Source organism: Siniperca chuatsi, linkage group LG16 (genome assembly GCF_020085105.1).
Source record: "Siniperca chuatsi isolate FFG_IHB_CAS linkage group LG16, ASM2008510v1, whole genome shotgun sequence".
NCBI lineage: Eukaryota > Metazoa > Chordata > Actinopteri > Centrarchiformes > Sinipercidae > Siniperca > Siniperca chuatsi.
Window position 1 is genome coordinate 4,451,277 of NC_058057.1, and position 72,089 is coordinate 4,523,365.

A 72,089-nucleotide genomic window follows, 5' to 3' on the forward strand; every position below is an offset into this window, starting at 1 on the left:
CTGTTATACATAAATAACCACAGGCAACTGCTCTTTAAAAACGGTACAATCTAACTTTAGCACAGATCAATAATCAACAACCTTTTGAACTTTGTTTCTCGAACATTAAAATATGCAGCATCGAAACAACAAGGCAGTTTAACAACATCTAAAGTTAAGGTTGATTTATTATCTTTTGCTAACAATGTTAACGTTATTCCTTCAATTGTTTCTATTTTGTCATATTGTAGGGCAATGATATTGGATATTGTTATCGCTGGGCTGACTGACATGCACTGGTGCTTTCTACAGTACGGTATTGTTCGATTGACATGGTGTCGCAGCTGTGGATGTGACCAGTGATCCAAGGGACGGTATCTTCTATGCTCTACTCAGTTCTCTTATTATCCCTGTAATAAATATACCTGCGAAATCACCTTACCTGTGTCTCCGGGTTGGTCTGTTCCGTAACAGAAGACCGGACCTTAGAAAGAACAGGATTGCAACATGAGTGCCACGGACCCCCTTCCAGGAGCTGGTGGAGATCCTACGCCGTGGCCTCAACGCTCCACCATCTTCCACGCCCCTCCTCCAATGCTTCCGCTTCCGCTTCCGCTCCCGGCCACTCCAGCAGTTCCGCATTGTTTCCAGCCCCATGGCTAAACCAGCGCCCTTCTCTGGCTTGGCGGAGGACTGCAATGGATTCATTTTGCAGTGTACCCTGGTCCTGGAAATGCAACGCTTCTATATCCCACTGAACGCTCCAAGATTGCATTCGTTATATCTCAGCTGCAAGGGAGAGCGCTTGCAGTGGGCAGAATCCATCTGGTCACAAGATGGACCCGTCCACCCAGTCGCTGGACGAAGTTTTCTAGATCACTTCCGCGAGGTATTCGGTCGACCCGCTGGTGACTCCTCTGCTGGTGAGAAGTTATATCAGCTGAAGCAAGGTCAGCGGGTCTATCCAGGACTACGATTGAATTCGAACCCTCGCGGCAGCCAGCGGTTGGAACGAGCAATCCCTCATCACAACCTTCCGTCAGGGGACTGGAGCCTCGCGTACGACTGCATCTGGTAGCATACGAAGACACCATCGGCCTCGAAAGATTTATCCAGTTAGCCATTAGGTGGCTACCGCGTATGTGGACATGTTTGGTGGAACACCAGGATCATCCACCACACACTCACCATCCCCGTCAGCTAGAGAAACATCGCTCTCCCGAACCTGAACCTGAACCCATGCAGTTGGACTCCAACCATTTAACCCAGGCGGAGCGGCAGAGAAGGTTGACCCCACAGGCTGTGTCTGTACTGTGGAGCCTCGGGACATAACAGGGTCAACTGTCCCGTGAGACCACCTAAACCTATGGTGAGTGCAATTATTCAGAGTCTCCCATGCAGTAAGCCTTTGTCTACAAGAATCATCCTGGTTACACCCTACTCTATCCTTCCAGTACAAGCCCTCATCGACTCCCGGGTCAGCCGGGCAATTTCATCTCTGGCGCCTCTGCCGCAACTAAGAGATCAAGACCTCCTTCACATCTACCAGTTACAGAATCACTGCCATAACCGGGAAATCAATCACCCGTCAGGGGGTTCAGAAGGCCACGGTTCCAATCACCCCTTCAGGTAGGGGTACTACATGAAGAACAACTGCATTTAATGGTTCTGGAGGGATCGACTGCTGAGGTTATCTTGGGGCGGCCCTGGTTGGAGCAACATGACCCCATCATTTCCTGGACTACAGGAGAAGTGCTGAAATGGGGCAAGTCCTGTTATCCTGGCTGTTTTCCGCGGCTACCACGACCATCCTCGTGACGCTCCCAGAGTCTTCCCATGTGTGCTACATCTATCGAAAGTCCTAAGGAGAAACAGTCAGTGGACATTCCGCCTGCTATGGCGCATATCAAGATGTTTTCTGTCCAAAGAGAGCCTCCCAGTTACCCCGTGATCAGCCATGGGACTGTGCAATTGATCTCCCACCGGGTGAACCAGTGCCCAAGGGTAGAATCTATCCATTGTCCATACCTGAACAACAAGCCATGGGTGAGTATATTGAGGGAGGCTCTGGCCCAGGGGTATATCAGACCATCCACTTCTCCAGCAGCCTCAAGTTTCTTCTTTGTGGCCAAGAAGGACGGAGGTTTGCGGCCCTGCATAGATTATAGAACCCTCAATCGGATTACAGTCAAGTTCCGCTACCCACTTCCGCTCGTCCCGCTGCACTGGAACAACTTCAGTGGAGCCACCATCTACACTGGGTTAGACCTCGTCCGCAGCGCTATAACCTGATAATGGATACGGGAGGGAGACGAATGGAAGACAGCCTTCGTAAACACCCACTGGGCCATTATGAGTATCTCGTCATGCCCTCACGGTCTGGCTAACGCCCCTTCCGTCTTCCAGGACTTCATCCATGAGGTGCTCAGGGATTTCTTCACAAATTTGTCATCGATATACATCGACTCACATCCTGATCTACTCCTGTGACGAGGAGGACCATCGCCATCACGTTACGGAAGTCCTCGAGCGCCTACTGAAGCCATCATCTCTTCCAAGGCTGAGAAGTGCGAAGTTCCATCGATCCTCGATACAGTTCCTTGGTTACGCTATCAGGAGCAATGGCATCCAGATGGACGAAGGGAAAGTGGAGGCCATCAGGAATTGACCCACTCCAACAACTATAAAGGAACTACAACGATTCCTGGGGTTCGCTAACTTCTACCGTGCTTCATTTGGACTACAGCAAGATAGTCCACCCTTTGGACCAGTCTCCTTCACAACAAGCCCAAGTCTCTGTCCCCAGGCCACAAGCAGCACAAGAAGCTTTAGACCTCCTCAAGAGAGCATTCACTGTGCATCCGCTCCTCACCCATCCAGACCCAGAAGCCCTTCACAGTCGAGGTGGACGCTCGACTTCACAGGGGTAGGAAGCGTACTCTACGCAACTACAGGGAAATCCAGCCAAACTCCACCCATGTGCATTCTTCTCGGAAACTCAACCCGCAGAAGAAAGAAACTACGACATCGGTGACCGTGGAACTACTAGCCGTGGAAGTTGGCACTCAGAGGAGTGGAGACATTGGTTGGAGGGTGCTCAACATCCATTCACCGTGTTAACAGATCACATGAACCTAGAGTATCTCAAGAGAGCCAAAGCGCCTCAACTCCGCGCCAGGCACGCTGGGCCTTGTTCTTCACTAGATTCCATTTCCACATCACATATCGCCCCTGGATCCAAGAACCTGCGGCGGATGCACTTTCCCGCCTACACGCTCCAGAAAACAACACGGAAGATCCTGTACCCATCATACCCTGGTAGCAAGTATTCCTTAATCCCATACAATGGTCAGAAGATTCTGTTCCTTCAACCAATGTCTCCACTAACACTCCGCCCGGGTTGTCCTCCCAATCTTCAGTATGTTCCGAAACCCAGAGAATTCAACTCATTCATACTTCTCACACCTCACTTGGCACTGGTCACCCAGGGGCAAATGAGAACCCTCTACGCTGCTACGAGAGCGCTTCTGGTGGCCAAACATGGCAAGGGGACGTGAGAAGGTCGTGCAGGGGTGTACTGACTGTGCTATGTCTAAATCTCCAAGCGTCATCTTCCTGCAGGAAAACTATGCCCTCTACCAACGCCTCAATAGACCCTGGTCACACCTGGGAGTAGACTTCATCACCCCACCTCCTCCATCAAACAACAAGACCTGTGTCCTGGTAATCGTGGACCGGTTTTCAAAAGTCTTGCCGCCTCATCCTCTTCGAGGTCTACCCACGGCCATGGAGACGGCAGAATGTCTCTTCAACCAGGCTCTTCAGATACTTTGGGATACCGGAAGACATCGTTTCAGATAGAGGTCCACAATTCATCTCCCGGATTTGGAAGGCCTTCTTCTCGCTCCTGGGTGTGACCATCAACCTCTCCTCTGGTTATCATCCCCAAAGCAATGGCCAGGGACGGAGAGGAAGATTCAGGATATTGGGCGTTTTCTGCACGCACCTTCTGCCATGGCCATCAGAACTCTGGAACCAGTTCCTGGGCTGGGCCGAAATACGCACAAAACTCACTACGCCAACCTTCCACTGGACTCACTCCCTTCCAGTGCATGCTCGGCTACCAGCCTCCTCTCTTCCCATGGTCTGGGGAACCGTGGAGGAGGTTCCTTCCGTGGACTACTGGTTCCGAGAGAGGCGAGAGGGTCTGGGACGCAGCTCATCGGCAACTCAGAAGAGCACTCTGCAGGCGCAGGCTGACGACCCGACCGTAGGAGGTCCACCTCGCCCAACGTGCACCAACCTGGCCAGAAGGTCTGGCTATCCACCCGCGATATCAGGATGCATCTGTTCTTGCAAGAAGCTCAGTCCCAGATTTGCCATTGGTCCCTTTACCATAACAGAACAAATCAATCCGGTGACATTTAAGCTTTCAGTTACCACCTCACAATACAAAGATTCACCCAGCCTTCCATGTATCTCTGCTTAAACCTTTCTATCCCTCTGTCTCCGTCTCTACAGAGCCCCCCCCCCCCCCCCCCCCCCCCCCCCCCCCCCCCCCCCCCCCCCCCCCCCCCCCCCCCCCCCCCCCCCCCCCCCCCCCCCCCCCCCCCCCCCCCCCCCCCCCCCCCCCCCCCCCCCCCCCCCCCCCCCCCCCCCCCCCCCCCCCCCCCCCCCCCCCCCCCCCCCCCCCCCCCCCCCCCCCCCCCCCCCCCCCCCCCCCCCCCCCCCCCCCCCCCCCCCCCCCCCCCCCCCCCCCCCCCCCCCCCCCCCCCCCCCCCCCCCCCCCCCCCCCCCCCCCCCCCCCCCCCCCCCCCCCGGGGGGGGGGGGGGGGGGGGGGGGGGGGGGGGGGTCTCAACCCGCGCCAGGCACGCTGGGCCTTGTTCTTCACTAGATTCCATTTCCACATCACATATCGCCCTGGATCCAAGAACCTGCGAGCGGATGCACTTTCCCGCCTACACGCTCCAGAAAACAACACGGAAGATCCTGTACCCATCATACCCCAGCAAGTATTCCTTAATCCCATACAATGGTCAGAAGATTCTGTTCCTTCAACCAATGTCTCCACTAACACTCCGCCGGGTTGTCCTCCCAATCTTCAGTATGTTCCGAAAACCCAGAGAATTCAACTCATTCATACTTCTCACACCTCACTTGGCACTGGTCACCCAGGGGCAAATGAAACCCTCTCGCTGCTACGAGAACGCTTCTGGTGGCCAAACATGGCAAGGGACGTGAGAAGGTACGTGCAGGGGTGTACTGACTGTGCTATGTCTAAATCTCCGCGTCCATCTTCCTGCAGGAAAACTATGCCTCTACCAACGCCCAATAGACCCTGGTCACACCTGGGAGTAGACTTCATCACCGACCTCCCTCCATCAAACAACAAGACCTGTGTCCTGGTAATCGTGGACCGGTTTTCAAAGTCTTGCCGCCTCATCCCTCTTCGAGGTCTACCTACGGCCATGGAGACGGCAGAATGTCTCTTCAACCAGGTCTTCAGATACTTTGGGATACCGGAAGACATCGTTTCAGATAGAGGTCCACAATTCATCTCCCGGATTTGGAAGGCCTTCTTCTCGCTCCTGGGTGTGACCATCAACCTCTCCTCTGGTTATCATCCCCAAAGCAATGGCCAGACGGAGAGGAAGATTCAGGATATTGGGCGTTTTCTACGTACCTTCTGCCATGGCCATCAGAACTCTTGGAACCAGTTCCTGGGCTGGGCCGAGTACGCACAAAACTCACTACGTCAACCTTCCACTGGACTCACTCCCTTCCAGTGCATGCTCGGTTACCAGCCTCCTCTCTTCCCATGGTCTGGGGAACCGTCGGAGGTTCCTTCCGTGGACTACTGGTTCCGAGAGAGCGAGAGGGTCTGGGACGCAGCTCATCGGCAACTCAGAAGAGCACTCTGCAGGCGCAGGCTGACGGCCGACCGTAGGAGGTCCACCGCTCCAACGTACCAACCTGGCCAGAAGGTCTGGCTATCCACCCGCGATATCAGGATGCATCTGCCCTGCAAGAAGCTCAGTCCCAGATTCATTGGTCCCTTTACCATAACAGAACAAATCAATCCGGTGACATTTAAGCTTCAGTTACCACCACAATACAAGATTCACCCAGCCTTCCATGTATCTCTGCTTAAACCTTTCTATCCCTCTGTCTCCGTCTCTACAGAGCCTGGCGATTCGGCAGATCCCCCCTTACCACTAATCGTAGAGGATGGTGCCGCTTACCAGGTCAGTGAGATCTTGGACTCCCGACGCCGTGGTGGTCTTCTGGAGTATCTTGTGGACTGGGAAGGCTATGGTCCGGAGGAAAGATCATGGATTCCCCGACATGACATCCTCGATCCCTCCTTGTTAACTGAATTCCACGCTGACCATCCAGACCGACCAGCCCCCCGAGGAAGGGGAAGACCACCGCGACGTCGGGGTCCTCGGTCCTCAGGAGCGGACCGTGAAGGGGGGGGTACTGTCACAGACACGCCAGGCTCCACCTCATCTCAGCCACACCGTTCCTCCTCACCAGAATACTAATCACCAGCACCTGTCATCCATCACACACCTACACATAATCAACCACTCTACTCCCTACATAACCCAGCTCCTCACCTCAGTCAGTGTCCGGTCTCGTTCACTAAAAGAACAGAGCTACGCCTGCTACCTTCAGTGTACTACGGACTCTACTACGACGCTAGTCTACGCTTTCCAGTCTCCTAAGATTCGCAAAACCTTCACTCGACTCCAGGCTCCTGTGGACAACAGTGTTCACCCGGCCCGGAGTGTCTCCCGTCACCAGTGTGGTGAATCCAGTTCCCGTCGCCTCGTAGGCAGCTATCCAGCACCTGCACTTCACTCCAACCAGTGATCCAAGGGACGGTATCTTCTATGCTCTCATCAGTTCTCTTATTATCCCTGTAATAAATATACCTGCGAAATCACCTTACCTGTGTCTCCGGGTTGGTCTGTTCCGTAACAGGATGTGATGGATGTTACTTGTGCAGTCAACGTTGTGCGTTTTATGTATGAGTATTATGAGTATTTTCATATTGTCGACTCTGTAGTAGCCTAGGCTATGCCCTTTTGATGTGCCATTATGCAATTTTTTTGTCGACCCACCGTAATTATGTACTCTGACCACTGACCTCCCATTACATTTTCTAAAATCGCATATGAAGACCGTTTCCTTATGTCCCCACCACTTTTCAACACAAAGTGGACATCATGGCCGCCTCACAGGAGTTTCCTGTGCTCCTGTGGTACTTGTCCAGTAAGAACCCAAGATTTGGATTCAAACTCAAGGTGTGATTTAACAGACCTGAGGGGTTGGGTGCTTATTCTTTGTTTCAGGCTTTCATTTCTACATGTAGGTCTTTGTTAAGGTTTTGTTTTCTACATGTAGGCCTCTCCTTTGTTCCCCATGTGGTGAGGTCCCAACACTGCATTTCCTCACACTACCAAGTTAAAGGTTGTCATCCGTTCTTCTCTTTTCTTTGTTTTGGTAGCCAGTCTGGCTGCGCATGCATCTTAGTGCATGTGAGTCCCTTCATGTGAAACTGTTGGCTTTGAGGAAAGGAGCAATATATTCTTTTCTTATCTAACATGGTGAATAAAGGCTTTGTTTCGACCACACCAGAGTTGGTGATTGTTGGAACATTGGATAGAATAACAAATACAGTTTTGGTGAGTTTGAATGAAATGTGTTTTAAGATGATCAGCAAGGTAAAATTATTGTTTTTAATCAATGGAGTCTGGTGGCGAGTGAAAGCAATATAAAGGCTGTTTCTGGTTAAACAAAAAGGATCTTACTATTTAACAAAAATGTTTATCTATGTAGGGATCATTTCAATAATGTTGTCAGACCCTTAGAATAACAATCTGAGCCTTTTAGTGGCAAAAACAAGCACTTTTAGTGGAAATACTGTCCAGCTAAAGGAAATATGGCAGAGCTTCACCCCATTGAATTCCTCACAGAACTTTGATACACAATTAAGGACAATAATGGAAAATGGACACAAAAGAATGAGAATTAGGTAAAGAACTCTGTTTCCACCTCAGACAGTTTGTGCTCTGCCTCAGACAGTTTGCACTCTGTTTCCACGAACTCTGACAGTTTGCACCTTCGACGACAGCAGCAGTTGCTACAGCAGCTGCAGCCCATACTTGACCACAGCATCCTGTCCAACCTATTGCAGCACCTGTGTGACCTATGCTAATGGTTACACTATGCATCTCTTGCTGTGTGAAACATCCTGTGTTATTTTCCACTGCGTAAAGTCCCTGGGTTGTGACCGACCGAATACCAGTACTCTTTTTTTTTTTTTTTTTTTTTGCTCTTTTTGTGGTTTGAGTCTTTGTGGTTTGACTCTTTTTTTTCTTTGTTCTTGGATGAATACTGTGAGAGGTAGAGAGGATACAGCATTATTAGAAGCATTTTGCTTTTTTGCATAGAAGATTTTGATAATCCATAAAAGATTTGTTAAACTAAATAAAAACAGATTGTACACTCTACAATTGAATTAAATTTCCTGGTGTAGGACTTCACTGAACACCGATTATGACAGCCACACATTTAAAGGTAGGATGCTCCTTTGGGATAAGCTGAACATTTTGATGCTAAATTGTCAAATTGATGTTGAACAGCTAAATACCAAAACTACCTGATGCATGATTGAACAGTTGTAATTCAATTATATGATTTGTTGCTAAGGCTATCTGAGGTACCACCAGATTCTCCTACAAACTGCAGCACATACACTCGGTTGCCATTCGTCCTGTCTCTGAACATTTACTAGGACATGGACATTTTGGGCCTGAAAGAAGTGATACAACCAAGCTGTTTATTCCCAGTCAACTCAGGTTTCTTAAGCAGTCTCTAACATAATGTTTAACTGTGTAGGTAGAATATAGAAACCTGTCTGATACCTAGGTCATAGGGCATCAGTCAGCAGTCTCTAGGTAAAATATCCTTGCCTGGGAGGCGGAATCGGCTAGGAACCGAGTACTTTGACTTGCATATTTGTCCCCAAGGATTACGTTGCAGCCATTGCAGCCCATTTCATGGCTGCCTTTTCACATCTAACTTTGTGAATTAAGGGTTTATTTCGACCAAACCAGAGTTGGTGATTGTTGAAACAGTGGAAAGACTAACAAAAACATTTTTGGTTAGTTTTATTTTGTTTCTGTCCAGTTTGAATGAATTGTGTTTTACAATGATCTGCAAGGTAAAATTACTGTTTTTCTCAATGAAGTCGGGTGGGCCGTAGCGCCCATTTGTTTTGGTCTGAGATGCTGGTGCTCTAGTGTGAAATTTAGTGGCAGTGAATGTCGCATACAGCTCCTTTAAGAATTTTAAGCTTGGTGATTTGATGGGGGTTTTTTTACCGCAAAGAACCTTGGGAGTGGTAGTTGACTTCTCACGTTGCATTTTTATGTACACAGTCTTGTACCTTGGACTTAATATCAAAGAACCAGAGACAGTTGTTCACATTTTGTCCTAAGAGATGGCCGTGATCCCCCTAAATCCCTGAAAGGTTGTACACCTGACCCAATGGCCCTGAAAAGAAATGAGTTCCCAGCACTGTAACATTTTCTTATGGGTCTTCTGAGTTGAGAAGGAGCTGCTCTAAAACTCTAAAATTTTTTCTTGCTGTGTCTTATCACCTCCAAAAGCAGTCCTGCAGATACTAGGAGGAATAATCACAAAAAACAAGAACGCCCTTGATCCCTGTCTGACCCCCCTCTGGAGACTGCCGTACTCGCTCCTCTGTGTTCTTGCCTTGATACTGTCCGCCTGCTCAAGGATACGGACATTACCTTATCCCACTCTTCCAGGCGTTTGATGCACAACACTGATGTACTGCTGCACTGGTCACTTCCTTGGCAAAGGCCTCTTTATCACAGCTGCAGACTCTTGACTGGGTAAGCATTCAGAGTACCAATAGAGAAGATGCCAGGAATAACTGATTGTATTAACTTGTCTCTGATGTGGAAAGCAGCTGTATGTGTTAAGTCTGCAAACCACAAAACAACAACAACAAAAAAATCTTATCTTCCCAAACACCCTTTTGGATGCACTGTCGAGGACACAGCCAGGTAAAATAGCTTTGATAAATGAGTCTTTATCAGAAACTCTGTGGGAGAAGTTGTAACTTAATTTCAAGACTTGGCTACCAGACATTCTTTGAGATGATGTCACAGGCTATATAAGCCCTATGATAACCTCTTATGTATCCAATAATAACACCAAGCTTTTAAATGAGTGTAACACCACTTCAGCTTTGAACCACTGTGTACCAGTGATTTGTTTCCATGATCATATACTCCAAAGCCAAAACAAATCCACAGACAGGCCTGTCAAGCTGGTGGCTCTGGATAAAATGTAATGTTTACTAAGATGGATCCCATGGGAGCTCTTTGGAGAACTAATCTACAACACTTGATACTATCCAACATTTTTGCAATTTGTTTAAATATGATTGATTCCCTTGGATAACACATACTGGTGCACTGAGCTAAATGCAAAATAAATCTAAGAAAGAAAAACAAAGCCTTTCAAGGAAGAATTGGCTGATGCTGGTTATGCTCAATGTGGTCATATTTTTTCAGCTTCAATCTCATAAAGCTGAATGCTGGACATTCAAACTAACTTTGAGCAGTATTGTCTTAGATATTCAAAACCCTCTGTTAGTTATCTAGGATGTTTGTTAGGTAGTAATGTGGGTGGAGAGAGCATTGCATAAAAGAATCTGGGGAAAGTGAATGACAGAACAATAGAAAGGCTAAATTGATAAGGGAAAGGGAAAGATTTCTAGCCAACTGCTTTTGGTTTTTCAGCTAAAGAAATGTACATAGTTTGAAAGTCTGGGGAAAATGTTTAAAGATAATTGACAGATCTCCCAGAGTTAGTCAGGGTTGCCAAACAAAAGCATTGATATAGAATGATTCTGCAAAACCCCGGAATAAGTTCACTGACAACATTTTTTATGGCCATTGCCAGCATTTAAAAAAAATCTTGCTCTCTAGAATAGGTGCTTACAGCAACTACGGTATGCTTTAGATTAAGGAAAGTTTGTGGTTTTGGTAAATAAACCAGGGTTTAAGTTCTCTGGCACTGTGCTGTAATTCCGGTGCAGGGCCATTTTAGATTAGTCCTAAGGAACCCTACATTTTGTATTAATAAAGTAGATCATACAATTCTACTCAACAGACTCAGGAACTGGGTTGGCCTAGGTGAAACTGCTCTTATCTGGTTTTCATCTTACTTATCAAACAGAGTATTCAAAGTCACTGTTGACAACTTTAGCTCTTCAACTGCTCCCATGTCATGTGGGGTCCCACAGGGCTCAGTCCTTGGCCCTATTTTGTTCAGTTTATATCTGTAGCCCCTTGGCCATGATATTTGCCATTTCACCCCTGTGCCCTACCATTGGTAGGGCGATGACTCCCAGCTGTATGTCTCGTTTAGCGTAACAATCTGGATTCTTTGCACTGCTGCCTTGCTGCCATTAAGAACTAGATGGCTTCCAACTACTTGCAACTGAACACAGATAAGACTTGAAATCCTGGTTATCGGTCCTGATCATATTTCTAACATGTCACCCCCCACCTTGGGCCACTAACAATTATTACGAAACACTCAGCTGGAGTTTTTGATCAGTACCTCAACTTCAATCAGCATATTAGAGTCTTGTCCAATCCTGCTATTTATAAATCAGAAATATTTCCAAAGTCAAACCAATGCTTCCAAAGAGCATAGCTGAACAACTTATCCACACCCTCATTTCCTCCCACCTAGACTACTGTAATTCCTTAGTTACTTGCCTAAACGATGGAGCAGTTGCCCTTCTACAGTTGGTGTAGAATCAGAATCAGAAATACTTTATTGATCCCCGAGGGGAAACTCTTTGTTACAGCAGCTCACTATCACGTCAGTCCACACAGGAATAGAAGTACTAAGCAAAAAATATAATACACTATAATACAGGTCAGAAAATAAATTAAGTACCAAGTGGGTATAAGTATAAAATAAGTGTGAAGTACAGAGTGGGTTTACCAGTTGATAATAATAATACGGTATAAAGTAATGCATGCATGAACTGTCAAGTTAAGTGTAGCTATTAAGATTATAATGAGACGGAGGATATTGCACAGCAGTAATAGAGGTATGAATAAATATCAAAATCAATAAATAGGGAATTTTAAACTGAAAAGAATATATTGCACAGGAGTATTAACACAGAATATTGCACAATTATTAATTAAGTATTGCAGAGATGTAATGATCAATGTCCAGTATAATGACTTAGGATCATATAGACTAACACTTAGAGGGAGGAGTTAAAGAGTTTGATGGCCACAGGCAGGAATGACTTCCTGTGGCGCTCTGTGGTGCTTTCTGGGGGGATGAGTCTTCCGCTGAAAGTACTCCTTTGTTTGACCAGCACGTCATGGAGTGGGTGGGAGACATTGTCCAAAATGACATGTAGTTTGGCCAGCATCCTCCTCTCTGACACCACCACCAGAGGGTCCAGCTCCACCTCCACAATGTCACTGGCCTTACGGATCAGTTTGTTGAGTCTGTTAGCGTCCACTACCCTCAACCTGCTGCCCCAGCATGCAACAGCATACAGGATAGCACTGGCTACCACAGCAGCAAGCAAGACTCGACATAGGGAACACATCACTCTAGTCCTGGCCAAACTACATTGGCTCAACATCCGTTACAGAATTTGATTTAAGATTCTATTGATTACTTTTAAAGCCCTACCTGGTCTTTACATGCTTTACATTTCAGAACTCTTAACCCCTTACTCTGCTCTGAGACCCCTCAGATCAGAGAATCAAATGTTGTTAAAAGTTCCACAGTCCAGGCTTAAAACAAAGGGGGATCATGCTTTTGCTGTTTAAGCTCCAAGGCTGTGAAACAAACTCCCCCTCAACATCAGATCAGCTGAGTCAGTGCCTCAGTATAAAAAGCCACCTCTTCAGACTGACATTTATATAATATTTTTTGTCTATTCAAATCTTCTGTTCTTTTATATTTTATCTCTCTGTTTGACCACTCATATTGTATGGTATTGTATTTTGTGAAACACCTTGTAACTCTGGTTTTGTAAAGGTGCTATACAATAATTATTATAATATTATATATTAAGAATTATTATTATTATTTATTCCATTGAATCTGGCAAATGAAAAACAGATCAGAATTTCGTTTTTTGCTTATTTTGTAGGCTTTAATAAAAGGAAAATAACCGTGTTTTTCTTGAAATGGGTCTTATTTCTATTGTTCTTTTGTTTTGTACTGTTTTTCCTCATGCGCAGTATGATCTGCAGTGTGCACTTACCTCACAGAGCACGCAGAAAAATCGATTTAAGGTAAATTTTAAGGAATTTTTTGACAGACGGACTGTAGCCTGTTATGAACATAAGAGTGACCACGTGCACATAAATAGCCTTGCCTGCAGTTTGCAGTCCTGCATTAAACCCCACCGGTATGTATGAGGGGGCGTTTAAATGAGCTATTTGGGTAATTCTTGAATATAGCTTGTTATAGCATAGGTTCTAGATGATCTGACTGTACTGACATTAAAATATTTTTCTTCATTAATTCACTTTCTATAAAGGATCAAAGTGTTGATGTAGCCTGGCAAAAGTGTTGTGACATTTGGAAAGTTTTTATCTGTTTGACTTCCTCGGCCCACACGCGGAAGCAATTCCATAACTTTTACACACAAATGTGACAAACAAAACCTAACGATTGCAAGTAACATGTCATGTTTTTGTTATTAGTAGTAGTCTATAATTCTGTACAGATTAATCTCAGCACTGTAGCATTGCGTCTGCCAATAACCATCATGCACGCAATCTATCAGGCACCCCACCAGGGCAGATCACTTGGGTGAGATGTTGAATGTTGCTGCGCAGCACGTCAGGCAAGGAGGGAAAGCATCACTGAAGGCACAGGGGTGACAGAATCAGCTGCACAGGTCTGTGTATCATCTGATCATATAATTATCCCATTCAATCTGGCAAACGAAAACGGAAAAATAATTTAGTTTTTTCATTTTTTGTGGACATTAAAAATAACTGTTTTCCTGTTTTCATATTGAAATGAATTGAAAATAGAAAACCAAAAAAAAAAAATCTAATTTCTGTTTTTGAGATTTTTTTCAGATATGTGGATTTCTGACTTTTTCTGACTTTTCTTCTCTTACAGGTATCTTACAGGTATTAAATTACTAATGAAGCTGCTTTGACAATGTGGCCACTAGATGCTGCTGTACGACATGAGCATGTCAACTCAAAGAGTCGATTAAGGGAACAAGCATTACTGTCTCTTCTTATACTATTCATAGTGCATCACAGGATAACTGTCAAAACTCCCATACTTAATACTTACTACTTATCAATTTCAAAAATGCTTTACAAACTTTTTCAAAGCAGTAGGCTCTAAAACAAAATGACAGAAAAACAGAAATAAGACTTATTTTTTGGTTTTCTTGTTTATTAGATTACCCAATTCAAGAGGAAAACAGATTTTCTGCTGCTGTAACCTCAGGCGAACCCTGCCCCACTTTCATGCTCCAATGTGCTTAGAATTTCCATCAGGTCTATAAATTAAGTTCTCTGGCAGGTGATGAACCAGCAAGTCTATGGGAGGAATATAATGCCATATCTCGAAACTGAAAAAACTTGAAATTTAATAAAAAAGGATTGAAACTAAGTTTTGAAGGCTTGCATAAATGTTTTGATATTGGCTGAAAAAAATTCAAATCTCTGCAAACATTATTTTGTAATTGATTTTTCCTTCTTCTGCAGCACTCTTTTTACAGTGTTTCTCCAACACATATTTAATTTCACCAAAATCAGTTAATAAAGTTATAAAGTTGTGTTTTTGTACAGTAATCAGTGAGGCCCGGTACCCAGAAACACTATGCTCCAGTAATTCAGCCCCGGACCTCAAAACCTAATGAAATCTGCAGTAAGTTAACTGGCTATCTACTGTAGCTTTTATTCAACGTCCATGCCAGACAGCACAGAAAACCGTGCATCCTGTTCGTGTATCATGTGTGCATCAGTCATGTCTGTCAATCCCACCTCTGCCTCTTTCTTTTTTTTCCAGACCGCCTGTTTTGGACTTTTTCAGACCAGAGCTGAAACAACGCTGCCAGAAATCACGTGACTCACAAGCTTGCAACTGTGTGGGCAGATGTCTGAAAAGTGGGTGTTGTAAACTCAGCTCTGAAAGAACAGCCTGCAATACAAGTGGAAATGTACATCCACAAAAGTTTCAAAATAAAGATTAGCCCTTTTGAAACTCATTTCAAAAAACTTTTTTCCCCAACAACACCATTTGACAGTTATCGTAGCTAGCAGATAAGCCAGATACACCGCTAAATTGCAGCGGCAAGAGCAGCTACATCACCACGACCACATGGCCCATTCAAACACAAACAAGTCAAGAGAGACTGATAAGACAGAACTGATGAATGTCATTAAGGCTTACATAAAATCATATTGTGAACATTACTGTCAATGCTGGAAATTATTTGTCAATTAGGAAAGCTACCATGGCCATGACATTGTTGTTTGTTTTTGTCAGCTGACAATTACGTGGTTGCTGCCGCTGGATTTTAAGCGGTGCATCAGCGCACGTGTTGTACACAAGAAGCATGACACAGCTGGAATATACAAACCATGGTGGAAGCAGGACTCCACAAGTGATCGCTATGTATTCACAAGTTGTAATAATGATCTAAGATGGTCAAATGCACGATCAAACTCTCTGCCCTTCACTGTTTGTCTAGCGCCTTTTAAGGTGTGCTGTTCTAACCGTATTCCTTAATGACATTTCACCTTGATATTAATTATGTTATTATCGATTACACCCAATTTAACTGCTATAATCGTAACATGATGTTTACACATGCAAACAGCTGCAAATGTGAAATTATTATAACAACAAGAACATTCTCTTCTCAGAACTAATTTGCTGTATTTCATGTTCTATGGTCTATTGCCCATTATGTAATCTGCAAATGTCATTCCAAAAGTATAGTCCTGTGACAACAGTTGCAATTGGGGCTGTGGGCTGCATTTGAGATCTATTTTACTTTGTCAGTGTGTTTGTGTGTAGGCCTATATAATATACTGTAACCTATATAACTCAATCACATATATAATTTACTGTATGTCACTTTATTTGTGTAGTGCTTTTCATACAAACATTTGTAGTGCTTCACACAATAAAATATATAATGGCTATATACTGTATGTATGTGTGTGTGTGTGTGTGTGTGTGTTTTAAATAAAAGAAAAAGTATGGCATCCATTACATTATACATTCTTGTCACATTATGCCACGTTGTGAATTGAGTTAAAAGTAAATAGGCTATATAAGTTGTCATGAACACTGTTATGATAACTCATCTGACAGAGATCATAAAATACAGTGGGAGGCTTTAACAAAATAATGGACAGATGATGCAGCTGTGCCACACGTCGTATTTAATTTCCGTCGCTTTAAAATTACGGCTCCGGAGCAAGGATATCTCATTTCGTTAAACGCCTGTTGCCTCACTCCTCTCTCATCGAGTCTCTTCCTTGCCTGCTCCGCTTGCATCTCTGGTGGGAGGGACTACGACGCGAGGCGAGGAGCGAGGATAGGAATCGAGGAGGTACAAACTGAGAAATGAGAAAGGTTTTAGACCAGAGCTGAGACAACGCTGCCAGAAATCACGCGAGTCGCAAGCTCGCAACTGTGTTGGCAGATCTCTGAAAAGTGGGTGTTGTAAACTCAGCTCTGCAATTCGAGTGCAAATGTACATCCGCAAAAGTTTCAGAATAAAGATTTGCCCTTTCGAAACTCAAGTTTCAACGTTTCAAAACTTTTGTAGCACACCAGTTTTCAATCACCATTTACATTTTCAAACCTGAAACTCTGACAAATTTGTGAAAATGTGTTGGAGAAAGACTGTAGAAAGAGTGCTGCAGTTGTGAAGAAGGAAAACTCAATTACAAAATAATGTTTGCAGAGATCTGAATTTTTTTCAGCCTATCAAAACATTATGCAAGCCTTCAAAACTTAGTTTCAATCTTGCAAAACCTTTTTTATTAGATTTCCCCCCAGTGTCGAGATATGGCATTATATTCATCCATAAGAGTCCACATCATTCCAGGTGGATTTAATTGTAGTAGAAATTCCGGGGAATATTCTGATGGAATTATAGAAGTGCGAATTAAGGGAGTCAGACCTACCTACCTACAGACCTACTTGGGTGGTGGCTGATCACACAAGTACCTAAAACAGCTCCATTTGCTGTCCTCACAAATGTTGATGAATTCCACACAGAACGGGTCAATCAAAAGACAGACTTAAGGCACAACATGACCAAACACTATCAGGACAGGAGAAAAAATAACTCATACCAGAGCCCATGCCCTCACATGGCTATGCTACAAGGCAGCATTTCATATTTATAACAAAGCAGCCCCAGTTAAGCAGTTAAGTTGCCTTTGCATATTAAAAACAATCGGTAACCAAACCATTTTAAAAAGAAAGGTAAAGTATTGCTTTCAAGAAATTTGTGTAAGCTAATAATTTCTTATTGATGATAAATTTGAATTAATTGAATTGGTTTGTTGATAGTATGATGTTGCTGATGATGATGATGTATGATGTTTGGAGTCATACATCTTTTAATTAAATTAATTTTTATTTATATTGCGCCAATTTATAACAGAAGTTACTATCTTTAAGTCATTGTTAATAGGTTTTGGACATTATTGGGTCATCATTGTGTGATATTATGTCTCCCTTCTTATAATGTCAAAAAAGTAATCTAAACTTTAATGCTACAAATAATTTACCCATATTAAAAACAAAATTCAAAAAACATCTCCATAATCTCTTATGAGGATACATTCAGCCTCAACCTGTTTTAAAAAGCTTGAATGCAGTGCACCTTTTATATAAAAAAACATGAAATATTACTCAAACTCCTGTGACATCAAAAATTAGCATAATTTGCCTCAAGACTTAACTTTTTTTAATAAAAATAAATTCCGTAGTAGAAAGTAATGAACGAAGAGGGCAGCTGAGAGCAATATTTTTACCTCATTAAATATGAGCTAAAAATATTAAACACCCAGCTTGTCAGAGGATAATCAACCAGGCAGGTGTCTTATCCTGCACACCAACTCATGCTCTAAAAATAACCTAAAAGGTAGCATTAGTGTTCAAAATCGAAAGGTCAGCCACTCCCTTCAGACAAGCCTGAATGGATAAATTATCCCATATGAGAAACAAGGGAGGGTTCATCACACAGGTGTTTGAGTGTGTGGGTGTGTGGGGGGCAGCGTGGGCCTCCATGCTCTCCCTCTCAGCCACTTATCAAGTCTGATGTATCCAAGTCTTGGTGGAACAATGCAGAAAGGTCACTCTCAGTTGGTTGCCGAGCAGTCAGCCTGTTCTGTGATACAGTCACCACCTACTGTGCTGGGCTGGAGCTGCTTTGTCACCTGCTGAACAGGAGGGATAGGGGGTTGGGGTGGCAATATGATTCAAATCAGCTCTCAGGCAAATAATGCATTAATTTCTACCTGGGCTTTGAACATGGCTTGGCTGTAATAGTCCCATTGCTACAGTCTTTAAGCCAGTCTTTCAGGTGTAGCTCTTTGATTCACATTGTGACTCTCTTTTTCAGACTAATACTAATTAGCCTGTGGGATTATTTTTCTAGTGATGTATTTCATCTGTCAAATAAATTCAGTGTAAGTGAAGGGAGCATTTAGATAAAAGTTAAAGTGATTTTGCAAAATGACTTTGCAGTGGTCCCCAGTGTCTACAGTGTTTACTTGTCGGGGGGGGGGCAGCGGTAGCAGTTGCTCCACATATAAAAAATGATTCGGGAAAATTTGCAAACAGTGGTCTTTTTTCCCCACTCTAATTAAACAATGTACGTCTTATCGGGGACAGAGATATCCATAACACCAACCTGGAGCACTTGTGCCACTTAAAAGCCATAAACACAAGACAAATGTTCATCAGCTGCACAAGTGAACCATAATCAATCATACAACTTAGCGGCAGAAACATTTTATTTCCTGTGCAGGAGAGTGCTGATCCTGACATAAGAATACAAATGAATGCATTCTAATTGTAAGAAATTCCTGTGTGTAGTGGTATGAAATAGTCTGGCCTTATAATAGCGGAGAAAAAGAGGGAACTGTGATTGATCACTATCAGGCTCAAGGTGAAGGAGAGGCCAGCTGTTGGAAGTACAACAGCAACACCCTGTGGCCATGAGAACACATAACACACTTATTCCTACTGTGCGTGAGACAGTACAAGGATTTACAGTAAGTAGTAAGTTTCTAGAGCACCTTGGAAAGTCTTTAAACGTATCCACAGATCAAGAGTTCCAATATTTAGAAGCCAGTCTCCTTAAAGTCTGGAGTGTGAAATAACCAACAAATCCTGATCAGAAGACCTCAGAAATCTGCTGGTGATTTAGTAGTTCTCTAATGAAGGCAGGTGACTGACCATGCAGAGCTCTATAAGTGGTCACAAGAATCTTAAATTGCATTCTGAATTTGGTGTGAACTCAGGATAATAAAGATTACAAAACTGAGTTTAGGCAGTTATGTAAAACTGACTAATATTGCAACATTTTCACATGACAGAGTTTCAGATGAGAAGGCATAGTTATCAACAGTGACTGAAAAGTTCCTGTCAGAGAGGAAGGAGGAGAACCACTGTAGGGCTGACCCTAAATTGCCAGTACACTCAAACCAAATCAGACATTAGTCAAAGATGTTTGAAGGAGCTACCAGCAGCTGCATCTACATGCGCAGCCGTTGCCATAGTACTGGAGAGACTGTCCGAAAGTCCAATGTTTGCCTTTAGTTTGTACGACGTGTCATGGGAAGACATGTCTTACAAATTACGGCTAGACTGACAAATTGGCCAGGCCAATGTGAGCTGATTTCAGATATATTTGCTTTGGTGTATGCATGTATGTTGGCCATTAAGTAACAAGAAATCACTGTACAGAAATGCCAAACTAGGTTTAAGGTCGTTTAGAAACAGTGTCACCAGTTTGTCCACCAGAGAGCACGGACAAGTTGATTTTTCAATTGTAAAATGTTCTGCTCAGTATGTATCTTTTCAATAAAAAATTTAAAAAAATCTAAAGGATCTGTATCAAGATTGATTGTGTGTTATGTGTTGATGTAAAAAAATAAAAATCACTATTAGCCGATTTTTTTTAACTTCCAAATATTGATATGGGTATCGCCCTCAAATATCCAGTATTGGTCGGGCTATAGTACAAACTACTTCATTTCAAGCAGACCTGTGCCTTTAGTCTCTCAGTCAGGTCACAGTGGTCCACAGTGTCAAAAGCAGCACTAAGATCCAACAGTACCAGAACATTCTGCTGCATCCTCATGCATCATAATGTCAGAGAACCTGAGAAGAGCTGTTTCCGGGGATTGCAACCAGCAGAAGCCAAACTGAAACTTATCAAGAATATTGTGCTTATCTAAGGCAACTGTAGGCTGCTTGGCAACCACTTTTTAGCCATAAAAGGACGTCTCCTTTGGAAGCAGTGAAAGTCAGCTGTCCAGAAGGAGAGCAGTTCATCAGGCCTGACTCAAAGATTTTAGGCAGCTGAGAAAGTAAACAAGCAGGCAACTTCCTGTTGACCGCAGGTCCCAAACCATATGCCGATGCAGGTAGTCCCAGAAAAACTGCTAGGTGAGAGCATTTTAATCACCTTTGAAATGAGCGATTAGAATAATTATTTCAGGGGAGAGGGATGGCTCCTGCTATTATCAACCCTCTGTTCAATATCGCAACAAATGAGTTCATGCTCATTAGTATGAGTTGTGCTTGCCTAGTGGTTTGGAATGCCTCCATTGGGAAATTGCTTTATTATTCCCTGTGAGTGGAGCATGTAATTAGCATTCATCAAGTGCTGTGTTTATATAACATCCCTCCTCACAAATGTAATTTTGACATTACATAAGTGTTACTTGCCTGATCAAGAAGGTCTTGCTTGCGAGGCTAAATTGTTACATCAAAAGGTCAGCAGAACTTCCTCTGAACTCAAAGTCCATAGAGAAAGACTTGCAAAGATGCTCGGAACCAACAACTTGTATTTCACACAAAGTCAAGTGTCAAGTCAAATGTCAAGTGAAGTTTATTAGCCTTTATCACATGTTTACACGCCAACTGAGACATGCAACAATTCTAGATGAGCCAGCCTAAGCTCTCTAAGGAAATCTACCAAAAAAAAAAAAAAAAGTGTGGGAGAAAATCCTTTGTAGGGGAAATTCAAAGAGAGATCACTCCCAGGAGGGTTAGGAGCAGTAAAATGGCAATTACCAAAAATGAACAGAAAGTTGTACCAATTAGTAGAAACACAAAGTATAACAAATTGAATATAATCAAACAGTGGCAAAGAAGTATTCAGATAATTTAGTGAAAGGCCTGAATTCAAAATTTTGCTTAAAAGTACAGTATTATGAACAAAACTTCTTTAAAATGTCAAAAGTTAAAGCACTCATTGGGTAGCAGAAAGGCCCCTGTCAGTGTTATACTGTTATGTATTATAATAGTGATAATGATGCATTAACATGTAAGCAGCATTTAAAGGGAAATATTTATTTTCCTTACATTGTTGATGTAACTATAGCATTGTATTAATGTCAAAGCTAGTTTAACTTTCTGCAAGTAGTTTGGATGCTAAAAGATACACTCACTCAAGCACAATAACATTGGACTTGCTGACAAAAATTACTTTTTCTGGAGGTTTCAACCACATTTCACAGGTTTCCTCAGTGGATGGAGTTTGCTCAGAGAGGCTGGGGCTAACCAAACTTTTGTCTGAGCAAACTCCATCCACTGAGGAAGCCTGTGAGATGCAGTTGAAATATGCAGAAAAACCTAGTAGGTGACGCTTGAGTTAAGAATGTTTTGTCAAATAATTGTACTTATTGTTGTTGGATTACAGTGGTGGAATATAACTAAATCCATTTACTTAAATACTGTAGGCTACTTAAGCACAGTTTTGAGGTAGCCTACTTGTACTTTACTTTAGTATTTCCATTTTATGTTACTTTACACTTCAACTATACTACATCTCAAAGGGAAATAGAATGTACTTATAAACTTAATTACGTTTTACTGACAGCTATATTAGGCAAATAAATATATTTCAGATTAAGGTTTTCATACAAAACAAATGACATATAAAGTATGATGCTTTGTCAGTTTAAACTATCCAACAGTATATAAGATAGTTAAAATGCATATAGCCTGTTCAGTGTTCAGGGGACACAATTGCAATGCGCACACACTTCCTGATGGAGCTGCTCCTGCGAAGAATAAAAATACACTCCTAGCAAGCCAGCTAGACGAGTTGTGAAAAAGTTATGTCTGGCTGTCAAGTGGATAGAGAAAGACTATTTTTAAAAATGGACGTTATTCCTCGGTTTTCCGTACATGAATAGTAGAAAATACCCCCATGTCCAGAGAGCCGGCACTGGTGACAAGTCAACTGCGAAGGGTTGGATTGTTGAAGCTAATAAGCCCCGGTAGCTAGCGTTAGCAACCAGGCCAGCCAGCTAACGCAAGCTGGCTAGCTAATACACTGTAGGCCATGAGTAGCTTGTTTTTACTTGCGATTGTGGTATGGGGATGTTAAATTGTCTACATGATGTTATAGACATTTAATTTAAGTTTGCTTTACGTATGCGAAAAGCTAACATTGAGCACTCTAAAATTTTAGTGACAGTTTTTCTAGGGCAGCTACAGTTAGCTCTGCTAGTTAGTAAACTACGCTGTTAGCCAGTTGGTTGACTGCATACTAGCTGACAGAAGGCTAACGTTAAGCCGTTGTATCTTGTTTGACAACTCGTAACAGACTGTGCAACTAACCGCGCTGCAATTTTGAAGTAGCTAACGTATTTATTATGTTACTTAGCCATGTCCCTGGGTAACGACACGTTAGTTATACAATTATGCCATTATGATAGATGTCTTGAAGCAAATTTGCGCATCCTTGTGCTCAATTTAACTGTGATTAGATGTTAATATTTCTGTTGTTTTTGTCTGCAATTTGCTTTTTTCAGTAAGTTACTAGCTGACGTTAGCTAGTAATGTCTCTAACGTTACCATCCGCCGATATACTTGAAACACCTCCTGGATATCCGTTTGAAGAAATCAACTATGAGGATATTGAAGTTGAGGAGGTAGGTTGTGTTTATTTTTGTGGTCTGTCCATGTCCGTGGCACTGGCAAGACTCAGTTAATGCTCTACATGAACGTACAGAAGACCATGTGCAGAAGTTTATACCTAGTAGTAACTTTCTTGTTAACTGTCCATTTGCAGGTGGTGGGGAGAGGAGCTTTTGGGGTTGTTTGCAAAGCCAAATGGAAAGGCAAAGATGTTGCTATCAAGACCATTGAGAGTGAATCAGAGAGGAAAGCCTTTATTGTTGAGGTATTGTTGCAATTGTCTTTACTCGCTACTACATGTTTATTTGACACACTCTAATCTAATGTCACAGTTTAATTTGTTTCACTCCATATCAGTGCCATAAGTAGTAGCAGGGCAGAATACTTGTAATGACAGACTGGGTGATTCATATTTGTGTATTTAAGGTGTTTAACAGCATGTTTAGATGGCGTTGTGCATAATGTTTCCTTTGTCTCCAGCTCCGGCAGCTTTCACGTGTGAATCACCCCAACATTGTGAAGTTGTATGGCTCTTGCCATAGTCCAGTAAGTTAACTGGAATGTTATTATACGTTATGCTGTCTTAACTACACACTGATGATCCAACTCACCAGTAATGGTGTCTCTCAATATAGTCTTCTGTGCTTGTATTGTCTGTCTTGTTGAATCTGTGTTGATGATTTATTTCCCTCTCAGGTTTGCCTTGTGATGGAATATGCTGAAGGCGGGTCATTGTACAATGGTGAGTCGACATGTTGTACTAGAAAACAACATTGTATTTACCAATGACAGCATTTGACTTAATGGATATGGACAACTAAAACTGACCACACTTACCACAAAACAATAAAAAGTATTACTCACAGTTCTTAAAATATAGTTGGCACTACCATTTCCAGGGAAGGATTATTCTGTTTATTGGAATGTGGGTTAATGCGGCAACATCGCTAAAAAGGAATCCCACACGGTCAAGAAAGACGAGCTGTCAGACCATCGGCAGGTTTTAAACAACCCCCAGGTTAGTTAAGCCTTTTCTTAAAAGAAGATAAAGGCGATTGGTAAAATTAATATCCAAACTGTTCGTAGTAAACATCCACCACAGCTGACAGACACACTTCCTGCTTTAACTTTGACCTACCATACATACCGTAGATGCATGCACAGTTTTCCTGTACAGTGAGAGATTATTAAAATCTATTCAACCCAACCTGCTGGATGAGTTGAATTGATTTTACTGCAGGTTTGATACCAGCTTGGTCCCACACTGCCTCACTCTCCTTCCTCATCAGACCCTGCTATGCCTATGCTATTTTTAATTACTGAACATGAGGTTAAGAACCTCCTGCTTAGGCAAAACAGCAGAAAGGCTGCAGCCCTGACTTAATCTCAGCTGCCACCCTGAAACGGTGTGCGGATGGGCTTGCCCTATTCTAACTCAGATTTTTAACAACTATCTTTTAGAGCAAAGGGTCCCGGCCTGTTTTAAGTCTGCTGTTATTGTTCCTGTGCGTAAAAAGGTGGTCAGAGTTAATAACGAGTTCTTCATGTCTCTGGTTATTAACACTGATGCCTCACAGGGATGTGTTCTGTCTTCACTGTTACAGTCATTTGTGTAGCATGAGTATATTTCCCACTCCCAGTCTGTGAAGTTGTTTAAGTTTGCAGATGATACTACATTGGTATAACTTATTTCTAACAACAATGAAACAGCTTACAGAAATAAAGTTTCATTCCTGGTGGACTGGTGTACAGCCAACAACTTAGAGTTGAATGTTTCCAAAACAAAAGTAGTGGTGGACATCTGTAAAAGTCATAGTGGACATCTACCCGTAGTCATGAATGTCCAGGAAATTCAACAACAATCTCCGCTTCCTTAAAGTGGGAAGTCAACACTACAACAGTAATGAAGTAAGCTCAGCAAAGCCTTTTTAAGACAGCTGATAAAGTTTTCCATATCACGGGAGGGTATGATGCAATTTTATCATGCTGGGATCGAGAGCATCCTCACCTTTGGAATAACTGTGTGGTATGGAAACACCTCAGCATAAGACAGGAAATGGCTGGACAAAATGGTACGCACTTGCTGAAATCTACACTATTCGACTACGGAAAAGGGACACAATATTCTTCTTGACTTCTCTCCCTGCTAACCATCTTTTTAACTTCATCTCTTTTTTTAAAAGACTGAAAAGTATCAGAACAAGGACATCCAGGTTCTGCAACAGCACCTACCCAGAGGCCATCCGTGCCTATACCTTTTTAAATCATTAATGAGCTGCTATTCTTATTCCTGTCTGTAAGATACTGTAAGGGCATGTATACAGTGATATACATCATAGCTAGTTGTGGTACTGATAGCATCCCTATGGGAATGCTTGTTTTATTTTATTATTTATTATTATTATTATTTACTTATTTATTCTTATGTCCTAAGGTGGTTGCTGTATGTGAGGTATTGTGTATAGTTTTGTGTGGGCTCACCAAACCAAATCCCAATGGCAATAAAGTATTGAATCTGAATCTTTATCAACATTTAGGGTCATTTACCTCCAAATAGTGATTTTAGATAATCTGGATAAACAGCTCTCATTCCCAGTAGGTTCAGCTTGGCAAGTTTTAGTTTTTCCAGGATGTGAATCCCACAATGTGGGAATGTGCTGTGCTTTACATTTCACAAGTACCTCTCCTCCCTATTTATAGAATCAATATAAAAGTTACTCCTGGGAGCTACACTATGGTACCATAACTTTGATGTCATTCAGTTAAGTTGTGAATACTGTTTTTGAACAATGTATTCTCAGTTTTCCCTCCTGGAAATAACTAAAGAAGCTATAAGAAAAAAGGTAGTCAGCCCTGTGTGGTAGGCTTGTGTATGACCGTGTCATGAAGCACTGCTTTTTGTGCTTGGTTCCTCTGAAGATTTATTGTCTGTGGTGGTGGTGGTTGTGACTGTGCTCTCTTGTCCACAGTGCTGCATGGTGCTGAACCCCTCCCCTATTACACTGCTTCCCATGCCGTGAGCTGGTGTTTACAGTGTTCCCAGGGCGTGGCCTATCTCCATGGCATGAAACCAAAGGCTCTCATTCACAGGGACCTCAAACCACCCAAGTATGCTTCTCCTCACCTTACACTCTCGTGTGTCCTGTTTCCATGTGCCAAAAAAGTGCCTTTTTGTTTCCCTTAAATTTGTTTGATTTAGTTCATGTTGTTCAATAAATATTTTACATTTTAATTGGTTAGGCTGTCTGATATTATGAGCCAGAAGTGTATGTTTTTCTTGAGTCACAGTATTGCAAGCTAAAATGTGTCGTTTCTCATGTGTTTTTATGCAAGATCTTTACATCTTTACATGCAGAGTTATTGTGTCTTAACAGGTGTGGTCAGGTGTATGGAGGTGTTAAAGTGGGCAGTTTAACTTCTCTCTCAAGCTCTCTCCCTGCTCTGAAGGACAGTAGAAAAAGGGGTCAAATTGATCAGACACAGCAAAAGGCAATGTGTTAAAATGCTTTTAATGCCTTAAGGTGGCAGACTTTATCCTATTTAGATCTAAAAACATTGTGTGTAGAAAATGTTGCATGAAAACATGCATGAGAAACTACACATTTTTGGCTAAGTGGCTTTTGATAACACTTTGGAGCTAGGCTAATGTGACTTTTTCAGACACACAGGGCTCCCGCAAAAAAAGCAGGTGTATCTGGCAAAAAGTTGAAGCTAAAAACTGCTGCATTGGCAAATAAAATCTTTGTAGATGACTTGAAATTTTTCACTGCTACGACAGAGGAAAAATAATTGTCGTTGTGATAATTCCTTAAATAGTTCTGTCACTCAAACTGTGCTTGGTTTATCGTATTATTATCTCAAAAGCAACACACGCCCACCAACGTAGCCCTTTTTTAATTTTCTGCTGTGTTTTCAGTCTGAACACCCAGTAACGTAGCATTACTGAAGGATGTTTAGATCTCAGAGTTTTTTTTAAACTCTACTTTTTTGTGGAAAGAAGGGTCCTGACAGGACACTCTGGAAATGGTTAGTTTCTCTGTTTCCTGGAGAACTGTTGTGGAGTTTCTAGGAATAACAGGTCATGCATAGTGACAAATTGTCAACTCTGGATTATTGTACAAGTTTCTATACTGTATATAATGATTCTTCCCAGATTTACTCTCGCCTGTACTTGCACTTCCATTTCCTGTGATAACACTGTACGTTGTACCTTTTTACGGCGCTGTTTTTTACTTTTTTATTGATTATTTCAAGTTCAAAGCTTCTTGTCAGCTTCTAATGGGGTTTATTTCTTGCTTTCTTTGTTTCAGTTTGCTTCTAGTGGCAGGCGGCACTGTGCTGAAGATATGTGACTTTGGAACAGCATGCGACATTCAGACCCACATGACCAACAACAAGGGAAGTGCAGCATGGATGGCCCCAGAGGTATTTGAAGGCAAGTATTACACGTAGAAGCTTTGGATACCTGCCATGTCAGTTGATTTTTAAGTAAATTGTTCATATGTATCTAGTTACTATTTGTATGTGTTCTTTCTGGTACCCAACTATGTTTTGTCCCTTTTCACCTTAATGGCAGCTTAGCGCTCCCATGGAGGCATTCATTCTTGATTCATCAGCAGCAGCCTTACTGTATTCTCCTGCTTTATTGATGCTAGTCTCCCAAGCATAGTGAGAAGATGAATGGAATTATGCTGGTGGCTTTATTTCCCTGGGGAGATGATGGTGTAGAATTTGTGTTGTCTTTCAGCCAGGAGCCTAATGTATTTCTACATGATGAGACATGTTCTTGGCAAGGGGGTCAGGAGGAAAGATGAATTAAGACTTAGTCATTATCTTGTTTTTGGAGGCAAGTTACAAGACTCCAGTGCAATTAAACAACTCACTTTTGCCCTCTCTGTGAACTCTTTACAACTAATTTGCATCAGTGTGAAATGCTATCAGAACACCTCAGTGCAGCAACATTAGAATAGGTGTGTGATGTGCACTTTAATTTTGCAATAATAGGTCCAGTAATTAAGCAACACAGGAGCTGTTCCTTGGTAAAAATTGCTCCCTTATTTTCATCCTCCTCCCCCCTGAAAGCAGAGATGAGATGAAAGCTGCTGTGCTTTCCCAGGAACATCCTCGCTCTCATCTCTAATGTGCCACAGAGAATTACCTTTATCAGTCAAACTGAGCCTTTTTTCCCCTGTTTAAAAAAAACCTAAGTGTTGTTTTGCGTTCTTCTGTACTTGCAGGCAGCAATTACAGCGAGAAGTGTGATGTGTTCAGCTGGGGGATCATTCTCTGGGAGGTGATCACTCGCAGGAAGCCCTTTGATGAAATTGGAGGACCAGCTTTTCGCATTATGTGGGCTGTGCACAATGGTGAGTCACTGACTCTGTGTGTGTATGGCGGTGGGGTCGGGTTTGGAGGAGCCTGGCAGAAGAGAGCAGCTAAAAGGCATTTTCACTCTTGCAGTGCTCCCTGCACTAATAATACCTGGGGACAAGTTGAATATTTCTTACCACTGAATCTGGAGACAGGGGATTTAGCATAACTTTGTAATATTTCTTTGCTTGTCTGGTGTGATGCCAAAAGTTATTTGTTCCTTTGACTGTGTGAGCAATTTATTTCTTTTTTGTTTACATTCAGGTACAAGACCTCCTTTAATCAAAAATTTGCCCAAGCCCATTGAGAGTCTGATGACTCGCTGCTGGTCAAAAGACCCCTCCCAGCGGCCTTCCATGGAGGAGATAGTGAAGATCATGACTCATCTAATGAAGGTATAATCATACACTGATTACCCTCTCTATAAGGCTTTAACTGGAGTGAATTAATCAATAAACCTGACCAAATACTTTAATCACAGAGACCAGAATGTAACATGATGAAAATAGAGCCAGGAAAAATAATTCCATAGGTAAAGTTTAAAAAGGGATAGTTCAGGTTTTTTGAAGTGGGGTTGTATGAGGTACTTATTGATAGTCGATGTATTACCTACAGTAGATGGGGGTCGGCGCGCAGCCAGTTTGGAGAAAGACAGCTGTTCTGCCATAGACGCTCAGCTCTGAATTGTTGTGAATGGGGATCAACAGTAATACGTATTTTAACTGCCAAAAAAAGACCTAAGACCATAGAAAAACTAATATATATATATACATCAGTCTATTCAAGTGTTCTCATAACAGTTCAACAGAATATAAACATATATATATATATATATATATATATATATAACAAAAGTCCTGTTCCTCTCTGTACACCTATATATATATATATATATATATATATATATATATATATATATATATATATATCTGATTCTGAGCAATTTAATTATAATGAACTGATGAAGAAAACTGTGGTCAAAATACAAGACATTATGTGGTTCATTTGAATTTCAAGGACTTTTTAAGCACTTTGTTTAAAAAGTGGCTATTTTCAAGGTATTTAAGTACTTGATTTGTTAATACTACTATAACAAAAACAAAAAAACGATCAGTATCAGCCGTGAATACCTACATGTGACTGAATGGAAATGACGATAAATAATGTAAAAAGTGTTTCTTGCTGACAGACAGACTCCTACTCTCTCTGACTTTAATTGTATCCATAATAAAAAGGGGGAAATAATAGATCATGAAAAGAAAAATCTTTCTAATAAATGAAGAAAGTTGTTTGTGGTCCTTTTGTGGTGAATCAGAAAACAAATATAAATATAAAACTTGGGAGTGATATACTTGAGTTTTATCTGTTTTCTGTCTCCAGTGAGGCTGATGTATCAGATTAGTCCAATCAGCTGCATACCTGATATACAATAAGGGGGAGTGTCGTCCAGTAAAAGACTTCCGTGATGGCTGCTCTTGTGTATCCTCGCTCACAGTTCTTCAGTGGTCCCACCTCAATCCTCGCTCCTTGGAGCAGAAATAAGAGCTTTCAGACGGTCTGCAAGATGGCGGATCAGAACGACTTCTGCTTCAAGCGAGGATCGAGGAAATATCAAATAAGAGACTTGGGATGTACCCATTGTCTCCTCTCCACATACACTCCTTCTCTTCACTTTTCCCTCCCTCACTAGGGCAATCAGCTTATATGGTTCAGCTGGGCAGCAACCATTGTCCTGACTGCCCTGCTGACTATGGGTTTTGTAGTCTTTTAATGGATGCCATGATGGGTTGTAGTCCTTGCTGCAGCCACCGGGAGGGAATGTGTCTCCCTTCTATGACACTACCTCTCATGACATCACATTTCCCTCTCCCCTGGCTTGAGGCTTTCAGGACGGGTGAAAGATAGTCTCTTAGTTGTCAGGTCTGTTAGGAGGGCGATAAGATCAGAAAAGTTAGGAACAAAGCACCTATAATTTGCAAGGCCTACAAAAGATTTCATCTGTCTCTTTGATACAGGACATGGCCATTCTTAGATGGCCCTCAGTTTAGCATGTTGAGATTTGACGAGGGCCACGACATATTGTGTATCTGAGGTACTCGGTTTCACTACAGGCTAGCGTGCACTTGCAGGGATTGGCTGCGAGACCGGCTACACAAAGAGCATCCAGTACCTTCTGTACACTGGGCAAATGACTTTCCCAGTCTGTGCTATGTATCACTATTTCATCTAAATAGGCCACAGCATACTCTTTGTGGGGCTGCAGGCCACGGTCCATCCGCTGAAAGGTGGAAGGGCTCCATGCAGACCAAATGGTAATTTGGTGTACTGGAAAAGCCCCTCACCTGCTATTTTATCTCTGGAAGCTGGGGAGAGTGGAACTTGCCAGTATCCCTTTGTGAGATTCAGGGTTGTGATGAAGTGAACCATTCCAAGATGGCCTATTAGTTCATCTACCAGGGGCATTGGGTAAGCATCTGACACTTCATTTTGTTTTCTAAAGTCATTGCAGAATCGAGTCGACGTATCAGGTTTGGGGACCAGCACAATAGGGCTTGCCCCGGTTCTATGGGACTCTTCAATAACTCCAAGCTCAAACATCTTAATTTCTTCTTGAATTGTTTTTTTATGGGCCTCTGGTACTCTGTAGGGCCACCGATTGACCTTACCAGGCTTGCTGCAAATTTCATGTACAGCAAGATGTGTAGTGCCTGGCTTGGTCAAGAACACTTCTTGGTTTAAAAAAGGATATGGAAGTGATTAGCATTTGAATTTTTGAGTTCAGCACATTACCTACATTACTCATTATACAGTCGCTTGAGCAACTCAGGAGGAATGTTTGCTGAACATGAGTTGTATCACCATGGAAATACAGCCTGGCTTCACTTAGCTTTTTGTTACAAGATCGAGGCATGACAGTGCATGCAAATTAACTTAGCACACTTTCACTTTCACATGTGTAGTTCAGTTCAGTTGTCATGTACCAAGGAAAAAATTATACATTATTGCCTTTTAGTTCTGGTCAGTTTCGGGTTCACACTGACTTACTATAAAGAAACAAATCCAAGAGTAAACAAAAGTTATATGGACTCGCAGGAAACTCATTCAGTGGAGAGCCGTGGTGACTGTCTGTGGAGGGAAAATCAAATTGTGGTGACTGACAGAAGGTTGTGCTGCACTTTATTAAACCTGATGTGTTTATGTTGGGATCGCAAAGCACTCTAAGCATTATTAGTCGAGACTGCAGCTTGTCCTCATATGTCATAATGACAGATGGTTAGGAAAAGTACAAAAAAGTAGCATCTTGTACCGTACTTCTGTTCTAACTATTTTCTGATATATCAGGGAAAATCCCCGCATTCACATGCATGTTACCTTTGTTACCAAATGATCTTGAGTCATTATATACAGTGGACAACTTAAACAGATCGCTTACAAGATCACTTTCTTGACAGTTAACTATCAGATGGATTTTATTGTAGTTTAGCTTTTGAATTCATGCTAAAATGACATATCTGCTCACATAAAATCATGTGGTTGGTCTGCTTTGTTTTCACACTACAAACAAAGTTTGGAACCGGACTAAAACTGACCTTGGCTTATTTGGTCCACACCAGAGTTTGATTGACAACTTTACACTAGCCTAACCAAACCAAGAAGTGTGTGTAGTTGCAATTGTAATTTGCAGTCTGCCACAACACCTGAATTTAAGTTATTATTAGTTATCACATTGAAATCAACCCCACTTTTTCATACACAGTGAGCTTTGGTAGAAAGATGTGGGTTTGGGGACTTTAAGGCAATCGAGGAGTGTATCTATAGGAATGAAAATAATAATGCTCATGATAATGAAGTTATATTTGTTAAATTCAATGTTACTTACACTTCCTTCTTTTTTACTTTTTGCAGTACTTCCCAGGATCTGATGAACCCCTGCAATATCCATACCAATATTCAGATGAGGGACAGAGCAACTCTGCAACTAGTACAGGTACAAGAGTCATCTTTAAACTTTTGGAGATGTGTCCCTTAATTACAACCCATTAAATGATCTTAGAGTCCACGAGATAGAAATCAACAGACTTCTTGTGGTAACAGTCATTCAGACCCGAGTGGACAAAAGTCTGTTGTTTAGTCAATGTACAGAACTGGCACTGAATCAGTGTAGCTGTCTGAATGTATACAGCTGTGGGAACTTATCAATCATTTGCACATTTCTCCAATATTTGTCTGTCTAAAGTTTTTGAAGTATTTTCAAATAATTAAAGTTTTTTCAAATGTTTTCAGTGTTGTGAACTATCCCCCCAAAATAATGTAAAATCTTAGATTCAAGGCACCACGGTTGAGAAAGTATGAAACCTATAAAACCTCTCTCCTGTCCTGTGTCTTGGGGAGTAACAGGTTCATATGTGGACTACACTGGCACCAGCACAAGCAACAAAAGCGATGCAAACATGGAGCACAGTAATTCTCAAGGGAGCAATGACACTATAAAGATAACGTCTCAGTTTGCTCCTCACTTCAAGCCAAAGGTAAATCAATTCTTCTTCATTTTGATCAAAACCATTTTATCTGTAATAATGGATATAGATGAAGTTATAGGAAAAGAAGAAAAATATTATCAAGACAAGCTTCTGTAGTGAAAGTTTTCTTTTGTTCTTTCAGGGAGACCCATTGAGGACTCTGCCTCTGTCCAGGGGGGGCAGTGTTGAAAGTCTGCCTTCACGAACACAGTGCCTGGTGTCATCTGACAGCAAAAGAATGAGTGCTGACCTGTCGGAGCTGGAGCCCAAGATGCCATTTACACCTCTAGGTAATGCCAGACATTACACGGGACAAAACAACACACGAAAGCAGAGCAGAAGAGATGCTTATCAAGGCAAATTGGCATGCTCTTGTGATTTTTTGAATTTTCTATTTAATAAGAAAAGTTGCACAGGAAAGGCAAGCAGTGTTATTGTCAGGATGAGTCTTGTTGGAATGAGGCCAAGTCCACAGGTTTCCAAGTCCACAAGAAGCTCCTTCCCTGATTGATTCCTCATATAAACCCATCCATATGCCCCTGAACACTGAGGCCCGTCACACCCAGCTGTCAACCATCTCCCCTCCTCTAAAGCTCTGACAGAGAGCAGCAGATTTACCAGAGCTGTCATGGTGAAAGCAAACCTCAGGAGCTCCCCACATAGTTTTGATTTCAATTTGATGTGAGCGCAGAGTGTATGTCAGGGTTTTTGTTGTTGCTCTTTATGTTTTCAGACTTTAATGTAATGTAATGTAATGAATAGAGTTCCTGTAATCTGTCCTTAGATTGCCTTGTTAAACTTTTTGTCCAAACAGCATTCGAGATGAATGCCTGCTGTTGTTTGTGCTTAGAAAAGTAGTGCAGTGGCTGCTGGTAGTTTATGCAGTACCGCTCCACAGCGTCTGGAATGGATGGGGTGCATGCTGCCCTTGCACGTACACTGTATGCTTTGCATGTGTGTGGCCCACATTTCCAGTCCAGCTGTGGGCCCCCATTCTGTCTTAGTCTGCATGCTCGTTGTGTTTGCAGCTGTATGTGTGTGTGTGTGTGTTTTCGCAGCAGGCCCCCAGTATAAACGAGGCCACCGTAAAACGGCATCATTCGGCACCATTCTGGATGTCCCCAAGATCGTCGTCACAGGTATCACTGGACCACTGGGCTTCCTGGAGCTGGTGGAGCTGGCTTGGCTGAGCTTCTGGGTTGCTGTACTCTTCCATGGCCCTCTCCTGTGTGTCACTCCATATGATACCAACCATCATATTAAATTTGTTGCGTGTCTTAGGGCAGTCTGTATAAAGAAAAAGGATATAATTGAGCTAGTTTTGGAGTAACACACATAAGAGTTGCCTTATGTCTCTCTGTCTTCTGTGATATTTAGTTGGCACAAGCAGAGCATGAGTTATTAATGTTCTCATCTGGTGTCACCTTTTACACCCCAAATCTAGTTCCAAATAATTAAGTTTCCTCAGATCTCGATGAGTCTTTCTATCACTTGTGTTAGTAACAACAAATCTCTAGCAGACTTCAGGAAATCCAATCGGTATATTGCATCAGATCAGGTGATACAGATGAGATACGCTTCCCAACTCATCGCCCTGTCCTCTCTGTCATCTCTCTGGCTTGGCTGCAGCAGATCATGGGTAGCAGGAGTAAATCAGTTCTCTGCATTTGAGCTTGTCCTTTCCTTTCGTGCATAGAGGACAGAGAAAGCATGCCTAATTTTTTTTCTCCCCCTCTTGCTGTCTTTACATCCATTATCTTAAACTAAAAAAGTCATTTTGATAATTTCTCTCACATTGAGGGTCAGTGCTATTATTACAAGCAGAGATACAGAAGAAAGGAATGCGGACAGCTCTGGATGTCAGAAAAGGCTTCTATTTTGGAGCTGTGTGAGACGCGTTGAATGAGTGGCCAATTTAATCCAGTGACCAAGGGAGTCAGCTGGTGCATGTTATTAAAGGTAGGGCGCTTATCATTGCATATGCACACGTGGACATCAGGCCTTTTCCCCAGCAGATAAATCCCTGGTGGTCATTGAGTAGGGGTTTAACAGTATACAAAATTCACAGTTCAGGGAAAATGTATAATAGTATTTTCAATACAGCAGGAACAACAAAAACACAGAAGATAACGGTTTTTGTCTTTCATTTTGAAAAATGTCAGCATTAAATGGTGTTCACTGGCTATAATTCTTACTGTAAAAAGTACAGCACTCAAACAGTCAATAATGCACCATCATTATTACAAAAGACTTAAATATATGGTGTTCTCTTTGGATTGGTCGTTTCTATATTTGCATTTCCTCAAATACTAAATAAAATTAAAATTGTCCATTTAGACAAGTGCAACATGTCTATAATTAACTTAAATCGGCCATTAGAGCCAGCAGTAAAGTTTAGTTACAATGAAACAGAAGTCAGAGCATCTTTAACTTCAGTAATGTGACACATTTCTGAATGAAACAGAACATGTGGGTTTAGTTACAAGAGTGATTGAAATCAAATCCTACTGATTTGATTGTATTGCTCAAAATGGTAAATGGACTGTACTTGTATAGTGCCTTTCTAGTCTTCCGACCACTCAAAGCGCTTCACACACTAGCCCAAGGACACTTTGACATATGGGCTGGGGGAAGCCGGTATCAAACTGCCAACCTTCCGATTGGTGGACAACCCGTTCTACCACCAAGTCACAGCTGCCAAAAGTGGGTATGGCTTAGCAAATACACAATACAGAGCTGTGAAGAGATATGGAGATGTAGACGTAGACAAATGTTCACCTCCACACACAGCTCCCTTACCTGTGTTAGATCAGGAAGAGGAGTATGAGTTAAATGAATAAATTCGACATCAACCACATTATTTGGAAATGTAAACAAAGTTTTTGCCAACTGAAATCCAAACACACACCTCCTACTAAGATATTGCTCTGCTAGCTACCCACGAGCTAACGATCAAGTGAGGTTTTTTAAGAGTTAGTTAGAACCCCAAATCACATTTGATTGGGTAACTTAATGTAATCGCCCAAGTTCAAGATGAGTGATTTTGAACTTTTTACAGGAAAAGGAAAGAGAGGTTTTGATATTAAAATATTCAAAAAAGATTTTGACACATATTTAGCATATAACAAGAGATAAATGAACAATTAACACAGGGACACAGGAATAGAACTCGGAAAATGTATGTTTTGTTATACTGTGTCCTTAAGATTTTCACATTCAGTCAATTCATACTCAGACTCACTCTTTCTGAATTTTCACAGTTACATGAATCGTTGTCGACATCTTCAATTCTTTCAACAATTCAAATATTTAAGTGAAACTAAATTGCATTTCAGTCTGATTATCAGGCTATGTCCATCCATAGGCAGTGAGAGCAGCTGCCGTGGTAGTGGGTAATTCCTGGACAACTACAGATTGTGCATAATGATAATGAACCAAAGATATATCAAAGTTGTGTTCAACAATGTCGCACATAATTTTAGTTTGTTTCACTACTCTTTGTCCAGTGTTGCTGTGACTTACAGGGAAACCATAATGCTCCCAAACTAGAGCTCTAAATGACACTGAGGACATCTCCTGCTCTGGTTTTTCATCTGCATTTGTCACACTCAATATATGAGTTTAACATCCATGGGCTAATCAGACTAAAATGGTTTAGCAAACAGACAAATACTCAATTCAGTTCAAAATACTTTATTCGTCCATCAAGGAGCAATTTGAGGAAAACAAATACAAACACACAAACAATTCATTTACACACATAAAAAGCAATCTAAAAATACTAATTTGACTTATTAAAGAGAGTTGAAAAACACAAGAGTTGATGGCAGTGGACAATCTGTAGCTGGCCAACAATATGTAACACTACAAAGGCACATTCTTTCAAAAAGTGGAAGTGCATTTAGCAATCTATACATAATATATCTATCCTATGAAACAACACTATGAAACAACATGATACATAAAATGAAGATCCAACAAGTTCTTAGTGTTCTCTTTTGAGTGCTTGTTTGTTATTGTGTGTTTCCTTAAGTGTTGTCTTCATTGTGTTATAGACAGAGCTTGTAGTCAGCCTAGACCAGATAAACCCAAGCATCTCTATTAGTTTTGAAGTGTGAGTAAGTATGATGAAGTTGAAAAAAGGCCCCCTTAAATTCTTGAAAAGCTGACATTTTGGACATACCAGGTTTTCACTCAGCAGCAATAATAATGCTGTATGTTTTTGTTGAATTAAGAGACACAGTGTAGTCAACAGTCCTACTAAAGAGCCACAATCAGTATGGTTCATATTGAACACAAATCAAAATTTTCAAATCCTCATTGAGGTCTAGAAAATGCACAGAAATTTGATATGATAAATATAAGTAGGCTTAGCTGTTCTTGTGGATAGGTTGGATCTACAGTGATATGTGTATGTTTTTTGAGCACAGTCAGTGGGGCTGGGTGCTTTAAGTGTTGTGATCTTGATCCAGCCATGCCACAGCACACGTTGACAGGCCAGGACATAGTAAAATCAGTGCAGCTGTCCCTGTGTGGCTCTCTGGGTCTGGATATCCCTCAAGCAAACACGGGCATCAATCTCCCAACATCACTATCCACAAACTCTTCTGGGTCTTATTCTTTCTCCTCTCTGTCCATCCTGTCCACAGCCACATGCGAGCCTCAAAGACGTCGGTCTGTGCAGGATCTGCCAGGCATCGGCACAGAGTCCAGCCAGGTAAGAAACAGTCAAACACTAGAAGTGAATGGCAGAGGGTCTGTGGCATTTCATTCATTGATGATTAGAGTCACTGTTGGAACAGGAAGTTTAAATTGGTCTGTGTAGCTGGTGTTACATTTTAGAGTCTGAGTTAAATTAAATTGCATGTTTGTTTATTTTTTTCAGCCACAGCATACCGACCTGCTGTATAAATTACATATCCTGTGCTCTATGTTTTATTTGTTGTTTGTTTTTGGTTTCATTATGGTGTCCCCTGTCTACCAGTGAATTTACAAGAGAGAATACAGTTGTTTCTGTCTGTGAAGACCGAGAAACTCAGTACTGTTTTTCCATACACTGACTCCTAATTGTTGATTGTATAGCCTACTGTTTTGTCTTCATACAATGTAATTATCACATATTGAAAAGTTTTTCGTGTGCTCTAAGAGAAAAGTAGACAACAAAAACACAGCTTTTAGGCTACTTCCCACAGGCAGTTCAAAACCAGAAGCTATGTCTCATAAAAGCACAAATCGTTTGAGCAAATGGAGTTGTGTTTGTGTGAATTTGCTTTGTTACCATTTTGATTCTATTTCCATATTAGGATCTACAGAGACACTCTAAAAAATTGTATGTTGGTAACATTGGATTAACTTCAGATTTGATGGTATTTGTTGTTATACCACTGCATACAAAATAATCATGTTGCATTGTAGACTAATATTCATAGTTTGTAAGGGACAATGTTCTACAATTATTTTGGATCATGCAGAGCTACAGCTGTCTCTCAAACCTGCAAGTTACCAGCTTCACAAGTTATTTCCAAAGTCCACTCTTTCCTCTTACTGCTGATTTGGACATCCAGATCCACCCAAATATGAAACACATTTGAAATCAAATTTGTGTGTTTTTTTCTAAATAGCTATTTATCAATTTTTTATTTGTTCCACAAATAACTCAGCTCTGTTGCTGCCCTCACCCAGAGGGTGTTATTTGGCATATGCCTCCAAATGTGCATGATAAGCAGATTGCTTTTACTTTTGTTTGTTTTTTGTTGTTGTCCGGACCACATTTTGCCATTTGAACATTCAGAAGCTGTGACTGGCTTCCCAGATGATTAACAGTGGTTTGTGCCGTCTTGCAGGGGAGCAGAAACAGCAGCCGGTCCTCCAGTCCTAGTGTGAGGATGATGCCACCAGATAAGATGAGCAGCAGAGGTTACTTCTCCCCTGATGACCCCACAGGTACTCATGACAACTTTTCTATTAAAGTCAGATACAACAACGCAATCACAGTAGAGTGAAATGAGAAAATATTTACACAATAAACACCTAAATTGCACCTAAAAAATAAAAGTATTATCAAAATATTTAATGTGTGATTTAATGTATTTTAAGTGTTTTGACTCTACTTACAGCCCAGTACTTAATCAGTGTAGCTACACATGGAAGTTGGAAGAAACTGACTTGATGCCTAATAAAACACTAAGAATATAAGCGTTGCGTGAGACGGACAACTAAACAACATGGCCAAAACGTTTATAGACAAGGTGTAAAGGAAAGCTGTAGAGGGCAGTATTGAATGACTTTAAAATTAGTTCAGCTTTAGTATACCAATAAATTTACTTAGTCTGGGCCAAGAAAAATAACAACCATTGTTGCCTTTTACTTTTGGTCCTTATTGTGTTCACTCTGACTTAACTGAACCAAGAAGAGTTAATATAAAGTTATATGAACTGACAGGTAACTCATGCACTAGAGGCTTTTGGTTGCTGTTGTTGGAAAACCGAATAAGGTTTATTTTGTATGAGCACCTGTGACAGTGGAATCTGTACTTGTTCACACATATGTGTCAGTATATTTGAAGTCACAGAGAAAAATGCTTTAGGAGTTGCAAACTTGTAGAATTTTTTAACAGTTAACTGTTACACCTTCTCAAATTCTTCATTACAGGTGTAGAAATCCTATGCTATGAATCACAGATTAAGAAACTCATATGCTCAGAGTTTTGCTACACTTGCTGCAGTGAATATGGTGCAAAACACATTCACACACTTAACAAAAAATGTGAAGTCATGGTATGCATATCTGCAAATCAGTATGTGAATACTTGCAATGAGAGGTGTACACCTGTAGAATATTTTCTCGCAAATCATTTTTTTCTCTCTGCTCTGCTATTTTTCTAGCACAAACAAGCCAATAACTACAACTGCTTGAATCTGCCTCTACATGTCTCAAATCCAGTTTTTTCACTCACAAATGACAACTTCTCTGCGCTCTCACTTTTGCAACATATCTCAGTGAAATGTGGAACAAAAGTGATATGTGTACCTATGGAGCCAGGGGCAGGCACTGTTCAGAGATCAGAGAACCCTTTTGGCCAATCAAAGGAGCTCTTTTGGGCGCCTGTCCATCTATTGTTTTTCCAACCCAGTTTAGATGAAACCACGCCCACTTCCGTATAGCTTGGAAAATAGCGACAAGGTGCATATTGGGTGCATATTTTCAAGATGTGCCCTCGGATTGCTAGTGCTGGATTGGTAGGCTAACTATAGCTTACGTACAACTTTATCACGAGGTTCCACAATTTTGCCGTCTACTGACCAAAATTCAAATCTCAATCAGACACCAGGTCTGGTTTTTATAGATGTTCTTTGGATGTATAAAACCTCTTAAAGCTACCTGGTCACCCACTTGAACCAGTTCTAAGCTGCTTAGATCGCACATACAAATGTCTAAACTTTTATTAATATGGACATGCTACACATCATTAGATCGGTTAGATTCTCCACAATTTTATTTTATTTTATGGAAACCATGACCACGAAGTATAATTCATTCAGATTTATCGGCATGGTAAACGAGAGACGGTCATAAAGTCCAATTATGTGTCCATTCCTTGATTATTTATATTCTTTTAGTGCGTATTGGCCCACCGATCAAAAGAATCAAAACGGATTTTCAAAAAATAAATCCAAGTTGAAATAACTACAGTAACTACTACGGCTTTCATCCTCTCTAAGGTGGGCTACCGGTGAAGTTTTCTGTATTTCCAAGCAGGGCTTTTTAGATTGCTTGGAGTGCAAATGACTCTTTTGCGGCCGAGTTGGGTTGTGAACTCTTTGCCATCGTTACCACACGGTTGTTGTTGAATTATTTGCTCATTTCAGCTTGACCTACATTTCATTATCAATCCATGAAAGTGACAATGTGTGACTCCTGTCCGTCATGCAGTGCATTCAGTGCAGCACAAGAACTCGTGAGGCAGACAGCCGCAGTAGTGCTGCTGTTTTTTCCACAGTCGAATTTTAATTTTCACAATCGAATGTCTGATATTTTTTTTTTTTTTAACAGTTCGATTATATAATCAAATTTAGAATATTCGTGACAGCCCTACTATGAGCACTTAGAGGCTGTATTATGTCGAGCTCTGGTTGTGTCTGTTTTTCTTGTGGTTGGTTTGTAAAAATAAAAAAAAAACAGCCAGCGGTGGTGCTGATACAGCAGGTTGTGAGCTGTAGTTTACCCAGTAAGTACACTGCTGCTGCTGCTCAGGGTCACTCCTCCTCCGGAGCCGCTGTTCACTGCCGGAGTGTCTGTGGGCTATGCAGAGCCACCGAAACCAAGTAGTCCTGGGCGCTTCATTTATTTTTCCAAGCTCGGTGTGCGTGGAGGGGCAGCCCGGCGGCAGCCCACCCTGCGGACACCCGGTCTGTCCTAGTGGAAGTACTGACAGCTGTCTCGTGTGCAGGGTCACAGTGTTAGTCAATTGTTAGTTTGCATGAATTTAGTAATTGCGTAGGCGCATTGTCGGGTTCTGTGTAGTTTATGGAATCTTGCTAGATCTGATGTCATCTGGAAAGAACAACTGTTAGCGCACTCACTGACCCACTGCCTTACTGCTGCTTGATAACGTTACGCGAAAGTCCCTTTACACCCAGGTGTTAAACTACCTAGCTAATGGTGAAATGCAAGTTTCAGACAAATGGTTGGAGGGCAAGAAGTTTGAACCATGGCTCAGGCCCGTCTCTGGAAATAACTGTGAGGCTTACTCTGTGTGTCAGAAGGCAATCATTTTAGTCTTGTTGAGGATCAACGCTGTTGGTCCCACATGCTAGCCACAAAGCCACTATGGGATGCAGACAGCGGGTTTTTCTGTGCTACACCACCATCCCTACCCACCACTGCTGAAGCTTTCATCATCCGCCCTTTCATCATCTACTGCTGACCTCCGAGTGATGATGGCCGCCACTCCAATGCGACATGGAGGTTCTGTGGTGTCTCAACACAGCAGCAAAAGACGGTGTAGTCCCTCATTCGTCCAGGAGTGTTCTATCGTAGAAAAGGTTTCAGTCTTAGTCATCTGGACACTGTTTTCAGAATCAAGACGTTTCGGCTCCCATCCGGAAGTCATTCTCAATTGTGAAAAAATTGGACGGGAACTGGAAATTTAAGCTACTCTGTGTTACATAAGCCCTGCCCTCAGGAGGGAATCTGCCTGAGTATCTGTTAATAGCTAGTTTCACCTGAAACTGACCTAATAGTTTCAAGATGGCCCAGTGATCAGTAATCAGGCCTATTGTTCTCTGGCTGCATCTACTTCATCACTGTTAAGTGCCTGATTAGCATGTGATAGGCGTGACCAAGGCGATAATACACTCTGATAGACTTTGGGCAGATTAAATCTCAGACCACCATTTCTGTTCAAAGAGGGGTCTCTTTCTTCACAAAAATGGCTTCCTTGACGCCCGCTCAAACCAACTCTTCTCTCTACTAAGAATCTTCACCTCGCTGTCTTCAAATGTGTGGTTTGTAGCTTTTAAATGCACGGCGCTCTGTAATCCTGAGTTAGCGTGTCGTCTGTGCTGATAAAGTCTTTTCAACACATACGGATCAATACCTGCTCTTTGACTCACACCATCCACTACAGCACAAGCTGGGTGTAATCCGGACATTACAACACAGAGCCTAAGAAGTGCCCACAGGCTCAGAGGGGAAGAAGAAAGAGGAAAGGCATGTCCAGAATGCACTCTCAGCCTGTGGTTATCCTACTTGGGCTATCAACAAAGTTAAAAGAGCCAAAAAACAAGACAAAAGTGTAACTGAACCGAGAAGGAACGGTGTCTCCATTCCTTATGTATCTGGACTGTCTGAAAAACTACAAAGGATCTTTAGACAGCACGATGTTCCTGTCTTCTTTAAACCAGGCAACACTTTAAGACAGAAACTCGTTCACCCTAAGGACAAGTTACCCACACAGAAACAGAGCAATGTTGTCTACTCCATTCAGTGCAGTGAGGAAAACTGCAAAGAACGGTACATAGGCGAAACCAAACAGCCACTTCACAAAAGACTTTATCAGCACAGACGACACGCTAACTCAGGATTACAGAGCGCCGTGCATTTGCATTTAAAAGCTACAAACCACACATTTGAAGACAGCGAGGTGAAGATTCTTAGTAGAGAGAAGAGTTGGTTTGAACGGGCGTCAAGGAAGCCATTTTTGTGAAGAAAGAGAACCCTCTTTGAACAGAAATGGTGGTCTGAGATTTAATCTGCCCAAAGTCTATCAGAGTGTATTATCACCTTGGTCACGCCTATCACATGCTAATCAGGCACTTAACAGTGATGAAGTAGATGCAGCCAGAAAACAATAGGCCTGATTACTGATCACTGGGCCATCTTGAAACTATTAGGTCAGTTTCAGGTGAAACTAGCTATTAACAGATACTCAGGCAGATTCCCTCCTGAGGGCAGGGCTTATGTAACTCAGATTAGCTTAAATTTCCAGTTCCTGTCCAATTTTTTCACAATTGAGAATGACTTCCGGATGGGAGCCAAACGTCTTGATTCTCTACGATACAGCAGCAAAACACCAATCCCTCAACTCTAATGACGGGATTTCAGATCTTTTTCAAGCGATGTTCCCAGATTCAGAAATAGCCAAGATGTTTGCCTGTGGAATAGATAAAACAGGGTACATAGTCCGATTCGGTTTAGCCCCATACTTTAAAGAACAGCTTGTTGATAGCATCAACAGATCCCATGATAGGTATTTGTTAAGAGGGTGCTCCTACGTGACATCACCCCCCTGAAGCTCACCAAAGTTTCATATTTAAAAGTTTTGCTAAAGTTTATTGGTCAAATACTGGTTATACAAGTACATGTAGGGCAATTATGGACCCCAAATTCCTTTTAATTGTGCCATATAGTATCCTAATAAATAGTTCATGTGTGTGTGTGTGTGTGTTATAGGGAACAAGATTGTGTTTTAGCTCCCGTGTATTGCTGATATTACTCTTTCTAATAAACCTTGCATTGGGTTATACTCAATTCATTCAACTCGAAGTGGCGATGAGGTCTTAAAATTAATGGAAAGGTCTTGAAAAGGTCTTAAAAGGTATTAAATGTAACTTCAGGATTCCTGCATATACCCTGTTAATGCGCTTTGATACGGACTGAATCAATGAGGATATAAAACAGTGTGACTCTGTAAAAGGGGGGAAACAGACAGAAACTCAGGGTTTGTTGAAAACCTTTAGGTTCACAGAGACAGTTACCACTGCAACTGACCCCGAGTTTAAGTTACCTCCTTTCTGGAACAGAAAATACAGAGGGGCGAATTCACAAAAGGATTGCGCTGCTTTTGTGGCTGCTAAACCTGCACAAACAAGAAGAAACCGTGTAATTCTCAAAGCACTGCAAAGAGTGAACTGCACCCCTAACTGTACTGCCAGGCAAATAGCGTCTTGGTGTTCCGGTGCTTTGCGGGTATGTAAATTAAGTAATATGCATACATTTGGTGCAAAATTGACCCCTTTCTATGCAAATGAGCCTCATTGCAAAAAAAGTCCAATTCACAAACACTAACACTTATAGCCACATGCAGTTAGAGTGAAATTATTAGCATCTTCAAAGGGTTGGTGGAAGCTGAAGTGCATTTATAAGCAGCGTCACACCAGACTTTCCAGTGAACATCACAGCAGTGATTGTAGGCAGGTGAAGCAATAGCTCATCACAGTACATCATATGTGCACAGGTGGCACAGAGACAGTAGGCTACAATGCCTGATATTCACCATGAGGGAATGAAACTGTAAAACACCTGCTGCTGTGAGGAACTGAGACGGTGGTTATGCACTGTAACAGTCCAGCATAAAGCAGAGTAGGAAAGAAAATAGCTCTCCATGCGCCCAGAGGTATGAGGGAGAGTGCACAGTCATAGAAAAACGAGAGACATCCTGCAGATAGAAACGAATGAAAGAGGAGGGGAGTTATTAGATAATTAGAATAGTTAGAATTAGAATAAGTTCTCTTTCAATGAATAGAAAGTATTGTTCTTGCAACTGCATTTATAACAATTGCTACTTTAGTATACCTTAAGAACAAATATTACTGGGACCACTACAGAGAATTGCAAATTAACATTTAACAGACGCAAAACAATGGCAAATTGCACTCAGCTGTAAAACTTTTTGGGCGTGTTTGCGCTGTAATATCATTAGTGCAGTATCTAGCGATCGCAAATGATGAGCAATTCATGGTGCTATCAGCGGCCGCAATTCATTCTTTGTTAATTCACACTAGAGTTTCCCTCATCTCAGGGTTAACAAACTCAGAGTTTGTTTGTTTCACTAAACCTGCTTTCTGGAATACACCCCAGAGCTACACAAAATACAGCTGCTCTGCTTGACTCAAACTGTTAACTCATAGTCCTTCAGAATAAATGTTTCCCATTACTCAGCACTCTGATAAAAAGTAAATTTATCAAATTCAGTGCCCCATGTCGCTATTTTCCAAGCTATATGGAAGTGGGCGTGGTTTCATCTAAACTGGGTTGGAAAAACAATAGATGGACAGGCGCCCAAAGGAGCTCCTTTGATTGGCCAAAAGGGTTCTCTGATCTGTGAACAGTGCCCGCCACTGGCTCCACAGGTACACAAATCACTTTTGCTCCACATTTCACTGAGATATGTTGCAAAAGTGAGAGCGCAGAGAAGTTTCATTTCTGAGTGAAAAAACTGCATTTGAGGCTCTTAGAAGCAGATTCAAGCAGTTATAGTTATTGGCTTGTTTGTGCTAGAAAGATATCCAAGAAAAAAAAATTGTGAGAAAATATTCTACAGGTGTACAACTCTTTTTTTGTCCACAGCATTTTGAATAGGAGTGTGTGAATGTGTTTTGCACCATATTCACTGCAGCAAGTGTAGCAAAACTGTGAGCGTATCAGTTTGCATAGGATTTGTGCACCTGCAATGAAGAATTTGAGAAGGTGTAACTGTTGTGTACTATTTGTGTGAGAGAAAAAGTTTGCAACTCCTAAAGCATTTTTCTCTGTGACTTCAAATTTACTGATACACGTGTGACTATTTTCTACAACTACAGATTCCACTGTCACAGGTGCTCAGTTGTTTTGCTCCAATAATACCTTCATAATTTTGGTGACCGACAGCACTTTGCTGTACCTTATTTCTCTTCTCTGGTGTCAAGAGCTCATGAAGAAAAAGTTATGACTGTTCTTAGTCAAGACTGCAGCTGGACTCCATATGTCATAAATAATGATGTAGAGGTATACCTGTGTTTTAACTTGACTCTGGGCACCTGAAAAGACCCACCTTCTCAGGCGGTCTTGTCTTAGATGTCATGGTTAAGAGAAACAAGTGAAGGTTGGATTTTACACCTCAGTTGATTGATTGAAACGGGACACTCCTGTTAGTTGCCCTTTAAACACAGTGGCTGTAACAGCATCAGTGTCATTGTGGCCAGTTGTTGTAAATCTGTCAGGCTGCACATTGTGTGTAGTGTTAAGGCCTTTACACAAAGGGGGCTGGGTTTTTTGTGCAGTTAATTCGCACGTCAATATATTTTTTCGAACTGTTGTTTTTGTCATTAGTACGTTTACAGAGAACACGAATATTACACAGCGAAAAAGCACCGTAATTTTTTAATTTTTTTTTCTTCGCACAGTGAATAAAGGCATCAACCTATGATGTTGCGCGGAACGGATGTCACGTCACAACTCGTAATGACAATGGCGGACCTGTTTGATTTTGATTTTTCCAAAGAAGCGCAGACAGTTTTTTAACTGTTAAAGATCTAGAGAGGATTTCTGCAGCAGCGCAGTGAAAGCCTGATCCCACTGAGAGAAATTCCACCTGGATGTCTACAATGTTGTGACAACTCCGGCAGAAGTGTGTGATGGAGGTGGTGCTGCTGACCATCCTGTCCTTTGTGTCCGTGTGGTCGGAGGTAAAGATCATATTTGACAGACACGCTGTCTACTGGAACAGCTCCAAGCCCAAGTGAGTTTTAGTATGATCTGGCGCAAATCTTTTATTGAACAAGTGTTGCAACTGTCACAAATTCAGATTGATGCCGGTATGAATAGTTTTGACTCAAAATATTTGCAGGCGAGTACTTCACATTTTCGTGCCGTTTCTTTGTCACGCCCCTAGTGTGTAAAGGCCTTTAATCAGTGATTTACGGTGCTGGCCAGCCCAAGCTGAGGAGGTGGTCAAGAGGTCATTTCTGAAGAAAGACCTATGGTGGAAAGCCGACACTATTCCTGCGCAGTCAGAAAAAACAAACAGCCTTTGCACTCTCTTTCTTCTCTTTTCTCAGACACCAACGGCTCAGACAACTCCATTCCCATGGCTTATCTCACCCTGGATCACCAGCTGCAGGTACACCATCCAATCAGCCTCCAGCAAATAACACTACTTACAAGCCGTTTGTTGTTCAATTTAAATATTGTCAGATACAAGCTGCATTGAATCAGCTTTAACTATGTTTTGGTGCTAAGCTATCTAAGCTATCAATCAGAGCTCCCCAAAACAGGGCTAAGTAATGTTCAGGATCATATTAACGTTCAAATGGTAGTTTATGGACAGGGTATTTTAAATAGGCTGCTCTCTGCCCCCAAATCACGTCACATGGTAGCACATGCAGGTTGGATGACATTACACCTTAAGTGGCAGAACTCCAAATAATGTCAATTATAAAGTTTTTATTAGGTTTATAGATAAACGTTGCTTTCTTCCCAACTTGTTTTAAATGGTTGAATAATGTTAAATTGGTTAGCATGTTTGGTTCAGTTGCTAAAGTTGACCTGCTTGCTAGCTTTTTTTGTCTGCAAAGGTTTAAGGTTTGTGATTGAACTCTGGCTAGTAGTAATGGTTTCAGATGTGTGTTGGGCATTGTTGAGAGAGTTGGATAATAATGAATGGGAAGCCGGGGTCAAAACGATGAATGGGAGCCCAACTTTATGTGAGTCAAACACCGGCTAAATACTGGCTAAAGGTACTTTTTTACTTTGCTAGCATTGTCTCGTCAAATGCAATGCTGCATTGTTATGGTAAAATGGACCAAAACATGATATGAAATGTTTAACTTTTGTAGCGGTAGCTCACACTAGGTGTGATTAGCCTCGTTAAAGACTCCACCTAATATTACTAGTAAAGGGGTATGGTGTGATTAACTGATAAGAGTCAGTGGCAGTTAATAATCCTAGCAAACTCGACTAACTTTGAATCGTACATTTAGGTATGTAAAGTTCATTCTAGATTTGTCAGTGGGCAAAATTGTAGGCTACTATTTGTGTTATTGGTGTTCAGGCCATTCAGTTTTTGGTGTGCAGGTAGCATTGGTTAATGTAATTCATAAGAAAAAGGGATTCAGGTTATAAAATAATAATAATGATACATTTTATTTACCTAGCACTTGCCAAGCATAGAGCACAAAGGACTTTTCAAAAGAAACAAAATAAAATACAATGACGGAATACTAAAAAAATAATAATAATAATATTAAAACAGAGCATTAAAACAAAGCAAGAAATAAAAAAACAACAGTAAGAGGAGATAGTTGTAACAGTAGTGACATTAAAACATCTAAAGGTTATGCCCATATACTGAAATGCTTCTATAACATTTGTCTTCTAACCATAGACTGCACTTTTTTAAAATCAGACTTCCACAGAGAGGAACACATTAGTGTATGGCACAATCACTGTCTGTCATACCAGCTAGATCATCACTGAAAATGTCTGGAAAAGTCCTGGAAAATGAGCTCTAGAAAAAAGTGGGAACCCTGGTAATGCATGAGCAGATTTTGAAGTCAGTTAACTGCAACATGCGTTTTTATTTCCAGCCTCTCGCTCCCTGTCCCAACTCCAAAGAGTCCATGGCTGTGTTTGAGCAGCACTGCAAGATGGCCCAAGAATACCTGAAAGTGCAAACAGAGATTGCCCTGCTGATCCAGAGAAAGTAAGTCTAGCTGCACAAAGCAGCCAAATTTCAAGGACATTTTGTGCTTAGAAAGGGTTTGGTTTGGTGTTGAGGCTATTCAATGTACTTCTAAGTACACTGCAACCAAGGTAAGTGCTTCTTATTATACATGTTGCCACAAGGCCAGCAGAATAAACAGAGCCATATTAAGGCGACTTCACATGATAAAGACATTTTAATGTGGAGATGTGAGTGTACAGAAAGCCACCCAAAGGCAATGACCGAATTTAGCAGACAAATTGTGCACTGCTTTTATTTTGAAAGTAAATCCTCCAGTGATCAAGTATTTGTCATAACATCCCGCTGAGAATGGTGATGGTTCAGGCAAAAAATGAGAAGCTGCTAGCTGAATGTTTTCTTCACTGCTCTTTGCTAATGAGAAAGAAAGAGGACACAGATTACATATTCGTTAGCCTTTAGGGAATCTGTGTATTTTGCCAACCTCTGTGTCAGAGAGTCACTTCTACCAGTGTGCTCAAATAATTTTTCACATTCTCTAAATTACACTCAAATTAATTCAAATGAATTACATGTTAGTACAAATTTGCAGCCCTAATGTAGTGACAATGCCACAAGTCTGTTATTCGAGTATAAACAAATTAATAACAGTCTCAGAGGATTAATATTGCTTCATATCCCTTCTGTGCAGGAAGGAGCTCATCGCTGAACTGGACCAAGATGAGAAGGACCAGCAGAACACGTCCCGTCTGGTGCAGGAGCACAAAAAGCTGCTGGAGGAGAACAAAAGTCTGTCCACATACTACCAGAAGTGCAAAAAACAACTGGAGCTGATCCGGGTCCAGCAACAGAAGAGACAGGGCACGTCGTGATGAGACAGAGACAAATGAACTGTTACCATCCCCTCCCTGCCCACCCCATCCTCACCCCAGCACTATAACACTACCCACTCTCATGCTCTGCGTGCGCACACACACACACACACACACACACACACACACACACATTGTTCCTAGTCCAGCTTTGTAAAGAGACCTGCATTCTACTGTGTCCTGCATGATGCATTGTAGACCCTTACGTCTGTCCAGCAGGAAGATGACATCCTCTGTACATACATTTGCACATCCATCAGTGTATTCTGTGACCACAGACCAAACAATCACTGCACCCCATCCTGATCACCCCAGACCCTGCTGCTGTGGTCCAGGATGGACTTTTTCTTCAGCAGCCGTGTGTCCTCTGAGTGTGATGGCAGGCCAATGAGTGTGGGTTGTGTGTTTCTATGTTTGCTCTCAGGGCCTCTGGGCTGCCGTGTGTCCACTCCTCAACGGCTGACAGCCACGCCGTCCTCCAGAATGTGAAAACCAAGACAAAGGCTTTTCAGCAAGAAGTGTGAATAATATGCAGAATTTTGAGAGCAATGAGGATGGTTGAAACCTGTTTTACAGTGCGCATGTGGAATCCCTGTTGTGCAAAACACACACCCCTTAAATCAACATATTTATCTCTATCCTATCCCTTTTCTAATCGTGAGCATGAGCCCTTCCACAGACCACCATACCTGATTACTTCTTCAAGGTGTTTGATGTATTCAGTTCAGAGAAGGATGTACTTCTTGTCAGGCAACACAGAAAAAGGAATAGCTCGGGGTTTGTGTACACCTGGATGCAGCGGTAATAATCTGCTCCTCATGCTCTTAAAAACACAGCTAGCTTCCAGAGCAAATACAGAGAGCTGTGGATTCCCTTCTTATTTTGACTAAAGTATTGTTTTTGTGTGTAGATGTTTTTGTCTTTTCTATTCAGTAGTTCACTTTGTATGACAGCTCTTGTCATTTTTGCATTAGGATATATTTTATCTGGTCTGAGAATGCCCTTACAGACAAAATAGAGGAGCTCATAGATCCCTATAAAGTATCTAGTTTGTTTTTAGTTCACATGTTGCCTTAGAAGTTGCCTGCATTTTAAGTGCTTGTTTTACGTGACGTTTAGTGGGGATAAAATCTTAAAAAAAAGATATTTTTAATGTAATGGACATTGAATGAAATTCTTTCCGGAGGTGTGTGAGAAAGATATGTCAGTAAGCTGATAATGTAAATGTTTCCCACCAGCTTTCCATCCAAACAATGACATGTACTCTAAAAGAAGGATTGGATGTGATATTTTTTTTCTTGGTCTCATGTCCCTCAAGTATTTTTGCACAATCACTTTGTTTTGTCTGGTCATATACAAATTTTATTTCTCATTTAAGCAATTCTGTTTTTAAAAGTGCAAGACTTGACAAGTCTTACTTTTAAATACTTTTAAAGTTACTTTACAGGAGTGAATCTTCACTGCTTCTCCTCATAAGAATTAATTTACCACACACATCACACTGTTTATTAACTGTTTCCTAAGTTATTGGGAACTGAGGTACAGTATATGACCGTGAGCAAGGCATTATGAAATAAACTGAATGGTGAAAAGATTAACTTTTTCACGCCTGAATGTTTGTGTTGGATGCATGTACAGTGTCCCTTTTTTAATTTCTGCTTAACCAAACAGATTATCAATATTCTGTAAAGCCATGTGATTTATTGAAGTGCCAAGTATAAAAATTCCATGTGATGATTAGATAAATGTTTTCAGCTGCTTAAGTTTTGCTACAGACAATGCTGACTGTCATCCTCTGCAGAAATTAGAAATTTATTTAATGTTTATTTGTATAGGGCCAAGTAGATAGCACAAGCCAATGCCACATACTGCAACATGTAGTAGTAGTAGTTTAAGTAGTTTAAGATAATTTGCAATGCCCATCCCTAGATGGGCCTTTAAACAAGACTAAGAGTCTACAGCCATGCTAGTAGCTCTGTGAGGCTTTTCATAGGTACAGCTAAAGTCAGCATGATAACATGCTCACGATGACATGTTTACCATTTTCACCATCTTAGGTTACTGTCTTAGCATGCTAACATTTGCTACATCAACAGGCAACACAAAGTACAGCTGAGGCTGATGGGAATGTCATTAGTTTTGCAGGTATTTGTTCATAAACCAAAGTATTGGACAAAGTGTTGATGGCGCTAGATGAAAAGTCAGGATCAAAGTGATAACAATTCATCCCGAGGGGGACATGAACGTCGATACCAAACGTCATGACAATCCAATATTTGTCGAGACTTTTCACTCAAGACCATAAATGTCAACCTCATGGTGGTGCTAGAGGAAAGTTCACTAGATCTCCAAAGTCATTAGTATTCATCCTGTGGGCGCCATAGATATCTGTACCAAATTTCATGGCAATCCACTAATTAGTGGATTAGAGTAATTGTTGAGCTATTTCACTAAAAAATAAAAATGTCAACCTCATGGTGGCACTAGAGGAAATGTCAGGGGAGTCAGTAGGATTCATCTTCTGTGATCCATAAATGTCATGTAATAGTTGTTGAAATATTTCAGTCTGGACCAAAGTGGTGGCCTGAGAGACCGACACTGCCATCCTTAGAGCCATGCCACTAGAATGGCTAAAAATGTGCGAGCTGTAATTGTTATTTTTGTGGGTTTTATTATTGTGATTCTTACTGAAGCTACTTACTTACTAAAACTCTTTTAAAACAAAAACCTTGGTAAAGAGTGGTTTGACAAAATATCTTAACAAAAGGTCCACTTACTAGCTTTTTCCAGAACTTTCAAACGCATCATGGTCTTCATCAGCAGATGGCGTTTGCTCAGTTAATTTAATTTGCTAATGAAAACCATGAGACATTGTTTGGTTAGTTTGGTCACCCAACCACAATGACAAATACAGTAACAAACGACACAAGTCAGACAGGTTAGGTCAGGTCAAGTCAGAAGCCCACCAAATTAAAATTTTTAATTAAATTAATTTTAAAAATGTGAATAACAAATTATTTTCAGGATTGGGTGATAGAGTTTGGACAAGTTACTGCACATGAGACAATGTCATATAGGATGGGTAATAGGGCAGAAAAATATTGTCACAAGTGGGGCATATACTGTATATTCCTTTTATAAATGTGTAAGCGAAAGGATGAGGTGGAATCACATTGACTTCCATGAGGGAGTTAGGATTTTATACTCTCATAATTGTTGCTTTTATTCTCTCCTTTTTCTTCATTTCTAATAAAGAGGTTTTGTATTTTGGTTGACCCCACTTCTGTATCTAGTCTGATATATGTTTCTGATATTATATTACAAAATGAAAATAGTTATAAAAAACAATGCAAATAAAATTGATCAGTTAATAAAAGCCAAACCTTATAAATCATTCTGCTGAGCTTCTGGGCATCCATAAATGCTCACTCAACACACTATTTAGACTACTAAAAACACCAGATAGAGTGACTTTCAAACTGATTACTTATTAAGCATTTATCAGACTGATTCTAGCTTCTCAAATTGGGGGATTTGCTGCTTAGATCTGTTTTATATCATTGCAAATTAATGCAGGATAGTTTTAGACTTTGTTCAGGTATTTCCCTTCATTATTGCTTTTAAATAAAACTGTAGTTTTTAAGTATGTACCCAATTGTTTCGAATTGTTTTGAAAGTGTTTCATGTGCCTGCAAGGTTAAAAACATTTTTTCTGTCCTTACAGGGTTATGTCATCATTATGACATATGCACTGTGCTCTACCTCTCAGAAAACACAGTAGACCTGCATCTGGTGGACAGTACACTGTAATTACTACCTGTCCCTGCCACAGTGTCTCCATTTAGCCAGCAGGTGGTGCTAAACATCCAGTCTTTGTCATTAACGTGGAGCTGTGGAGCTGTTTTTCACAGACAAAGAACCATACATCTTCAGATGATCCATGGCCAGGATCAAAGTGAATGCTTATTATGTCATGCTACAAGGCCCAGCCCAAACTACTTTATTGATTGTGTGAACAGTCGCTCTATTGAATTGAGCTGATTTATTTCATATAGAAACTGATTCAGTTACATAAGCTGTGTCTGGCCTTTGACAGTGAGGACCCATTTTTATATTGCCAGTAGAAGAGCCCAGGCTTCTGGTTTACATTTCAGGTTGAAATTATCTTAGCATTCTGCTGACAAAGGCTTCTGTTTTGTTACTGTCTGTGTTTGAAGTTGACAGCTAAATGGGAAACAATGAGTCATTTCATTGTGGAGAAATGATGTCATTTTCCTTCTCCAGCCAGGTATTGTGTATGTGCTCCTGCTCGCCCTCACTGAACTGGTGGAAATAAGGAAGACAGCATATTGTTGCCAGCTTTGTCCTGTGCTCTTTTGTTCTCAGAAGGACATACAGTGTTTGGCCCACTGTGGGCTGGTAGGAAATCAAGGGCGATGGTCTGCTTGTGTGTGTGTGAGCGAGGAAGGAAGGCTACTGTCCATTTGTGGTGGTTTGTGTATGTAAGCTTTTATTTTCACAAGGACAGATGAAACCCCAATGTCACATTTCTAAGACTGCTGAGGACTTGCTTCTTTAAATGCCTGTATGTAGAGTAGGGCTGGGTCATCCTTCAAATTTTTCGATACCACTGCAGATACAATACCTGAGTTTCTGTATGGAAGCCAGTTTCAGAAGCCAAAGTTCTCAAATGTTAAATGTTGCCTAAACACAAGAAGCTTTTGTTTAAATAAATTATAATCTATACTTGGCAGTAGTTTCAATTAAATTTGGAACTATCTGATCAAAGAATAAGTAAACAAGATTACAAATCTGACAAAGCATTCTGGGTCAGTTTTCGACATGACAGTTTTCGATACTCAGTGTTACAGAGACATTTTGGTGCCAAAAAAATATTGAGGTTGTAAACCCAACTTTGGTGCAGAAGCACCAAAACCTGGTTTAGTGTGTTTACTCAAAGGCACTTCAGCAGCCTTAAACCTACCTCAAACTTGCAACAATTGGGCAAGGCATCCTAGCAAAAGCTGTCACAATGATAGGTTACTGATGCTTTGCTCCATTTTTAAACCTTTTAAACGCAATGTGTTTTCCTATTTTAATATTCTTGCAAATTAGGAGAGAACGCACATTAACAGCCTTATCTGCCTTTGTTCAAGTGTATTAATGAATGTAAGGCACTGTAATGTCATCCCGCTTTGCTAGGAAAAGTTGATGTTGCACTTGAAAACCTGTGTGTGCTTTAGATTTTATCTATGGCATGGTAGCCATGGAAACTGGATGACATAAATAGGCTAGCAGTGGCAGAGAGAGATATTGCAGTTTTTAATAATGGACAGAATTTGGGTCATAATATCTTTCATGTTGGTCTATAAATTGCACTGTGTGCCAGTTAGGATTCCATTAATCTGCTTGAATCCTTGGTTGGTCTTCAAAGTGGCTGCAGGCGATTATTTAAGAACTCGATGAGGTCTCTGCAGGGTCAAAGATGTTAGAGGAGCTAAGAGGTTCACGTTCTAGCACCAAATTCTTTGTTTACTCTACTTCGTGCATTGTGTAATTACACATTGCATATTAGCTACAGTGTATGTATGCTAATTGGGATCATGAATTAATTTCTTATTTGGAATAGCACTCAACTCTATCATTCTCCATTCATAATTTCATCATGGGTCTATTTAGAGGGGCACTAATGAGGGCAAGGGGAGGTAGAGAGTAAGCAGCTGCTCCTTTTCTGCTGCAAAATTGGAAGCAAACACTTTAACAAATTTATTTTTGTATGAATTTAAGATTTATTTTATCGACTTGTATCAGTAGTCTGCTTCTGTTGGTTGATTGTATGAGTCATGGAAGGGAGGCTGAATTAACCCTCTTGTGATTTGATAGTAGCAGAGGGTGAGAAAGGTCAAAGCTCTCTGTGCAGCCTGCTGGAAGACACCTGGCATGAATCAGTGATTGAATTTCCACTCCACACACTGTGGAGGGTGACAAGAGACCACCACCCACCCATAGTACAATACAGACCCATTATAAACTCAAACAATATAAAAAAAAAAAATAAAACTGAAATTGCGATAATTGTACAAGATATTAAAGATCTCAGTGGAAATGTATAACTTCAGTGTGGTGCCTCATGTAAAGTATGAATTTTGTGGCTTAAAGTATGCTGAAGTATAGTTGAAGTGCAAAGTTGAATAGGTTGACACTTGTTTAAACATTTAACAAACGTTAGTGGAAGCACACATTTTGAAGTTTCTGTATGTGGAAGTAGTAGGGCAAAAGAGCATCCAGAATAATGAGAATAATGAATGAGTAAAAAAGAGTATAAGAGTGCATTGCAAGCTCACTGACTGTGGGACAACACCTCGAGATGTGTTGTATTACGGTATTTATCATCGCCGGTCAATGTAACACCTGCCTGTGATGTGTTGAATGTTAAACAGCTGACCGCATACTGACAGACAGCGTACTGCTGCTGCATGCTGGAAAGCACTGCATGAAGAAGAGGTGAGGCATCTGTGTGTTACGGTAAGATGAACATCTTCTCAGATGCCTTCAGGTTCAGGATAGAATGAGTGAGAAGAGATGAAAGCAGGGCTATAAAAGAAAAGAGAATGCCTATTGTACACTGCATCAGCAAGTCCCTTACTCTTCAAGTAGCCACATTTTTCTCTGTTAGACACATTTCGTTGACAAAATTTGACATTTTATACGCAATATGTGCAAGAGTATGTGTCAACTCGATTTTTATTCTGGGTAGGAAAGCCTCTGAAGCTGTATTGATGCTATGATATTACTAACTTTCTCCAGTGATGCCTTTACTAATGACATTACTAAGGTTTAGGGTTTAAAGCTCTTTACACCACAGCATCTTTTCAGCAGCACGCGAAACCGACCGTGGGAGGCAGGCTGTTGAGTTCATACCAACAACAAGCCAATTTCTTGCCATGTAAACACAAAGCCGGCATCAACCCGCACAGTTTTCCACAAGCAAAGGTCTAGGAAAAGCACAAATAAACAGTCAAATGTCAAGAAGGCTTTATTTACTGGGTGGTTTGGCTTGAGGTTTGCAGGTCGGAGGTGTAATTTGTGCAGTCAGTTTACTACTTAGAATGGAAGCTAATAATAACAGGTCCCATTCACACTGCAAGCCTTCATGCTTGATTCTCTGCATCAACTGCACTGATCAGATGTTTTCAAAGAATTACATTTTTTTGTGAGTTGACAATTCAACACAGTACCAAAACCATCACACCCAGGATGCTAATGTACAGGGACAGAGATGAATTAATTATGAATACTAATGTCACATTGGAGTGAAGTAAAAGTTGTGTGAATTCTGATATGACTGTTCAGACTAAAGTTGCACTCCCGTAAATCAGCCATATTCTGTATTAGATTTAAATGCACATATGAAAGTGGCCCAAATCAGAGCTGAAAATGTTAGTGTAATGTTTTTTTTTCATTCAAATAAGACAAACTGAGTTACATATATGGGGTGAAAAGGTCAGATGTGGTCTGATTCACCTGCAGTGTGAATGTAGCCCCAGTTTGAGCCTCTCGTGTATTATCATTACATTCACAGTCAAGAAAAATATAAAAGCATTATTGTGTATGAAAATATAAAGAAAATTTGAAAGTACCATTAAGGTAGACAAATAAAACTGATAATAACTTTTTAGTTTTGGTTCATGTTGTACTAAGCAAGCAAGGAGATGTGTCATTTCCGGCTACTATCTTGAATTGAGAAATACAGTCCCAACTTTGGAAACTGTTAAAAATCTTTTTTATTGTGCAGTGGATAGATTATTTTTCATCAAGATGGATAGAAGAGTCTGTGGACCCTCTGAGACCCACATAAAGACCTTTCTGTTATAATAGGGGATAGTAGCCCATAAAACAAAAAAAAAACCTTTTACTTTTTATTTTTACTTATTTTATTGAAAACAGCACTGCAAACCATAATATTGAAATAAAAACTCAACATAGAAAGTTGTAGACATTTGTTTGGGTTGTGCTAGAAGTGGTTTGAAGATTCCAGCTTCTTGAGTTCTGCCCATTTGTTGGCATAACTGTCATTGTTCTCCCTGCCAATGCCTATCCCTAAGTATGATGCATCATGGCAGTTCATGTCCACAATCACTGTCACGGACACGCCAGGCTAACACAACCTCACAGCGTACTCCCTCACCAGAGTTCTAATCAGACATCTGTTTCCAATCACACACCTGATCCTCATCTGCATCGCCTCAGCTCCAGTACTTAAACATCCCACTCACCTCAGTCAGTGTCCGGCCTTGTTTCTACAAGGACAATACTCTCTGCCCTACAAGACAACGCTTCGGACCACAGCTGTGTGTGTGTGTGTGTGTGTGTGTGTGTGTGTGTGTGTGTGTGTGTGTGTGTGTGTGTGTGTGTGTGTGTGTGTGTGTGTGTGTGTCTCCCGTCTCCACGTCCGCTCTCCTGAGTTCCTGTCTCCAGTTTGTGTTTCCTGCTCCCGATCTCCGACTCAGCTAAACAAAGGACGATATCAGTACCCACCATCACCCATTCTACTCACCGCTTGTCTGACTCGTGTAAAATAAAATCATCTTTGTCTCCACCTTGGTGTCTCCTGCTATTCTGTCCGTAACAATCACACACAGGGGCATCTGGCATATCTTGCACCAGAATGGGGTATTCTTCCTGGTCCTGGAGGGGATATTTGTGGTAAGTCAGAGGGAGACGGCCTTCCTCTTCTCCTCCTCATACCACCGTGTTGGATGCCCACCTCGTCAGCATCAACACTATAACATGAAAATAAATAAATAAAACTACTTTTTCTATGGGTAATTATAATTACTCAAAGCCTTGTTAAACACACATCCTCAGTGGCCTAACCCTTCTCCCCCCATCAAAACACACCTTCTGGAGGGAGGTTTATTTATATAGACTATCTATATACAGTAAAATAGTTTACAGTGGTATTTGGTTTATTTCACATACTATTTACTTCCACCCTATACTATTCTACAGTAATAGTCTGTTTATTTTACATAATATACATTTACTTTACCATGCTATAATGATCAGTATTGCTTACAGGAAAACACATACACACACACAGTGTTAGACCTATCAGATACTGTAGGTCTGTCTGGATAGCTTGCAGTGCAAATGGTGTCCTAGTGTGCAAAAACCAGGAGGCAGAGTTGCAGTCCTACATGCTTCTCTGCGCTTCCAGAGCAGTTACCCACCCAAAACTCCTCAGTGACGGTGTCTGCCCACCAACCACTTAAATTAATAAAATCTAAAGTTACCTTTACTGTATTATTATCATCAACCAGTAAACCCATTTTGTACTTCACACTTATTTTATTTTATACTTATACCCACTTGGTACTTCATTTATTTTCTGACCTGTATTATAGTATATTATATTTTTTGCTTAGTACTTCTATTCCTGTGTGCACTGACGTGATAGTGAGCTGCTGTAGCAAAGAGTTTCCCCTCGAGGATCAATAAAGTATTTCTGATTCTGATTCTGATCAACAGAACAGGAGTTATAAATAAAAACCTAAACAAAAACGCTGAAATAGCACAACAAAAAAGGACAATTAAATGTGGACTCTTAAACATCAGATCTCTGTCATCTAAAGCTGTACTGGTGAACAAATTAATATCAGAGTATCATATTAACTTATTTTGTCTTACTGAAACCTGGCTGGGTCATGAAGAATATGTTAGCCTAAATGAATCCACTCCGCCCAGTCATATTAATACTCATATTCCTCGAGGCACCGGCCGAGGAGGTGGAGTTGCAGCCATCTTCGACTCAAGCCTATTAATCAACCCTAAACCTAAACTAAATAACTCATTAACTCAAATAACTCATTCGAAAGCCTTGTTCTTAGTCTTTCACACCCAACCTGGAAAACACGACAGCCAATTCTATTTGTTATAGTGTACCGCGCTCCTGGTCCTTATTCTGAATTTTTAGTAAAGTTTAAAGTTTAGTAAAACAGATGAAGTAATTATTGTAGGTGATTTCAATATTCATGTGGACGTTGAAAATGATAGCCTTAGTACTGCGTTTATCTCATTATTAGATTCAACTGGCTTTTGTCAGAGTATACATGAAGCCACACCCTCGACTTTGTTCTGGTATATGGCATTGAAATTGAACATTTAATAGTCTTTCCACAGAATCCTTCTTTATCGGACCATTATTTAATAACTTTTGAACCGCTATTACTGGACTACACACGATTAGGCAAAGATTCTTACTCTAGATGTCTATCTCATATTGCTGTGGCTAGATTCAAGGAAGCGATCCCATCTGCATTTAATTCAATGTTACGTCTCAATGTAACAGAGGACTCCTATGCAAATCGCAGCCCCTCCCAACTTGACCATCTAGTTGATAGCGCTGCGGGCTCACTGCGAACAACACTTGATTCTATCACCCCTCTAAAAAAGAAGATAATAAAACAAAGAAAGTTAGCTCCATGGTATAACCCCCAAACTCGCAAATTAAAGCAAACATCACAAAAACTTGAAAGGAAATGGCGTTCCAACAACCTGGAAGAATCCCGTTTAGTCCGGCAAGATAGTCTTAAAACATATAGGAAGGCCGTCTGTAATGCCAAAGCAGCTTACTACTCATCATTAATAGAAGAAAATGAAAACAACCCCAGGTTTCTTTTCAGTACTGTAGCCAGGCTGACAGAGAATCACAGCTCTATTGAACCATGTATTCCTATAGCCCTCAGTAGTAACGACTTCATGAGCTTCTTTAATGATAAAATTTTAACTATTAGAGAGAAAAAATTCTGGTGCCGACTTGTCTTCAAACACAGGAACCTTGGAAACAGCTGTAGAGCCTGATGTGTGTTTTGGCTGCTTTGCTCCTGTCAACCTTCTTCAGCTGACTTCGACGATTAATTCATCTAAGCCATCAACCTGTCTCTTAGACCCCATTCCAACTAGGCTGCTTAAAGACGATTTACCCTTAATTAGCACTTCTGTACTGGATATGATCAATCTGTCTTTATTAACAGGCTATGTACCACAATCCTTTAAAGTAACTGTAATTAAACCTCTTCTTAAAAAGCCCACTCTTGATCCTGGGGTTTTAGCCAACTATAGACCTATATCTAACCTTCCCTTTCTTTCTAAGATCCTTGAGAAAGCAGTCGCCAATCAGTTGTGTGACTTTCTAAATAACAATAGTTTATTTGAGGATTTTCAGTCAGGGTTTAGAGTGCATCATAGCACAGGGACACTACTGGTGAAAATTACAAATGAGATCAGACAATGGACTTGTCTCTGTACTAGTCTTGTTAGATCTTAGTGCTGCAAGACTGGAACATGTAATTGGCATTAAAGGAGCCGCACTAAGCTGGTTTAAATCCTATCTATCAGATCAATCTCAGTTTGTACATGTTAACGGTGAGTCCTCCATGCCCACCAAAATTAGTCACGGAGTTCCACAAGGTTCTGTGCTTGGTTCTATTCAGGTTCTATATGCTTCCTCTATGTAATATTATTAGGAAACACTCCATAAACTTTCATTGCTATGCAGATGACAGCCAATTATATCTATCGATCAAGCCAGATGAAACTAACCAGTTAGCTAAACTTCAACCATGCCTTAAGGACATAAAGACATAAAGACCAGAAATTTCTGATGTTAAACTCAGACAAAACTGAATTTATTGTACTTGACCCCAAACGCCTCCAAGACACATTTTCTAAGGATGTGGTTACTCTGAATGGCATTGCCCTGGCCTCCAGCAGCACCGTAAGGAACCTCGGAGTTATCTTTGATCAGGATTTATCCTTTAACTCCCACATGAAACAAACTTCAAGGACTGCCTTTTTTCACCTACGTGACATTGCAAAAATCAGGCACATCCTGTCTCAAAATGATGCCGTAAAATTAGTGCATGCATTTGTTCCGAATGGTAAATGGACTGTACTTGTATAGCGCCTTTCTAGTCTTCTGACCACTCAAAGCGCTTCACAGCAGAACTGCTCATCAGTACAAAGAAACTAATTAATCATTCACACACACCAAAGGCACAGCCCTCGGGAGCCCTCGGGAGCAATTTGGGGTTCAGTGTCTTGCCCAAGGACACTTCGACATGTGGACTGAGGGAAGCCGGGATCGAACCACCAATCTTCCAAGTGGACGACCCGCTCTACCACTAAGCCACAGCCGCCCCCAAATAAGAGGTTAAGAGTAGGCTTAAGACTTTCCTCTTTGATAAAGCTTATAGTTAGGACTGACTTGGGTGAGTCCTGAACCATCCCTTAGTTATGCTGCTATAGGCCTAGACTGCCGGTAGACTTCCCATGATGCGCCTCTTTCCTCTCTCCTTCTCTCCCTCTCCATCTGTATGCATTTTTATCCCATTACTGCATGGTACTAACTCAACATCTTCTCTCTCCTGTAGTTTTGTGCTTTCTCATTTCTCTCCTCTCTCCTTCTGTCACTTTCAGCAAGTATTTCTGCCTCCGGAGCTGCAGAGACTGGATCTGTGGTTGTGGGCCACCTGCTGCCCCCATGTTCCTGCTCAACAACTGCTACTACAATTACAGTTATTAATGGCTCTGTTACTAATACTGACATTATTTTTCCTATAGCTGTTGTTTCTATTATTACTAATTTATTAATATTAACACTACAATTACTATACTACTATTTTTAAAAAAATGTAAAAATTCTACATGGTCTTTGCATTGTGCCTCCCTCTCCCGCCACCCCCCTCCCCCAAACTCCTCCCTCTCTCTCTCTCTCTCTCTCTCTCTCTCAAAACCTAACATGGCAGCGGCGGATGGCCGCCCTCCATTGAGTCTGGTTCTGTCCAAGGTTTCTGCCTCTTAAAGGAAGTTTTTCCTTGCCACTGTTGCCAAATGCTTCCTCATGGTGGGATTTGTTGGGTCTCTGTAATTAATATTATAAGAGTATGGTCTAGACCTCCTCTATAGGAAAAGTGCAATGAGATAACTTCTGTTATGAATTGGCACTATTTAAATAAATAAATTGAAAAACAATATATCTGGAATCCAAAATACCATCTGCAATATCTGAATAGCAGAGTCGTCACTGTCATTGTCCTCGACATCTCCTTGAAAAATAAGCTCCAATGCCTCAGCTGCACTAAATGTCTTTTTTGCCATGTCTTTGCATCTTTGTATCTGTCTGTATCTCTTTGTTTCTGTACAAACTTCCTCTCTGCTTTGCTCCTGTCCTGTTACAACACACAGCCAAGCCTCTGAATCCAATTCTGATTGGCTGTGATGTCATCTACTGTAGCCAATAGGAGTGTCCAATCAGACATGTGACTCTCACAGAAAGAATGAGCTGCGCAGAGGGTGAGATTATCCACATTTTTTTTTTTTTACTTTTCATATTAGTTTTACTAACAGAAGTAAATTACTCACATGCACAAAATAGGGGCTCTCCTGTTAGCATAGTTTCTGTAGTTTAACAGGAAAAAAACGGCATGTCTCTAGCTCAAACCATTGGGGAAATAATGACCCTCTAAAGACAAAATAATATTTGGGAGCGTATACATGGGTTTCAGAGGGTATACATGGGTTTCAGAGGGTTTTAAACAACCATCTGAGTTTTTCAAAGATCATTAGTTTTTCAGAATGCTTAACTATGTGACACGAATGTAACAATAACACATGAGAGACACACACTGAGGCTAGTGTGAATGTAGCCAGAGGTTCACACTGTTCAGGTGAACCTTTGAAGACTTCAGTTCAGTATCTTTGCATGCACTTGTTATTCTCAAGACAAAGTGAGTTTATTTTTCAAAACTACTGTATCTATTCAGAGTCAAACTCACTGCTTTAAAGCTGCACTAATTGATTTTTCTTTTTTGTGGCCACTTGAGAGCAGTGCAACAAATTGTAAACGCAGCATTGACATATTATCATCTTATAAATGTGTTAGCAAACCGTTGTTCAATATTTACTCTCCTTTTAGCTGCTGAATGCTCCACTATGTTCACCAGCTAGTTGCTAACTGTATCTGTGCTTGTTTGGTAGTGTACAGTAGGCTTTTAGTGCTTTTTCACTGAAAACAGCTGATTAATTTACAAAATTTTAATTGAAGAAATAATAATTAGTTTATTGTTTACAAAAACTGAGGAAAGAAAAAAAAACTATATTGAAGACAGCCTGACAAAAAATCTGTTAAATGTAATACAAACCTAATATCAACATGTGTTAGGTCTTTAATCAGATTCTGTGTGTGTGTGTGTGTGTGTGTGTGTGTGTGTGTGTGTGTGTGTGTGTGTGTGTGTGTGTGTGTGTGTGTGTGTGTGTGTGTGTATTTATGTGTGTGTGTGTGGAGAGTGCTGGCAAGTGAGTTTGGAGTTGGACAGTGCGACAGCCTGTTATTATGGCCCATGTGACTGACATGTGTGGGCGATAAGGTAATTGCTGAAGTATGCCTGTGGTGACGAGGGCCTTTGGGGGAGCGGATGTTCAGCAGACTGAGGCACGCAGAGCGCACAGAGAGGCACAGTGGGCCCAGAACTGATGACTCATCTCTCATATCCCATTCACTCTTGTTTGTTTACTTCACTCATCTACAGCCTGAGCCAAAGCGATGACAGACAGGGAACTGTCACCCAGTGACTGGGCAGTCTTAAAGGATTTCACCTGTTTAGACTTAAGCACAAGCGGCTTAGTTAGAGCCAGGTCCACTTCCCATGTAAACAGCCTCCAGAGCAGGCAGACTGTAAGCTTCTGTTTACTGGACTGAGAGGGAGAGTCAGACACAGGTCTTAATTTACCAACTGCACCCCCAACGATGGAGGTGATGCAGTGGTCGGGATTAAATGCTAAACATTATTTATTTATTACATATATTCAATTAAATTTGTTTTTATTTAGATTACATTTTGAGGAAATGTATATAAAATGATACAAAAGACATCTAAGATATTTCCATTTGATGGAATGGTGCAGCTGTAAAAAACGTGAATATTTCACTTAGTGTAAACATTATAGCTTCAATGTGGTTATATGTAGGATATGTATGAGCCTCATTTAACATTCGAGGTGCAAACACAGATACTGGCTGTCGACAAACTTCAGTCTGAAAAACATCAGATCAGCATCTGCCTTGTAGCTTGAATTTCATGACATAATCTCAACCTATAGAATATATTAATTATATATATTTAAACTGTGAGCTATTTACAGACTGTTTTCCAAACCTCCAGAACAGTAGCCAGTAAACAAAGCCCTCTGGGCAGTTGTAATTTTGGTTTGTAAGCCCTATTTGCTTGTGGAAAACTTTGACGTTTATGTGCCAAGAAACTGGCTTTCCGCCCATCTGAACTCTGCAACTTTCCAACTCACCGCCCACATACATGCATGCCATGCACACTCGTACATACCTGACAAACATATAATGACAACCTGTCATCTGTGGATGTTCAGGCTTTTACCTTTTAATCTCTGAGATATGGAGAGACCGGCAAACTAGCTCAGTCTGTCAGACGGATCCTGTGGTAAACCGGAGGCAGGGATTGACCTTACAGTTCCTTCCACTCATCCAGCAAAACAATAGTTCCTCAGACACACACACTGGGAGTTGGGTTCCTGCTCCTGGATTCTTCTGCTGCATTTCAATATTTTTAAGTTCTCTGACCCCATCAAACCCAGCAGTGGGTTCATTATATGATAATTCCAATTGAGTGACTGATGCAGCCAAAAACATTCAAGATTCAAGGCTTTATTGTCATATACATAGAGAACAAGCTGCACTGTATAATGAAATTCTTTGTTTGCCATCCTCTCTCATTGCCTGATTGCCACACAGAGAAAACATTTACTTAAAAGGGTTAACCTCTTCAACCTCACTGACCTACCAATTAGTCAGTCATGACAAACTCATGCTGCCAAACTTTGTTCAAACGTACAGAACTTGATTTTAAATTCTTGTGGAGATCCACAAGTTTCCAAAGTTACCAAATATGTCCAGTTGAATTCTGGGGAAATGTCCATTTGATGGAATGATGCAGTCATAAAAACACGGAGTCCTGGGTTTGAATATATGTTAAGTTAGAACAAGAGTGTGGAAGATTTAAAATACCTAAATACAAAAATCAAACAAAAAGAAATCTAGTGAAATACAATACAATTCAATTAAATTGTATTTATATAGTGCCAATTCATAACAGAAGTTATCTCATTGCACTTTTCCTATAGAGCAGGTCTAGACCGTACTCTATAATATAGACCCAACAAATCCCACTATGAGCAAGCATTTGGCAACAGTGGCTAGAAAAAACTTCCTTTAAGAGGCAGAAACCTTGGACAGAACCAGACTCAATGGTGGGCGGCCATCCGCCGCTGCCGTGTTAGGTTTTGAGAGCGAGAGAGAGGTTTGGAGAGAGAGAGAGAGAGAGAGAGAGAGAGAGAGGTTTGGAGGTTTGGAGAGAGAGAGAGAGAGAGAGAGAGAGAGAGAGGTTTAGAGAGAGAGGGGGAGTGAAGGTGGGGGAGAGGGAAGCACAATGCAAATACCACCCTGAATTTTTAAAATACTCATTGTTATTTGTATTTCCTTTTTATGTGTGCATTTACTGTGCTTTTTGGCTTTAATTACTGAATAGATTGTGACATGAATTTCCATGCCACATTAAAATCAAATCACAACACAGAAAACAAAGTGAAGATATTGCCTTCACAACAAAAATGCATTTTGGCCTCAAAATCTCACATTGCATGCAAAATTAAAACATTTGTATCAAATTGGGTAGTACATTATGTATCAAGTGTGTTAATTAGTTTTAGTTTTTGTTGCATTCTAAAATAAATTAGTCACTAAATCCCATGAAAACAAAGTTAGCAATTTTCATTTCCTCAAAGAATATACAAAAAACAACCAGAAAAATTAGCAATGTACACAGAAGTCAGTATTTGAAATGATGTATTTACTGAATATGCTGTATTTCTGCAAATATAGATAATGAAGTCTGACGCTGTGACTGGACATTTGTGACTGGACATCTGGCATTTGCAGCTGCATCATGCATTTGAATATTTTACTACATATAGTATAAGCATCATGTACTGTAGTTTCAGTGACATGTTGGAACAAGTAGATACAGAAATGTGTTAAACACTATAGAAAATAGTATATTTCTAATTTAAGCTGCTTAAGAGACAATGTAAAGGTTAATTGGGGTTCAAAAGGTTAAATGTATATTTGAATGTCTGTTATGTGTGTGCATGCATTTGTGTATTTGTTGACACAGTAATAACACGTGGGTTTGAAACATGCATTGCCTGTGTGTTTTCTTTCATGTGTGACATTGTGTGTGTTTGTATGTTTTTCCGAAGAATGAGGGGCTGTCCTGAAGGTAACCTGAACCTGATAGGTCGGTCTGCGGCAGTCGCTGTTATGAATGGTGGTTAGTTCGGCCCCTGAGGCACCGTCAGGCTTGCAATAATTGATGTAGTCAAAGGCATTTGGCTTTGGGTCACATGCTAGTTTGCTGGCTGACAACAGTGCTGCATTTACGTCTTTGTGCCTCTGCCTGGACTTGCCACTCTCCTTAGCCAGCAAATTCATGGAAGTTCTTTTTGGCTGGCGGTCCTATCTGGGTGACCGCAAACCTAGATGAATCACTTGGAAATGAGTCATCCTCACTCTCAAAGTGATGACTCTTTGACCGACGTGTCTCTCGTTCTGAGCAGGCCTTTTTTTCAAGCTTTTGGTATTGCTTTGAACACTTTTCCTATGAGTCATTGCTTTGAGCAGATGCAGGATTATATATGTGTCTGTTTTGTTCACAGTGCAAATTTACTGAACTGCTCTGGAGATAAACTGAACTGTGCTGCTGTTATTGGATGAAAAGCGTCATGAAATCTGAGTTATATAAACCTGTCATACATTGTAGTTGCAAATGGCTCTCATGGGCACTTTAATAATGAAACTTTCTCTGCGCAGACAGGTTCCTGAAGAAGCTGGATAAACTACAGCTGCAGTTTATGTGAATGTTTGTGTGTTAAGGAATACAAAAACTGATGTAGAGATCATATTTCATCTAGTCCCTCCATAGCAGTATGTGTTTACTTATCTGACTTTGTCACTCAAGTGCGTCCCAGTAGTGCTGCATCGAAGAGTTGTATGTCTGCATGGGAAAGGAAAATCAGTGTGGAAAAGTACATTGCAAAATCTCCATATTATCTAGTCTTTTTTTCTCTCTGATAGTCCTAACAGTCTTATTTTGTTTGACTTGTTTATTGAACAAGTCAAATAATCCAGTACAAATCAATTTATTTGAAGAACTTTTCTATAATCAAGTGTTATTTTTCTTTATTCTTGTACAGCAATCTGCACTTTTGCAATTGTCTCTTCATTCATGATACTGTCACAAATTTCTAAACAAAAACTTGAAATAAGTCGATTTGTATTGGAAACAAGTTTAAAATACTTACTACTTAATACTTACTTTTAAAAAGGCAAGACTCTGGGCCTAAATATAGAATAAAATTACTTGATAAGATTACTTGATTTGATAATGCCCCTACATTTTGAAGAAAACAGCTAAATATCTTTCTTAGCAGCAAAATATGTACTGTGCATGCATGCCGCAACTCCGGCTTTGTTCTACTTTGTTCCACTACATTTTTCCAATTTGTGTTGGTCTATATATGCTCTAAAGGGCTGTGCCATGTAAGATTCAATTCAATTCAATTTTATTTATATAGTGCCAATTCATAACAGAAGTTATCTTGTTGCACTTTTCCTATAGAGCAGGTCTAGACCGTACTCTTTATAATATTAATTACAGAGACCCAACAAATCCCACCATGAGCAAGCACAATGCAAAGACCACGTAGAATTGTTTTTGTTTTTTTTTAAATAGTAGAATAGTAATTGTAGTGTTAATATGAAGATATTTGTTGTCTTGTGATTATTTATCTATTTCTCCCTCGTGTGTTGTATTCAGTAATTTAGCTCTAGCAAAATCAAAACTCATGCCTGTAAAGCTTATTTGATTTTTTTTTACTGTGTAGATTTTTTGTGTAACACATTTCATTCTAACATGATTTACAGATATTATTTGGTTCCACTTCTAAAAAGGCACCCATTTTTAAAAGTTAATGAGTTACTAATAGTTTTATTAATGGTTGATGAATTTAAAATGCTTTATAGATCAGTAATAAGCCATTAATAAGAACAACATTATTGCCATATTGTGAAAAATCCGTATGGCTGATGTTATGAAGCGCTTTGAGTAGTCAGGAAAGACTAGAAAGGCGCTATATAAGTACAGTACATTATCATTAGTTTCTAATAAGCCACCAAGTCTGCAGTTATAAATGTTAATAAGTTGTAAATAAATGGATTTTGGGCCAGATGCTCTGCAACCCTTTTTCAGAAGGTAAGTTTGCAAATATCCAATGTATGGGTCTTCCTGATGAACTAATGAGCTATCTGAAAAGGTAAAGCTGGTGTTTATCCTTCAGATAAACACCAGCCAAACAGATTTTTCTTAACCAAGCAAAAGCTGTTCTAATTAATGTCTCATAACTGACCTATAAAGCATTAGTAAATTATTTACTAACCAATAATAAGATAAACCTTTATTCATCCCAAAGTACATTTTGTGCCAAAGATGATTCAGTACATTAAAATAAATGACTATAGTATATAGTATACTGTATATACTATATACTATTAGTCCAACATTCTAGGAATTACGTCCATATTAAACAATTCCACACTTACCAATTTATGTCCAGTGCCAACATTTAGTGCCAAAGCAGGAAGTAATGTGCCCTTCATGTTGCAAAGTAGAAAGTAAGGTTGGTGGATGGGTATGTAGCATGTCTGACTTTCATGCAGGAGACCAGATGTCTCAATTAACGTTGACCTTTTTATCAACTGTAACCACGGTCAGTTTTGGCAGCTTGCAGGTGCTGCCAAAACAAGTAGGACCTGGACCACACAACAGACAACACTCAAGAGGCAGAACTGAATCTTCCAATATCGACATTCTTGTCTGGCAATAGGGTTGCCATTACAAAGTACAAGATACAAAGTAAGATAAACTGTACATGCATAGTAATATAAAAAAACATATACATGAACAATTGACAGTGCAACACATGAATAAAAGTGTAGGGGACCAGTTATAAATTACAAGCAATGAACTGTACAGAGAGGTGCATTTATCTTAAAATATGATTATGTTACAGTGAAAAAATGACTACAAAAATAAATACAAAAAACCTGTGTGAACTGTATTAAGGTGTTCATCACGCAGTGATGATAAAAACAGTAGATTGAATTTGTAAAACAATAGCAGATTGAATTTGTAACTAATAGCTTTAGAATGAAGCCATTAGAAATGGAATATTTTGAGACCAACTACCTCAATCTGTCTCCTGTCAAGTACAGATGTTAACCATGTTGGACATAATGTGTCTGAGAGCAGGACAAGCACACCTCCACAGTTGGTTAAAAAGTAATTAACACGTGAGTTGAATGGACATGCTACATGTATCAGTTGCTTCTCAGTAATGTATGCATGACAGGACGCATTTTCTTCTGACAACTGTCAACCAAACAATAACATTCCACACATGTTGCACAATCATCAGCATTGCCTTGTCCTTAAGATGAGGGTTTCAGTATTTCCACATAGACCGGGCCTCCCTCTGCATGGAGCTTCCTCTTTCTGTCACGGAGGAATGGCAGACATTTCACATGCTGTTTTTATTAAGTTTAATTACACCTCCTGACATAAGAACACAGTGTTTGTCCACAGTGTGGGCGCTGGGCAGGAAGGCTAGGCCAATGCCATCGCTCTGTAGACTCTTTCACCCCCCCACCACCACCCCATTCATCCCCCACGCCTTTCCCCCTTTTCCACCACCCAACTTCAGTCAGCCGCCTTTCTTGAAACCTCGAGGAGAGGTCATTGAGTGCAGGAATGCCACTGCTCGCTGTCTATGCATGTGTGTGTGTGCAGGGAGTCTATACTCTGTGATTAAATTCTCCTTATGCATTTAGTGGATTGGGAGCAGGAGCAAGATGTTGACTATGAATGCACTGTGCTGAGACAAAGGGGTCGAGGCTCGTCTCCCAGACCCATTAGACACAGGGCCGCTCTTGCCTGCTGAAGGCCCCCCGGCCCAGCTTTGGAGCTCTTTAGGTTTCAGAATTAAAAACCCTCAGATGTCCCAAAGGTTTCTGTGTGGGTGAATATGAATATGAATACCTTCACTAATCTGGGGGATTAGCTGCTGGATTGTCAAACTGTGTCTCTGGACCCCAAAATCACCCCTTGACAGATTACAATTCTCCTCCTAGTGCTGTATTTTTTATTTGGCATTTAGCTCCTTACTTCAGGGTATCTCTGATTTTCCACTGTCACATTTGTTAAATTATGAGTAATGCATATGAATCACAGTAACAGTATGTGCAGGCTGCAATATAATCTGTGCGTGTCATCTGAGTTCTTAGAAGTAAACTGACTTTATACATAAAAAAGTGCCATTTGGAAAAAGCAAATGGCTCCACTATCTGTTTTAAAACATGTTTACAGAGCCTGTCGAGAAGCAGCATGTTTAAAGTCCGTCTGAACTATGAATTATCCACACTTTTGCATAAGGACATATTAACTATAATGATAATGCAGCTATTTAGCAGATTTTTTGATTTTTCAGAAGAGCATAAAACACTGTTATATGTAAGGATGTGACACAAGACTGAGAAGGGTCGAGAGCCATGTTAGTACTAAAAAGTTACTGAAAAGAACCCCAGAACATTGCCATGTTAATTCCACTTTAATGCCAGTAAAGTTACGCAAAACTGGAGACCAAGTCTTAAGAGTGTTTTTTTGTAGTTACAATACAACAACAGGACCCACTGTGCTGTTAAATTGTGGAAGTGGAAGCTAGTTAGCCTAGCTTGCTAACATTAGCACTGATTTCAACTAATTTTCGTTGATGTTATTTTCACAGCTGCTAAGTCATTGGCAGCTCCTGCACACTCAATGATGTGTTTGTCCTGCATTATACAAAGGGAGCCCACATAGTGTTAGCTGTCTTGCTGTCTATGTTTCTTCTGCTACTGTATTTCTTCATTCATTCATACTCTTCAATTTAATTGTTTAAGGTTTATAGAA

General features: G+C 40.8%; 1 protein-coding gene and 2 long non-coding RNA genes across 9 annotated transcripts in view; 2 read left to right on the plus strand and 1 right to left on the minus strand.

Annotated features, from left to right (window-relative positions):
* Window positions 1–13,639: 13,639 nt before the first annotated feature.
* Window positions 13,640–16,242, plus strand: LOC122863223. Its single transcript, XR_006374952.1, has 3 exons — window positions 13,640–13,979; window positions 14,896–14,974; window positions 15,116–16,242. It is a non-coding gene; the product is annotated as an uncharacterized LOC122863223 (long non-coding RNA).
* A 6,082-nt stretch (window positions 16,243–22,324) lies between these two features.
* map3k7 (mitogen-activated protein kinase kinase kinase 7) lies at window positions 22,325–51,532 on the plus strand. 7 transcript variants are annotated; one of them, XM_044168707.1, is made up of 18 exons: window positions 22,325–22,593; window positions 23,131–23,250; window positions 23,391–23,501; window positions 23,717–23,782; window positions 23,933–23,978; window positions 26,206–26,344; window positions 27,547–27,671; window positions 28,474–28,602; window positions 28,871–29,001; window positions 32,513–32,594; window positions 33,005–33,135; window positions 33,269–33,416; window positions 34,185–34,265; window positions 37,776–37,843; window positions 38,970–39,069; window positions 47,445–47,506; window positions 48,972–49,087; window positions 49,758–51,532. In XM_044168707.1, the coding sequence occupies exons 2-18, from the start codon at window positions 23,158–23,160 to the stop codon at window positions 49,936–49,938; spliced, it is 1,809 nt and encodes a 602-aa protein (XP_044024642.1). In that variant the 5' UTR covers window positions 22,325–22,593; window positions 23,131–23,157; the 3' UTR covers window positions 49,939–51,532. The 7 variants fall into 7 exon arrangements, with proteins under 7 accessions (XP_044024642.1, XP_044024641.1, XP_044024645.1 ...); XM_044168706.1 differs by having other exon boundaries at window positions 22,325–22,565; XM_044168710.1 differs by having other exon boundaries at window positions 22,325–22,565; window positions 34,188–34,265.
* An 18,665-nt stretch (window positions 51,533–70,197) lies between these two features.
* The window catches only part of LOC122862862, a 4,809-nt gene continuing 2,917 nt past the window's right edge, over window positions 70,198–72,089 (minus strand). The window contains exon 3 of the long non-coding RNA XR_006374859.1: window positions 70,198–70,637. This is a non-coding gene — a long non-coding RNA (uncharacterized LOC122862862). The remainder of the gene's footprint in view (window positions 70,638–72,089) is intronic.

Bases quoted from the DNA above. Each gene is read 5' to 3' on its own strand.
- map3k7 (XM_044168707.1), top strand. From the start codon at position 23,158: ATGTCTCTAACGTTACCATCCGCCGATATACTTGAAACACCTCCTGGA. The intron at 28,603-28,870 runs GTGAGTCACTGA...GTTTACATTCAG, and splicing joins TATGTGGGCTGTGCACAATG to GTACAAGACCTCCTTTAATC. The intron at 32,595-33,004 runs GTACAAGAGTCA...GGGGAGTAACAG, and splicing joins CAACTCTGCAACTAGTACAG to GTTCATATGTGGACTACACT.